This window comes from Capra hircus, chromosome 19 (genome assembly GCF_001704415.2).
Source record: "Capra hircus breed San Clemente chromosome 19, ASM170441v1, whole genome shotgun sequence".
NCBI lineage: Eukaryota > Metazoa > Chordata > Mammalia > Artiodactyla > Bovidae > Capra > Capra hircus.
Window position 1 is genome coordinate 14,835,124 of NC_030826.1, and position 71,831 is coordinate 14,906,954.

Sequence of the window (71,831 nt, forward strand, 5' to 3'; positions counted from 1 at the left end):
CATGTCTGGGCCCAGCAGCTCTGTCCAGTCCCAGCCCTGAGATCTGGAGCCAGCGCTGCCTGAGCCCTGGCCTTCCCACCTCTCTGATTTCCTCCCTGACTTTGCCTTGTCCGGGTTTCCTTGCCTACCTTATCCCTGAGGAAGCACATTTGTTGTGGTGGTTCAGTCACTAAGTCGTGTCCAGCTGTTCTGTGAGCCCATGGACTGTAGCCTTCCAGACTCCTCTGTCCATGGGATTTCCCAGGCAAGAATACTGGAGTGGGTTGAGATCTCCTTCTCTAGGGGACGTTCCTGACCCTGGGATCCAACTTGTGTCTCCTGCATTAGCAGATGGATTCTTTACCACCGAGCCATCTGGGAAGCCCAGGGTCGGTGTTACCACCTCCTGGCCAGGCAGGCATGGCTGCAGGCTCCAGGGACTCCCAGGCTATCCCTTTGGGTGGGAGCGGGGAGCCTGTGTGTTTAGAGGAGTGCCTAGGACGTGCCAAGCCCCGGACCAGTAGGCGTGTTAACAATCACTACAGCAAATATTTGCTGGATGTGCTCCACGTGTCAGGCATTCCTGTCAGCATTTTCTATGTAACATCCCTATTGTGCCTGAAGCTTCCCTGGCGGCTCAGACAGTCAAGAGTCTGCCTGCAATGTGGGAGACCCAGATTCCATCCCTGGGTCGAGAAGATCCCCCGGAGAAGGAAACGGCAACCCATTCCAGCATTCTTGCCTGGACGGAGGAACCTGTAGGCTACAGTCCAGGGGGTCGCAAAGAGTGGGACTGGACTGAGCGACTTCACTTTCACTTTCCTATTATGCCCGCAGCAACCCTGGGGGCGAGGTACTGTTTCTACTCAGCTTTTACAGGTGGGGAGACTGAAGCACACAGAGGTCAAATGACTTGCCGAAGGCCATACAACCTGCAGGTAGCCAAGCTGAGATTTGAATCCAAGGACCTGATAGCAGGGTTTGTGCAGTGCGCCATTCTGTTGCAGCATTTGCTATTGTTGTTGTTGTTGTTTGTTTGTTTGTTTACTTGTGTGGGCTTTTCATGGCAGTGCTTGGGCTCTAGAGCACTGGCTCAGTAGATATGGCACATGAGCTTGATTTCCCACTGGCGTTTGGGATCTTAGTTCCCCAACCAGGGACTGAACCTGAGTGCCCTGCGTTGGCAGGTGGATTCTTAACCACTGGGCCACCAGGGAAGTCCCCATTTATCCTTACATTTATCCTTACATTGACCTCATGTACAGATAGGGAAACTAAGGTCTTGAGAAGATAAGTGACTCATTCTAGGCCATGTAGCTAGTGAGTGGCTGAGTCAAGAGTGGAATCCGAGATATTCTAATTCAGAATCTATGCTTTCGGTACCTCCCTCTGAGACTGGCAGGTCAGCTGACATTCTAGACACCCTGATTGAGGGAGGGATGGAAGAGACGCACTTGTGGACCCAAGGAGACCCAATCTGGGTGCTGGGTGGGGGCGGGGCAGCAGGGAGCCCTGGCTGATGGGTCCAGGGTCTGGAATCTCCTGAGTGTGACTTTTAGCACGCATGCCTGTGATACGGATTCAGTGTAATGCCACCCTCGTTCAGAGATTCAGAGCAGACAAAGGAGAAAAACATAAGCGCTTCCTGTCTGAGCTGTTGCTTACCAATGAGGTTCTCTCTCCGAATAGCAGAATTATCATAACGCACAGCACCCACATGTGGCTGATTAACTTTGTCGTAAGTTTCATTTGATTATACCAGGAAGGTCTGTCCCTGACTCCGCTCGCAGCTGTATGGCTGCTTGCTTAAAACCGAAAAATAGAAGTAGAGGGACCAGTAGGTTCTGGGAACATCAGGTAATGGGGTTGGTGCTCTAAGAGCACCTTCATCAGCGAGGCCATTTGTGCGGCCCCATCCAGCGCGTGGAGCCACTGTGTACATCATCTTAATGGGTCATCAAGCAGCCTGTCGCTTTCTTCCCGTGGAGCAGTGGTCAGTAGTTTCTGGCTATTCACAGAGGGCGGGGCGGGGGGGAAGGGGGAGAGGATGGAGACAGTGTTTGGTTTACATAAAAACCGTGAATGTGTGGATCAGAGGGTGTGTGTTTCATTTTTAAGACAAATTAAAAAACCCAATCTTGTCTTGTGCCTGAACCTGAAAAGTACTAATCTTATTTATGGCCATTTTTTTTTTGAGTGCTTGCTATATGCTGGGCTCTGTGCCATGCATTTACTCTACAGAGCAACCTTATCAAGCAGGGGAAAACATTAACCTCATTGTACAGGTGAGGAAAGTGAGGCTGGGCCAGGTGAACGGAGCTGCCCTACTGGTTCAGCCACTGAGGGAAGGAGCTAGGAGGTACAGTCAGGTCGTCTGGTTCCGGAGCCACCCCCTTTCTTGTTGGGCTGTTCTGCCGGGACCCTGATTTCCCCTCAGAGTCTGGTGGGCAGTGGGAATGAAGGGTCCTCTGGAAGGAGGGTCCTCTGACCCTCTAACCTGCCCTTTCCTCTTCTATAAGATTCCCTGGGATTCCCCTGGTGGTCCAGTGGTTAAGAATCCACCTTCCAATATTGGAGACACGGATTCGACCCCTGGGAACTAATATCCCATGTGCCGAGGAGCAACTAGAGAGCCCGCAGCTGCACCTAAGACCCAACCCAGCCAACTAAATAAATACATAAAATACAATAAAATAACGTTTCCTGATCCATCTCACAGGCTGATGGGGGTGTGTGTGGGGGGACTCCTTGTTATCTGGGAAGCACTGCTATCTGTTTGTGGACAGGAGTAGTGGTGGGCCAGGCCGAGGGAACTCTTTCCAAGAAGAGACAAGCCTGGACAAGGGGGTGCAGGCGGCCTGAGACCTGTGCCCAGCTGTGCAGCCCTGGCATATGCTTTTCCCTCGGCCGGGAACACCCCCTCCTCCCTCTTCTCACGACTGGGTCTTTTCAAACTTTCGGCTGTCAGCTTAAATGTCATCATCTTCTCAGAGAGACGTTCTCCCTTCCCACCCATGCGAGACCGGCCTGAGCCCCCACCTTGGCCAGCCCTGGGGGCTTTCCCTGGCTCCTCCACTTCATCCGAAACCTCCCTACAAGATCCAGCCCTGCTGCTGCTGCTGCTAAGTCGCTTCAGTTGTGTCCGACTCTGTGCGACCCCATAGACGGCAGCCCACCAGGCTCCCCTGTTCCTGGGATTCTCCAGGCAAGAACACTGGAGTGGGTTGCCATTTCCTTCTCCAATGCATGAAAGTGAAAAGTGAAAGTGAAGTCACTGAGTCGTGTCCGACTCTCAGCGACCCTATGGACTGCAGCCCACCAGGCTCCTCCATCGATGGGATTTTCCAGGCAAGAGTACTGGAGTGGGGTGCCATTGCCTTCTCTGCCAGCCCTACCCATGTATGAATTATTCAGGTAGAGGCCGAGGGCTCATTATGGGGACAAATATTCCAGCAAAAGTCATCTGACTGGAGCAGAGAAAGTAGGGTGGCATTTATTGTCAGGAAGCGATTTCCCAAGGTAATTAAATGCTCACACTGTGTGTGTATGTGTGTGTTGGGGAGATGTATTTTATCCCTGTGCCCCTTCCAGGGTCCTAAATCTAGCGTGTCACATCTTGGTCTAAATAGCACCACACTTCCCCTGACTTGGGGGAGGAAGGGTGGTGTCGATTCATGTTTTTGATTAAAAAAGAGAAGAATCAGAGTCTCAGTGAGGTTTCCTGAGAGATGGCGGGAGCGGCAGGGTCGAGGAGAGCTGATTATGTAGATATGTTTTAGCTCTCAGCTGGGGATGGATGGCTTCCATAAACCCACCGGGGGGCTCAGAGCCCTGCTGTGTTTGCTGACTCCGATGCAGCTGGAGCCATTTCTCAAGTTCATGGAGCAAGGGGATGAGCAGGTGCACAGGAGGAGGGGGTACCTGTCAGGTGGGGGCCCCTGTGGGGTGGGGAAGAGTTGTGAGAAGGGCCCTTTCTCTTCTGGAACACATATTCACCTCCATGCCCACAGGTGTCTGCCTCTGGGCGACACTCTGGTGGACAGATTCTAACCTGGCCTCTGCTTTGGACGTGCTCCGTAGCCCTGAGCTGGTCCTCTTGTCCTTCTGCATTTGGGCTTTCAGTCTGCAAAGCTAGGTGAAGCTTTGGAGGTAGATGGTGGTGATGGTTGTGCAGCAATGTGAGTATACTTGATACCACTGAACTGTACACTTAAAAATGGTTAAAGTGGAAAATTTTATTATGTATATTTTAACACAAAAATTCTAAAAGAAAAAGCAGGGGAATTTGTAGTTTTCTTCTGGTCTTAGTGTTTTTTTGATTGATGATCTTGGATTCTAAGAAATGCCAGGGGATATATCTTTATTCCAAGAACAGGCTGTGTGACCTTTGCTAAGTCCATTTCCCCCTCTGATTCCACCTCCTTTGGTGGGGCAGAATGGCTTTTCCAGACCTGGTCAATGGCTCCCCCTCACTCTTTTCTGGAAGTTTCTTGCCACTTCCCTGATGCTTGTCCCCTCTCCAGAGCCTGCACACACCCGTAACTTTGGTTCCCCCACCATCACTTATCTGAGCCTCTAGTGGCTTCTAGAAGATGAGCGGGACCTCTGCTTGGCTGTTAGCTGAGCCATTGAAAATTTCATGGATAATTCAGGAACACAAATCATACAGGAGGTTGGAAGCTCCAGATTTATGAAGAAAAATGAGTCAAACTTGACGATTTATGAGCAGCTCAGAATAGCAGCATGGTGGCAGGGGGAGAAGGCTGGAGAACTGGTCTGAAGGGCTGGGGGCACAGCTGTGGGAGGCAGAGGTGTCAGTAGAGAGCATAGGGAGCCTGAACCTTAGCACCCAGACTGCTAGTTTTGTGGGAAGTTTTCTGTGCCCTGGACAAACGGAGCAAGTGGTGTTCAGCGAGGGGGCAGGACTGATCAGGCATCGGAGGGAGGGGCCAGCCCACAAATCCCAACTGGTTCTCTCTATGGCCTGGCCTTGTCTGGGTACCCCAGAGAAGGGAGATGAAGGCAAGAGGGGGTGCGTTCTCCAGCCTTGGGGGCAGTGCACTAGACCAGAATTGAGAGGCTTATCTGGTCTTCCAAGCGGACAGAGAGAGAGAGAGAGGCCTCCTCCTATCCCACAGGCTTCATTTTGAGGTTTTTCTAGTCTCCCAGGTGGGACCTCAGGTGAAGGTGGTGAGATACTACATATAAATCCAATCCCAGCATCCCAGAGAGACATCCCAAATGCCACCCCTAGGTCAAAGCCCCAGAAACTTTGTGGGTCCCAGTAGAGGTGGGGTGCGTGAGAGTCTGACCTTGCTCCCATGGCTGACCAATAGTGTCCTGTCCCTGCCACCTCCCAGCTTGGCTCCACCTTGTGTCCCGTCTCCTCCACTTGGGATGGACTCCAAGGATTGAATTCAGAGGCACATGATCTAATAAAAATGGCTGTGTCTGAGGATCAGGGATGGAGAGAGTAGGGATGAGCCCCAAGTAGACATTGCTTGTCTGGGCATCATGGAAAAATTTCACATCACCCCTGAAGGCTCAGTTTCCTCCTCTGGAAAGTGGGAATGACATTCCTTTCCAACAGCCCCTTTTATATACTTACTCATACAACTCCTAAGCTTAAATAAAATTATGGATGAATATGTGCTTGTAATCCTCTTAAGATATTATGTCAAGGTGGTAGATTCTTTTATTAATTTTCTATGGATATCAACCTCAATCACCTCTCCTTCCTGGGCTTTAGATTCCTCAAGTCTGTGAAGAGATTAGACCGAGTCAACTCTCAGGCCCTTCCAACGTGAACGACACCCAATGCTATGGATATCTTGGCATCTCAGTTCCTAATCAACACATTCCTCACTGAGGGTAGGGATTTTAGGGTCTGGATCTTGGAGGAGGCAGGACTTTGTTCAAAAAAACAACTTAATAAAATGACTTTTAGGTAGGGGGCCTTGTGTCTTTCTCTTAATCTCTTCCAGGGCCCTATTGAAGATATGACTAGATGTGTGCATTCTTGTGACATAGATGGGTGGGGCTGTCCCTTAGAATGCATCGGAAAGGTTCCCCCAGAATGCAGGTTGTACAATACGGAACATTCCCATTTTAAGAACCGAAGAGAGAGAATGTGAAGAGGCTTAAAGACGGCTGAGTTAAGGGTGAGGATGCACTGTTGACTTGGGAGTCATTATTTAGAGCCAACAAATAGTTACTGAGTCATACTATGTGCAACATGCTGGTCTAGGCACTTTTGTATTTTTTTTTTTTTTCATTTGGTTTCACAGTAATTATGGGAGGAAAGCAATGCTATTGTCTTTTGGTAGATGAGGAAACAGAAGCTCAGAGAAGTACAGGAGCACAGGAGCTGTCCAAGCTCAGATGGCTGGGAGTGGTGGAGCTGGGACGCAGACCCAGGTTTATCTGACCACAGAGTCAGAGCTTCCCCTGAAAAGTGACTTCTTACTCCAGGCTCGCTGTAAAGAAATTATTTACTTATTCATATCCTTTGGTTGTTTCGGGCCTTACTTGCAGCATTCAGGCTCTTCGTTGTGGCCTGCCTGCTCAGGAGTTGTGGCTTGAGGAGTTAGTTGCCCTGTGGCACGTGGGATCTTAGTTCCCCTACCAGGGATTAAACCCGTATCCCCTGCATTGGAAGGCAGATACTTAACCACTGGATTATCAGGGAAGTCCCCTTTGTTTTACCAGTGCCTTTAGGTGGTTTTAAAATATCTTATCCAGAGTTAATCGTTGTTATGTGTGGGAGGATAGGTCAGAAAGGAGCCACCTGACCGTCATTGGAAGTATTGTTCTACTTTTGAGCACCTGTTTCCTCTAATAGCTCTTACTAGACAGGGTCTGTTCTTAAAGCTATACCAGGTCTGGCAGTCTGGGAATATAGTATTTAACTTATACTAGTAGGTATTTCGGAGAAGGCAATGGCACCCCAGTCCAGTACTCTTGCCTAGAAAATCCCATGGACGGAGGAGCCTGGTGGGCTGCAGTCCATGGGATCACTGAGTCGGGCACGCCTGAGTGACTTCACTTTCACTTTTCACTTTCATGCATTGGAGAAGGAAATGGCAACCCACTCCAGTGTTCTTTCCTGGAGAATCCCAGGGACGGGGGAGCCTGGTGGGCTGCCGTCTATGGGATCGCACAGAGTCGGACACGGCTGAAGTGACTTAGCAGCAGCAGCAGCAGCAGGAGGTATTTATGCTAAGACAAGAATGTATTGTCACTGGTTTTTGGAAATGTGCACCTACGTTCATGACAACCTTCCGGGTGGCTTTGCCTCAAGTGCTTCTTTCCCTCAGTACCACCTTCCTTGGCGAGGATCACTTCCAGACTACAAAGGCCATCCAACCTCAGGGCTCCCTTCCAGGTGCCCTCATGTGGGGAGGTGGAGGGCCAGGCTCTGTCCTTCTCAAAAGCACACTCTTGGCAAAGTCTCCATTAGGAGGAGAAGAGGGGTCAGGAGGGAGAAGGAGCCAGATTCTTCTGTTCACCAATGCCATCCAAGTCTATGTCTCTTTAAACTCTGCCTTCGGGAGTTTGTCAGAGGGCCACCACCTGTCCAGGTTCCTCCAGATACTTTTTGGGGCTGCAGGTGTGTGTCAAGGGCTGGAGAAAATTGGCTCTTCTCCTAGTTCCTTTTCTCTTTTGTTGGTGGTATCAGAAAGGCCAGAGCCTGATGGCAAAATCCATGTTTATAGAAATGTTGCTTCTTTGTAGAGGGGTTGTTTTTCTCTCCCTTTTCTTCTTAAAAAAAAAAAAAAAAAAAAACCTAAACTAAAAAAACCTTGTGTGTTTAGACATGAAGCCAAAAAGAGAAATGTTCCTTTGATGGCTGGGAATTATTGTTTTAAAGGCTTTATTTAAGCCACTCTTAACAAAACTCAAACAGCTGGCTTGTGGTGCTTGTGTGCCAACTTTCAGCTTGCACGGAATGCGGGAAGATGGCAGGCACCCAGGCTGGAGGAGGGAAAGAAGGCGAAGCCCGCGGTGGTCTGCTTGGCTGCCGTGCTGCTTGTGGCCGCTGTGGCCGCTGTCTGTACTGGGCCTCCTCTGTGGGCCAGGGGCAGCGGACGGAAACCACCTTCTTGAGCGTGTCTTTATGTTTGAATCATTTGGCTAAGGGAGGTGCACCTATGCTCAGCTTTCAGGGTTTAAAACCTAAGAATCAGGACCAGCCTCAGAGAAGCAGCGCTGGCGGGAAAGGGAAGGAGGGTTGTATTGATCACATATCCTGTGCCAGGTATTTCATATTCATCGTCAGGTTCCGTTCTTGCAGCAACTCCATGAGGTAGTTGTTGATGTCCTCTCATTCCAGATAAGAAAACTGAAGTTGTAGCTCGCTGAAGTTGACTCCATTGGCAAGTGCTAGAGTCCAGAGTTGATCTCAAGGCTGGTGCCTCGAGAGTGTAGGTCTCTGCCACTGTCTCCGTCTCACATGAGCCCTAAAGCCTGGCTTCTCAGAGCAACATGCTGTCTTCCTCTTCTAACAAGGACGGGGCTGTTTTCTGACTGTCAGGGGAGGACAGGGAGGGGCTTCTCACTCTAAGTGACTTTTCTGATGATGCAAAAGCAACATGCACTGTTCCAGGTGGGAATTCTGGCTTTGCCCACCAAGAGCTGTGTGATGATGAGTAAGTTACCAAACTTCTCTGAGCCTTAGACGTCTCAGGTGGGGATGACTACCCATTGGAAGGATCCCACCAGAAATGTGTGTAAAAGCCCATGGCTCTGTGCCTGGTGCAGATGAGGTGCTTAGCAGGTGCTGGTCTCGCTTCTCCTTCTCTCCAGCTGTGAGAGGTCCTCGGTCCAAGCTTTTGAACCAGAAGTCAGAGAGTCCTAGGAAAGCAAGGGAGGTTGGGATGGGAGGCACCTGGAGGGACTCCAGCTTTGTGCAATGCTTGGTCAGAGGGGGCCAGCATCTAGTTCAATCAGGGGGCTGGGTGAAAGGGTGAGAGGCTCCATGGGAGGGTGCCCGTGTGGGCCTCTTACCTGGTGGGCCTTAGAGCCTGGAGGTCCTCCTGCTGGAAAGGTCCCTACATAACCTCATCAGGTTCCAGCTTTTACACTTTACAGGCAGGGAGATTGAGGCCAGAGAAGAAAAGGCCTTGGCCAAGGCTCCTCAGCAGAGAGGAGGCAGAACTGGTGCTTGGCCTCGGTTCTTCAGCTGTGGAGCCAGAGCCGGGTCAATGAGGATGAGTGGAGGATGGCGCGGCCTGAGGGCACCAGGGCTGTCGCCCCTCAGGAGCTGGATGGCTCCTGGGACCCTGTGGCCCTTACCCGAAGCCAGTAGGGGTGGAACGATAAAGAATGCCAGTGTGCCTCCTGCTAACGCACCGCCCAGCTCTCTGTGAGCATCCGTTTGCCGGCTCTCTGATCACTGCATGGGCGGAAACTGCCCATTCGTATTTCACACCCAGGGTCTCGGCACAGCCAGGCAATTAGGATGCCCACGATCAGAATCTCCTGCAGCTGCCTCTAAATGTACTCAGCAAAGCTCTCTCTTTTCTTGAGCCTCAGTGCTTCCAGCTGTAAGATGGAGGCAAAGGACTTGCCCTGGAGGAAAGGAGCAATGGACGAATTCCTAAATGATGCTTCAGAGGCCCTGGTAGTTAAATCAGATAAATATAGGGCAACCTGTCATGAGCTGCGCATTTGATCTTCTTCTCCTCACTTTCCGAGCCCTTCTCTTCCCCCTTTTTCTTCCTTCCTTTTTCCTTTTATGACATTTGAGCATCTGAGAAGCCTGGGATAGTGGCAGAAGCCTGGACTGGGAGATGGGACTGGGCAATGGAATTATGTAAGAAAGGGGGGAGTTTGTTTGGAGAATTTCTTGGCACTCTCAGGAACTGGGGGAGGCATAAGAAAGAATAAAAATAAAGTACAGTAAAGAAAAAAGTGGCCATTAGAACAGAGCCAAGCCTCAGGAGAGCTGGAGGAGGGGAGTTTCAGGGGAATTTGGGTCTTCATGTATCGAGAGCCAGGCTGAGTCTGAAGAGACCCCAGTCGGGGACAGGGAATTCTGTGTCCCTTTCCATCGAAACCCCGTCCAGTCGGGGACAGGGAATTCTGTGTCCCTTTCCATCGAAACCCCGTCCAGTCGGGGACAGGGAATTCTGTGTCCCTTTCCATAGAAACCCTGTCTCAGAGTCCTTTCATCCAGGATTACCTCCAAGGAAGCCAGGGAACCAGACAGGAGCTGCTCTAGATCCTGTTGGCCAGGACCCGCTCTGGACGCTGTGGGGTCCGTGTCCTGAGTCGGGGAGGGGACCCGCTCTGCTGACATTTGGCAGGAGGCGTTTGTGTGTGGTCTGTGCTTGGTGCTCGGTCGCTCAGTCGTGTCCGACTCTCTGCGACCCCGTGGACTGTAGCCCCCCAGGCTCCTCTGTCCATGGGGATTCTCCAGGCAAGAATACTGGAGTGGGTTGCCACGCCCTCCTCCAGGGGATTTTTGTGCTCTAAATCTGCAAAACAAACAAAAAAAAAAACCCAAATTTTTTGGCACCAGAGACCAATTTTGTGGAAAACGATTTTTCCATGGACCAGGGTCAGGAAGATGGTTTCAGGATGATTCAAGCGCATTACACTTACTGTGTACTTTATGTCTATGATTCCTACATCTGATCTACCTCAGATCATCAGGCATTAGATCCCGGAAGTTGAGGACCCCTGGTCTAGATCCCAAGGCGGCATGTCCTAGTGTGGCTGCCCATGGGACCCTCTAGCGCTTGGTCCACTCTGTTCTTGGCACCCTGTTCCCACTGGTGAATTGATCGGCGGAACCCTTTCTTCCTGAGAACTGCAGTGTCTCAAAGACAAGGACTCTGTCAGGTTCACTGGGGTATCCCCAAGCCCCTAACCTACCTGTGGCCGATCAAACTCAAGGCTGAGGCAGCGTGGAAAAGCTGAGATGATAAAGATGTTCAAGTCGGTCAAGTCTGAGTTCTAACTCAAGTTCTGGCACCTTTGAGCTGCGTGACCGTGAAAGGTCAGATTCCCCCAGTAGCGTGTTCTGTGACCTAAGTCTGTGTGGGGGGTTTCTAGGGGTGTGTTCTCAGGGAGAATCCTATAACGGAGTGAGAGCAGCAGGGTGGAGCCGAGAGAGAACCTGAGTCACGGTGCCTTTGTAGCAGAGGCCTCAGCTGATGCCGTGGGAAGTCCTGGGGCTGGAGTGGCCCCTGAAAGTGCTCCCAGATTGAGAGAGAGGAGCCAGATCTCTGTACCCTCATTGTCCAGTCATTGGATGTGGGCTCCCAGGGAAGGGGTTGGAGGCTCTGACAGGCAGCTTTAGGCTGAGGGCAATGCCTGGAGCAGGACCAACTGTGAGCCTCAATTGCTACCAGTGTTGGCCTCCAGGGGAGTGAGCGCCTCAGTCCTGGAGGGACAGCATCGATCACTGTGACCTTGAGTAAGCTGCTTAGACTAACTGAGACTCAGTTTCCATAACTGTGAGACGGAGGCCATGGATTTGTCTGTCCAGAACCTCTTTCCGGTGCTGGGAGACGTGGCAGCCAACAAGACAAACGTAAATGCAGGAGCTTACATTCTAGCTGGAAAGAGAGAGGACTAGAGTCAGAGGGGCTAAGTTGTATGGACTCCTTAAAGTTTCATGAAGGAAACCTAAGACAGAAAGGAGATAGATTGCTGAGTTGAGGCGTTCTTTATACATGGAAGGCAGAGCAGGAACCTGGAGGGAATGGAGGGTGCCACGACACCACCTAGGTCACGGTTTCTCAACCTTGACACTACTGACATTTCAGATGGGATAATTCTTTTTTTAAAAATAATTTTTTATGTTAAAAATCTATTCATTCTTGGCTGCCTTGGGCCTTTGTTTTGGTGAGAGGGGACTGTTCTTCGTTGCGGTCTGCAGGCTCCTCATTCTCTTGTTGCAGAGCACGGGCTCTAGAGGGTGGATTCAGAAGTTGTGGCAAACAGGCTTAGTTGCCCCTAGGCAAGTGGGATCTTCCTGGACCAGGGATCAAACCCGTGTCCCCGGCATTGGCAGGTGGGTTCATAATCACTGGACCGCCGGGGAAGTTCTTGGATGGAATAACCCTTTGTTGTGGGGGACTGTCCTGTGCACCGCTGGACGTTTAGCAGCATCTGTGGCCTCTACCCACCAGATGCCAGTAGCATCCTCTATCCAGCTGTAACAGCTGAAAATGTCTCCAGACAGTATCCTTTGGGACGTCCCCTGCTTGAGGACTACCAGTCTAGAAGAAGAGATTTCTAGGCATGGGGGATGACAAGTGCGAAGGCCCAGAGCTGAGAACGTGCTTGGTACGTCCATGAAACAGCGAGGAGACCAGTGTGGCTGGAGTGGAGTGGGCTGGAGGGAGAGAGGGGGCACAGGGATGGAGAGGAGGGATGGCAGCTCATGTAGGACCTTGTAGGTCAATGTCAGGATCTGGGCTTTGACTCTAAGTGAGAAGGAAGCGCCTGGAGGGTTTTGCGCAGAGAAGTGATATGATCTGGCTTATGATTAAAGTGAATTCCTCTGACTGCTCCTTCACAGTGATGATGGAAGATTAAAGATGGGGTTTCTGACATGCAACAGGGGCTCAATACATGAGCCTGTCATCCTCAAGAACAGGTGAGGTGCACCCTTGGTTTGCATTTGATGTCATTGTGCAACGTGGCTACCATCCCATCCCAACTGTATATTGAATAGATACATTTTTGTGACTCAGGCCTAGATGAGGACTCAAGAATGTTAAGAGCTGGAAGGGACTTTCAGGTGAGCAGAACCTAAACCAGTGATCTGAGAGAGAAATACTGAGCCTCGGAAGGCGATGTGACCTGGACACAGTCACCCCTGCGTCAGTGGCAGTGCTAGGGTTAACGTCTGTAGAGCGGCTCTTTGGGAAGGGAAGTCTTTGATGGTGACCTAGTTTGCGCTGCCTTGTATGAGTGTTTTTTTTTTTTTTTTAATTAAAAAGAGAGATAAAATTCAAAGACAAGAAGAAAAGTGCTCAAGGCTGGATGGGCTTTTGCACAAATAAACGATTTGACTGGAAAATTAGTCGTAAAATAATAATAGTCAAAAGATGGAAGCCAGGAAGCCAGATCGCCACATCAGCATCACAGTGGGTCCTTTCTGAAGCTGTGGAGCTGCCGTGCTGTTTCTGCAAAAGGATCAGAAGGAATGGTTGCTGTGAGACCCACTTGCAGCCGACTTTGTGTTCTGGGGCTTGAGTGATATTTTTCTGATGGGTGAGTCCCATTCTTAGATGGGAAACAAAGGCAGAGGCAACCTTGAATGTGACCCCATTGGACTAATGATGTTCACTGTGGTGTAGACAGAGCGTGGACACCAGGGCCTAGGGATCTGAGCACTATTAGATCACCACTGGCTGGTTTTGTCACTCTGGTCAAGTTATGAAACATTCTGATGCTTCCATTTCATCATCTCTTAACCAGGGTCAGTAGTTCCTCCGTTTCGTCAGAGTGATCTAAAGAGAAAAACACTTCACCTTCAAGTTTCTCAGCCCAGTGCTTTGCCTTACATGGGTGCCTGCTACACATGTGTTGAAGGAAATATTTATAGGGAAAAATGAGTTGATGCATGGGAAACATTAAATTGGAGCATAAAGGATTTTTTAAGACTCTCTTAATATTGTTGGGAGAGCTCCTGGTCTCTGGTGAGTTCATGGGTTGATTGAGAGGTTTCTTTTGTCCATCTACCTGCCACAGGCCACACTGTATGGAAATCTTCCAAGCAGGAGAGTTTCTCTTCTGTGCCCTGTAGGACTTGCCGCGAGGTGGTTCACGTGTCCGCATGTGGGGCAGGGTAGCATATGTCATTGCCAGGGCTCGATACTGGGGCCACTTCTGACTCCTGTGTGCAGGGGTAGGAGTAAGCATCCTCCTGGGCCTTGGAGAGCTGCACCAGTTCCGGCAGGACCACAGGAGACTCAGCACCTGCTCACAATGACTGCCTTGGGCCCTCAAAGGAAGTTTTGGAGCCAAGATAGAATCTTGGCTCTGTTTTGGGGCAAGTTGCTAAACACCTGCCTCAGTTTTTTTTTTTTTTTAATGTAAAGTGGGATTATTATAAGCAATGAAATAAAAAATAGACAAATTAGACTTCATAAAAATTAAAACGTTTGTAGATACTATCAAGAAAGTGAAAAGACAGCCTACAGAATGGGAGGAAGTATTTTCAATTCATATATCTGATAAAGAACTTGTATTTAGAATATATAAAGAACTCTTGCTGCTGCTGCTTGGTTGCTTCAGTCGTGTCTGACTCTGTGCAACTCTATGGACTGTAGCCCGCTGGGCTCCTCTGTCCATGGGATTCTCCAGGCAAGAATACTGGAGTGGGTTGCCATGCCCTCCTCCAGGGGATCTTCCCAACCCAGGGGTCGAACCCAGGTCTCCTGCCTTGCAGGCAGATTCTCTACTGCTGAGCCACCAGGGAAGCCCAAAGAACACTTGCAACTTAAAAAAAGGCAAATAACTCAGTTAAAATGGGGAAAGGATCTGAATAGACATTTCTCCAAAGAAGATGTGCAAGTGGCCTACAAGCGCATGAAAAGATGCTCAACATCATGAACCATTAGGGAAATGCCAATCAAAACCACAATGATAAACCGTTTTATAATAGTAGGATGACCATAATTGTAAAAGACAGATAGTAACAAGTGTTAGTGAGGAAGTGGAGGAATCGCAATACTCCTATACTGATAGTGAGAGTGTAGAATGGTACAGCCACATTGGAAAAACAGTTTGGGAGTTCCTTAAAAGTTGGACATGAGTTATCATATGATTCTGCAATTTCACTCTTATGTATACACTAGAAATGAAAATGTGTCCACACAAAAATTTATACACATATTTTCATAGCAGCATTCTTCTTTCAGTTCAGTTCAGTTGCTCAGTCGTGTCTGACTCTTTGTGACCCCATGAACTGCAGCACGCCGGGCCTCCTTGTCTGTCACCAACTCCCGGAGTTCACCCAAACCCATGTCCATTGAGTCAGTGATGCCATCCAACCATCTCATCCTCTGTCGTCCCCTTCTCTTCCTGCCCTCAATCTTTCCCAGCATCAGGGTCTTTTCAAATGAGTCAGCTCTTCGCATCAGATGGCCAAAGTATTGGAGTTTGAGCTTCAACATCAGTCCTACCAATGAACACCCAGGACTGATCTCCTTTAGGATAGACTGGTTGGATCTCCTTGCAGTCCCAGGGACTCTCAAGAGTCTTCTCCAACACCACAGTTCAAAAGCATCAATTCTTCAGTGCCCAGTTTTCTTTATAGTCCAACTCTCACATCCATACACGACCACTGGAAAAACCATAGCCTTGACTAGACAGACCTTTGTTGACATTCTTCTTTTAAGAAAATATTAATTTTATAAAACTTAAAAAAAGTTTAAGAAAGCTTTAAGAAAACTTTTTATTTTATATTGTCGTATAGCTGATTAACAATGTTGTGATAGTTTCAGGTGAACAGTGAAGGGACTCAGCTACGTATATACATGTATTCAGGTTCCCCCAAACTTCCATCCCATCCAGGCTGCCATATAACATTGAGCAGAGATAGAAGCATTATTCCTAATAGCCACAAGGTGGAAACAAACGGAATGGTTGTCAACTGATGACTGGATAAACAAAATGTGGTGTGCTCATGCAATGAAATATTATTCAGCAATAAAGAGGACTGAAGTACTGATACATGCTACAGTTCTGTTGCACACACTGTGCTAGGTTAAAGAAGATAGTCACAACGGATCACATATTATAACCATCTATAATGTCAAATATCCAGAATAGGCAAATGTATAGAAATAGGTGGGGAAGGCAATGGCACCCTACTCCAGTACTCTTGCCTGGAAAATCCCATGGACGGAGGATCCCATGGGGTCGCTAAGTTGGACACGACTGAGCGACTTCACTTTCACTTTTCACTTTCATGCATTGGAAGCGGGCTTCCCAGGTGGCGCTGGTGGTTAAACCTGCCTGCATTGGAGATGTGGGTTTGATCTCTGGGCCAGGGAAAATCCCCTGGAGGAGGGCACGGCAACCCACTCCAGTATTCTTGCCTGGAGAATCCCATGGGCAGAGGAGCCTGGCCAGCTACAGTCGGACATGACTGAAGCAATTTAGCATGTTGGCATGCACAGAGATAGGAAGTAGACCGGTGGCTGTCTCTAAGGGGGTGGAAGGGTGGGCCGGGATGACAGTTAGGAGGGTGTGAGGTTTTGGGGAGAGGTAATGAAAACATTCTACAGCTGATGGTGGTGACAGCTGCGCAGCTCTGAGAAGATTAGAAACCATGGGATTATGGACCTTAATGGGCCAGTTGTGAAATACGTGAGTTATACCTCAACAAAACTGTTAACCAAAGAAACATGGGGTTATGAAGAGGTCTGCCTCTCAGTTTCGTTATGAAGATCAGTAAGATAATGCAGAGGAGGTAGTATAGAATCAGTTCGGTTCAGTTTACTCACTCAGTCGTGTCTGACTGTTTGTGACCCCATGGACTGAAGCACGCCAGGCTTCCCTGTCCATCACCAACTTCCGGAGTCCACCCAAACCCATGTCCATTGAGCCGGTGATGCCATCCAACCATCTCATCCTCTGTCGTCCCCTTCTCCTCTCACCCTCAATCTTTTCCAGCATCAGGGTCTTTTCAAATGAGTCAGCTCTTCACATCAGGTGGCCAAAGTATTGGAGTTTGAGCTTCAACATCAGTCCTTCCAATGAACACTAGGACTGATTTCCTTTAGGATGGACTGGTTGGATCTCTTTGCAGTCCAAGGGACTCTCAAGAGTCTTCTCCAACACCATAGTTCTAAAGCATCAATTCTTTGGTGCTCAGCTTTCTTCACAGTCCAACTCTCACATCCATACATGACGACTGGAAAAACCATAGCCTTGACTAGATGGACCTTTGTTGGCAAAGTAATGTCTCTGCTTTTGAATATGCTATCTAGGTTGATCATAACTTTCCTTCCAAGGAGTAAGCGTCTTTCTGTTTCATGGCTGCAGACATCATCTGCAGTGATTTTGGAGCCCCAAAATACAGTCTGCCACTGTTTCCACTGTTTATCCATCTATTTGCCATGAAGTGATAGGACCAGATCTCATGAACTTTGTTTTCTGAATGTTGAGGTTTAGGCCAACTTTTTCAATCTCCTCTTTCACTTTCATCAAGAGGCTTTTTAGTTCTTCACTTTCTCCCATAAGGGTGGTGCCATCTGCATATCTGAGGTTATTGATATTTCTCCTGGCAATCTTGATTCCAGCTTGTGTTTCCTCCAGCCCAATGTTTCTCATGAGGTACTCTGCATAGAAGTTAAATAAGCACAGTGACAATGTACAACCTTGATGTACTCCTTTTCCTATTTGGAACCAGTCTGTTTTTCCGTGTCCAGTTCTAACTGTTGCTTCCTGACCTGTATACAGATTTCCCAAGAGGCAGGTTCAGGTGGTCTGGTATTCCTATCTCTTTCAGAATTTTCCACAGTTTATTGTGATCCACACAGTCAAAGGCTTTGGCATAGTCAATAAAGCAGAAATAGATGTTTTTCTGGAACTCTTGCTTTTTTGATGATTCAGCAGATGTTGGCAATTTGATCTCTGGTTCCTCTGCCTTTTCTAAAACCAGCTTGAATGTCTGGAAGTTCATGGTTCACGTATTCCTGAAGCCTGGCTTGGAGAATTTTGGGCATTACTTTACTAGCATGTGAGATGAGTGCAATTGTGCAGTAGTTTGAGCATTCTTTGGCATTGCCTTTCTTTGAGATTGGAATGAAAACTGACCTTTTCCAGTCCTGTGGCCACTGCTGAGTTTTCCAAATTTGCTGGCATATTGAGTGCAGGACCTTCACAGCATTATCTTTTAGGATTTGAAATAGCTCAACTGGAATTCCGTCACCTCCACTAACTTTGTTCGTAGTGATGCTTTCTAAGGCCCACTTGACTTCCCATTCCAGGATGTCCTGATGTAGGTGAGTGATCACACCATCGTGATTATCTGGGTTTCCAGATTATGCTACTTATTTTATTATTAACTTTATATAGGAGGGACTTACCTGGTGGTCCAGTGGTAGGACTCAGTGCTTCTACTCTGGGGAGCACGGCTTCTACCCCTGGTTGGAGAACTAAGATCCTGCAAGCCACACATTGTGGCCAAGAAAAAAAAAACAACGAAACATTATATAGGAGCTAAGGGGCTGAGTAGCTAGCACAGTTCCTGAGCCAGAGCTGGAGGCCGCCGTGTTTGTGCCCATCCCATTCTTTGTACAGAAAACCTGAGAGGTGCAGAGAGGCTCTCATTGAACCCAGGTCTCCGGTCAGCTCACGCTTCTGGATCTTCCCTGCTCCAGCTGGGAGACACCCCTGGCAAGCAGCCAGGGGAAAGATTGCTTCAGGGCCCATTGTTATTGCTTAGTTGCACATTTGTGTCCGACTCTTTGTGACCCCACGGGCTGTAGCCCACCAGGCTCCTCTGTCCATGGGATTCCCCAGGCCCCATTAAGGGTGAGCAAAACCACAGGCCTTCAAGTTTCTCTGGAGAAACTCAAAGGAACATCTGTGGGCTAGAGCCCGGTCTGTCAGCCTGTCCCCATTTTGCATCCCCTGTCCCCCTTCCTCACTCAGGTGGAGACTCAGCAATTTTGCTTTTTTGGGGATTACCCAGTAAGGAGCGGAATTATTATTTTTATTAATGGGGCCCCCTGAGAGTTTTCAATTTGAATCTTTCCCTGTAGCCTGAATCTCCCCACCCCAGTTTTCTCTTTGTAGTGCAGATTAGCGACTTGGAAGGATATTTTACATTATTTTGCTCCCAGGAGGGATGGGGAAGACAGGGCTGGGCTGGGGCTTGCGGTGGCAGGCTTTGATACCGAAGTGCTGGTGGTTTTAATTCTAGCCCCCACCTCTGGTCCCGGACAGAATTGTCATTCGTCCTCCTTCTCCTCCAGCCTCTCCCTGCTCTGCCCCATCCTTCGGTTCCAAGCAGTGGGTGTGGGTGTAGTGAGAGGGAGTTATGGGGCTGAGGGGGAAATGCACCGTGTGGATTTCTTCACTTCCCCAGGGTGAGGTCTAGTACAGACGGGGAGCTTGGGCACATGTGCATGAGAGAGAGAGAGATTGTGTCTAGCGGATGCTGTTGTTCTCTGGGGTAACTGCAGTCACAACTGAGCTGCCTCACCCAAGGTCTCGCCTCTCCCCGGCGTGGTCTGCCCTCAACAACTGCTCACTGTTGGGAGGGTGGTAGAAGGGCTCAGCCCCTTCCTCAGGCAGGGACAGCTCTGCAGGGGCTGTCTCAGCCCCATAACTCACTGTGGGATCTGCTGAGGCCTTTGCGGTGGCTATACCACAGTTCAGCCCCGCCCTCCACCCAGTCCTGCTTCCTTCACTCCTGAGATGGACACAAGCAGTCTCTGACATCCAGGAGCTGGCCCCGCACTTACACCCAGGCTCGTTAGACGTAAACCTTCTCACAGAATGCTGGATGAGACCACTCATGACCATAACCATGGGAGGCACAAAACAAGACCACTCTGTAATCTCGTCCGAGCAGAGCCTGACCACTGTCCAAACTACAAAAACACCAAACATCGTCCTGTACTGACTAATGTGAGTGATGCTGCTTCTTTCCCAACCATGGCTGTAGCCTCACTCTGGTCTCCCTCTTTCTAGATTCGATTATTAAGACATCTGATCACAGAACATAATCACAAATTCATATGAAGCACTGAAGAACCCTTGCTTCCTAATAGCCAATTCAGAGCAAAATTGAACCGTCCCCTAAATCATCAAACATGCGTCCAATGCCTGTAAGCTGTCTTTAGCATCCCCTTCCTGAGATGCCTTGGGGCTTCCCAGGTGGTGCTAGTGGTAAAGAACCAGCCTGCCAAAAATGCAGGAGACACAAGAGAGGCGGGTTCGATCCCTGAGTCAGGAAGATCCCTTGGAGGAGGGCATGGCAACCCACTCCAGTATCCTTGCCTAGAGAATCCCACGGACAGAGGAGCCTGCTGGGTTACAGTCCATAGGGTCGCAAAGAGTTGGACACGACTGAGTGACTAAGCACACACACACGCCACCCTGAGTAGGCTTCATTCAACAACTGACAATGAGGTGGGGAGGACAGAACTCGTGCCCCGCTCCTCGAAGTGGGATGACCGGAGGACCCTTCCCACTCCAGAACTGTCTTTGGAAATCAAGTGAAGCCTCTGGAGCGAGTGCATTGCAATCCGCCTCCCCATCTGCCCGTTTCTGCTTCCTTCGCCTTCTCCTCAGGGTTGATCCCGGGGGCACTCCCATATATCTCTTGTGAGTAAATTTCTGTTTCATTTTCCAAGAGAACCCAATGTTAGACAAGAAAGGGAATGAGAAGAAAGAAGATGTGAAAAGCAGGAGCAGTGGAGGAAAGGGGATGGACCTTCTGAAGATATGGGTTCCTCTCAGGATCTCCAATGAAGGCCAGATATTTCAGCCCTCATTTCAGTGCAGGAGGCTCTGCAGAAAGGGAGAATGACCTGCTGAGTGACATAAAAGGGCAGCTCTCCTGCACCGACTACAAGTGGAACAAGAACAATGGGAAAACAAGATAGAGTAGTTGGAAATGAAAAATATTACTGTTGAGATAAAATTCAATACAAGTACTGAAAAGTAAAGTTGAAGAAAGGAAAATAAGAGAAAAGAGAAGAGATCAAGAGGAGCAATTCAGAACTAACATCTGAATGATAGTGCTCCACCCAGAGGGGTGAAAATTATCAAGAAATAATGCAAGATAATTTCCTAAAGCTGGAAGACTTGAATCTACATATTGAAAGAACCTATGAATACTAGAAGGCGATGGCACCCCACTCCAGTACTCTTGCCTGCAAAATCCCATGGATGGAGGAGCCTGGTAGGCTCCAGTCCATGGGGTCGCGAAGAGTCGGACGCGACTGAGCGACCTCACTTTCACTTTTCACTTTCATGCACTGGAGAAGGAAATGGCAACCCACTCCAGTGTTCTTGTCTGGAGAATCCCAGGGATGGGGGAGCCTGGTAGGCTGCCGTCTATGGGGTCTCACAGAGTCGGACACGACTGAAGTGGCTTAGCAGTAGCAGCAGCATGAATACTAGACCAGTTGGATAGCCATATGGAAAAAAAAAATGAACTTTAATCCTGATCATATACCATATACAAGAATTAATTCAGCATGAATCGTAGACCTAAATGTGAAAAGTAAAATGCTATAGTACCTGGGGAGTGGGGGGACCTCAGAAGAATAGCTTCATGTCTTTGGGATGGGCAAAGATTTCTCAGATAGAATACAAAACCCACTAACTATAAAAGAAAAATCACAAAATTTAGGCCCTATTAAAATTAAGAACTTCTCTTCAGTAGAGATGATATTGAGTAAAAAAGACAAGCCAAAGACTTTGAGAAGTATGTGTAACACATATACCCAACACAGAAGGAACCTCTATAGCATACATAGAAATCCTACAAACTCATAAAGTAAACTGTAAGAACACTGGAGTGGGTTGCCATTTCCTTCTCCAGTGCATGAAAGTGAAAAGCGAAAGTGAAGTCGTTCAGAAGAATGAGCAAAAGATTTACAAAATAAGTCAATAAACTAAAACATCAATAAAAGAAGTACAAAATGGTCAATAAATATACTTAAAGCTGCTCAGTATTATTAGTCATCTGGAAATGCTAACTACAACCACAATAAAATACTATTATACCCTCCTCCCTGAATGGCAAAAATAAAAGGTCTGAAAGTCCTGATGAGAATGAGGAGCGACTGAAACTCTCAGTCATTGCTGCTGATAGTTTGAATTTGTACAAACTCTTTGAAAAGCTGTTTGGCAGCACCTACAAAAATTAAATTGTATGACTACCCAGTGATCCAGCAATTCCACTTCTAAATGTAGACTGAAGGGACGTGAAAACTTATTTCCACTCAAAAACATACACAAGAATGTCACAGAAACATTGTTTATACTAGCTCAAAACTGGGGATAATTCAAAGGCCTATTGCCATTTCTATAAAATGTGGTATATATACAATGGAATACTATGCATCAGTGAAAAAGAATAAGCTCTACATGGAGCAACATGGATGAATGTCAGAGACATATTATTAAGCAAAATAAGCCAGGCATAGAAAGATACATACTGTAAAGCTTATTCACATGAAACTGACAAAACTCGTTCATGGCAATAGGAGGAGAGAATAGGGGCTACTTTTGGAAACCTATCAAACAGGAGAAGGCATGAATGAACTCCTTAGGTACTGGAAATGTTTGTATTTTGATATATATTTCCGTAGTTTACAACATGTAAGTTACAAAACTACATGTAAATTCCAACTTAAAAAGCGATCCGCTGAATCCTCAACACAATAAAAGAGAAAAGTCCACACCAATTTTGCAAATCATTGTGAGTCAGAAGAACAAGAGGAGAAAGAAATATTCTAGAGATTTCCAAGAGGGGAATCAGGTCACTTACAAAGCAATGAGAATCAGGCTAGCATCAAACTCTCATTAGCAACACCGGATACCTTTAAAATTCTGGAAAGAAAAAAAAGGTTTTCAATCTAGGATTTCTGTATCCAGCCAAGACAACTTTGCAGATTGTAAGGACTCATTCAGTTTATCTCCTGTGAATCCTTTTTAAGGAAGCAACTTGAGGATGCATTACAATAAATGAAGGAATAATCCAGGAGAAGGGGAAGACTGCGAAGGCAAGAAGCCACAGATAGAATCAGAAGAGCAAGGACAAGTTCCAGCGTAAGAGCCGTGCACAGGCCTGGAGAGCAACCGGTCCAGACTGAAGCAAGAGGACCAAGAGTCCCAGCAGGCAGGGCTGGTGGTGGCCTCCGATGACAAGGGGCACCAGAGAGAACACGCATTATTAACACTTCGAAAAGAACTGGGAATGTAATAAAGACAAGTAGGACAAAAGAATAAAAAGAAAGGCAACTTGAAACTCAAAATACACACACGCACACACGCACGCACACACACACACACACACACACGCACACACACACACACCCACGCACACACACACACACCCACGCACACACACAGAGTTGTACCTGAAAGAGAACTGTAATTATACATAGTACACTACTTAGCTCAGCAGTGAATAGTCTTTACTTAGGCATAATAATGTGCCTAGTGATTTTCAATTCTTTTTTTAATATCTGTTTATTTAGTTGACTGTGCCAAGTTTTAGTTGTGGCACATGGTATCTTTGTAGTGGCATGAGAGGTCTTTAGTTGTGGCGTGTGGGATCTAGCTCCCTGACTAGGGATTGAACCCAGGCCCCCTGCATTGAGAGTGCAGTTTTATCTGCTGGACCACCAGGGAAGTCCCTCCATTCTTAGAATTAATCCAAAAGGCTTAATCCGGTTATGTGCTTAGTTGCTCAGTCGTGTCCAACTCTTTGTGACCCCTTGAACTGTAGCCCACCAGGCTCCTCTGTCCATGGGATTTCTCAGGCAAGAATTCTGGAGTGGGTTGCTATTTCTTCCTTCAAGGGATCTTCCTGATCCAGGGGTTGAACCTGCGTCTCCTGCATTGCAGGCAGATTCTTTACCTGCTGAGCCATCAGAGAAGCTCCAATCCGGGTATAGAATAAATGTAAATATTATCAACTTCACCAACATAAAAGTAAACATGGATAAAAGAAGTTAGGAGGTATAAGTGGGAGAAGTGAGGTGAAGGGAAGGATATAGGAGTATTGATATCCTGTTTTTACAAAGCGTAGATTCTCTTTTGCAAAGTGCAATTCTAGAGGGTAGAAGATCACAGAGGTAGCCAATGGAAGAACCAAAAATAGAGACATGGCAGGAGGGGGTGGAGGCGGTGCAAGACAGATAAATCCTCGTCTGTTACAGTAGTAAGTCAATAGATTGTGTCTAAAATTGATGCATCAAGAAATATCAGCAGAAACATATTATTTAGAAAAATGAAGATAAATATAAGAAGAGACATTTTTAAAGTTAGACATGGCTGCCTTAGGGGAACAGATCTGGAAGTAGGAAGCAGTTTAGCAGGATGCTGTATTTAACCTTGTGCATATAGTATTTGGAATAAAACAGTTTTGGAAGGTATTTTTTGTTTTGCGCTAAGGCAGATAGACATGGGTCAGATGAAGGAGGAGATTATAAAAGCTTTCCTCTTTTTCTAAGGCTCATCAAGGTATCAAGGGACCCTGTGACAGCCCCCACCTGGAAAAGGACTTGAAGTTATGCTTTGACATCTGGGGACTGAACACATTCAGTTTTTATAGGAGCAGGGATTTGGGGACTTTGAAATGTCACCAATTTTCTTGCCAAGGCTTCTCTGTGATAAACTTCATCCCCCCCTTCTTCCCCCTCAAAAATACAATTTTCAATAAATAGCAAGCTCATAAATAACATGGGGCACCACGACTCCTAATGAAACAGTGACAAATGTGATATCTTCATGGGATCAGGAGAATAACAAAGGGGAGCAGTGGGATGGGACTGGAGCACCCAGAGCTTGTGAGATTTTATTAAAAATCCTGTAAGTTTCCTGCAACCCATTAAAGCAATTGTCTTGCAAAATAATTAGACATCATTCAGAAACGTCGATGCCTTATTAGGATGCCGATCCTCAGCTTCTGCAGGTAGAGGGTGGACTTTGAGCCTGTCCAAGAAACGTGGAAAACAGGCTGGCCTGGGTCCTCACCTTGGCTCGCCGGCTAGGTAACTATATGTCCTGGGCGGGGGGTGGGCGGGGTGGTGGGGGTCCCTGCTATCACCTGGGCCCCAGTCTCTAATCTGTAAAAACAGGAGAGTTGGGCAGGATCTGTGCTCCGAATCTGTTCGTGATGGTAGACAGATTGTTCTCCCTGCACAAAACCCGTGGCCGCACATACAATTTGGTAAATAATTTCAGAGGGCTCATGGCTCCCTGTTGCCCATCTGTGATCCTCTGAAGTCATTTCAGCTCAGGTACTCCGGGATTCTATTCTTTTCCTTTTCTGTGGCTTACAGCCTATAGCAACTGGCTGCAGTTTTTGTAGACAGTTGTTCTAACAGCGTGAAGCAGAACTCTTCAAGAAAGTCCTTGCTCTCCACAGGTATCTCCTTTCACTCAGCACTGGCTGGTGGTATGTGCAAGCTCCCCTGACTTGCAGACATCTGACTTGCGGATGTCCTGTATGATCAGCCAGCTGGCCAGTGCTGGACTCAGCACTGGTTCCCTTCAGATCTTCTTAGAGGAGACCAGCTCTTTGGGCCTGCAAATCCCTGAGCTTCCAGCCTGCCTCCTGCAGCTGTGATGGGAACGGGAGCTCTGTGTGGCTCACTCTCGAGGTTCCTAGTCCAGCATCTGCAGGTTCTGCACTTATTCTATGCCCTGGACTCTCCCTGTTACCTTGCTGCTGGAATCCAGTTAAATAAATGATTTCCTCTACTTCATTAACAAATCTCCCCTCCCCTGCCCAGATTGGGAGGGTCCACATACCTGGTCCACTGTCTCTGCCCCGTGTCTAGCTCTACTCATTTCCTCGGGTGTGCCTGCCTGCTCAGCAGCCTGACTTGTCTCTCCTGGCCTCTCAGTCTATCAGTAGCACTTAGAAGAGTTAATAATCACCATTTCTTGAGCACCTTCTATATGCTTGATGCCGATCACAGCACCCTTATCCTTAAGGTTGTAGAGGAGGAAATTGACACTCAAGAGAGGTTAAGAAATGTGGCCGAGGACACACGACTGGCAAAGGCTATGGTAGGTAGACTTATAAGACAGTCTTCAGCGATCTTTACTTCCTGGTATTCACACCCTTGTGTAATTCTCTCCCCTTTAGAGTGGGCTGGACCAAGTGACCTGATTCTGATAAAGAGAATATGGCAAGGACTTCCCTGGTGGTCCGGTGGTTGGGAGTCCGCCTGCCAATGCAGGCGACATGGATCTGATCCCTGGTCCGGGTGATTCCACGTGCCGCAGAGCACCTGAGTCTGTGCACCACAGCTACTGAAGCCCTAGAACCCAGCACACCTAGAGCCCCTGCTCCACAGTAAGAGAAGCCACCGCAATGAGAAACCCGTGCACTGCAACAGAGCGTAGCCCCCATGTGCCGCAACTTGAGAAAGCCTACATGCGGCAGCGAAGACTCAGTGCAGCCAAAAAGAGAGAGAGAGAGAATGTATGGCAAGGGTAATAGGCTGTCACTTTTATGATCTGGTTACCAAAGTTTGTGACTTCCTTCTTGCTCACTGTTGTTATTGTTTAGTTGCTAAGTTGTGTCCAACTCTTTGCAACCTCATGGACTGTAGCCCACCCGGCTCCTCTATCCATGGGATTTCCCAGCCAAGAATACTGGAGTGGGTCACCATTTCCTTCTCCAGGGGATCTTCCCAACCCAGGGATCAAACCCGCATTTGATTTCCTGCATTGTCAGGTGGGTTCTTTACGCTGAGACATCAGGGAAGTTGCTTTTCTTGCTGCTGCTGCTGCTGCTGCTATGTCGTTTCAGTAGTGTCTGACTCTGTGCGACCCCATAGACGGCTAGCAGACTCTATTTATTGTCCTCTGGCTTGTACACTCTAATGAAGCAAGATGCCAGGTGGAAGAGGCCCATGAAGCAAGGGACTGAGGCCCTCAGTGCAATAGCAAGAAACTCAGCCACGTGAGGAGCTTGAAAGTGAATTCTTCCCCAGTTCAAACCATCAGATAAGACTATAGGCTCTGGTGGTGATTTAGTCGCTATGTCCTATCCGACTTTTGTAAACCCATGGACCATAGCCTACTAGGCTCCTTTGTCCATGGGATTCTCCAGGCAAGAACACTGGAGTGGGTTGCCATTTTCTTCCCAAGGGGATCTTCCTGACCCAGGAATTGAAACCGGGTCTCCTGCATTGCAGGCAGACTCTTTGCCGACTGAGCTATGAGGGAAGCCCTGGACTGACACCTTAATTGGAGCCTGTGGGAAACCATGGCTTGTAGAGCATCCAGATAATCTGGACCCAGACTCCTGACTTGCGCAAAATGTGAGGCAATGACTATGTACCGTTTCAGGCTGTTAAGTTTTGGAGTACTTATTGCACAGCACAATAGGTAACTAACATAATGGCCAGGCTAGGATGTGAAGCCAGGTCTGTTTGGTACTAACATTCTGCATCGATGCTGCTATGCCAGCCTGCCATTCTCGACCTCTGCTCTTAAGCCGTGGTGTGGAGGAGCTATTGGTGATTGGCAGGCCCTGTAGCACCTCAGCTTCCAGCTCCAGGGCTCACGTACTCACTGGGGAATCCAAGGGACAGCTACGTAGCTCAGCCTAGAGGCTATAGCTATGGTGAGTGAGAGAACCCTGGATCAGGAACCAGGAGAGCCACTTCTCACCCTGGCTTTATTCGAAATCAGGCCTCCATTTCTCTGTGTGTCAGTGGGCTTGTTGGATGAGAACACGTTCATTACCACCAGTTCTTCTGAGTCCAAGTTGGATCCTGGCTGCAAGAGGCCCTTCCCCCAGCCTGTGCCCTGGGGTGGGTGTGACCTCACCTGAGAGGCTTGAGGCTTGGACAGAGATTGTGGGAAGCCGCCCTGCCTGCTTCTGGGGAGGGGTGTTGTGACTGGGGGCTTCTCTGCCGGCCCAGTGGTAAAGAACTCGCTTGCCAGTGCAGGAGAGGCAGGTTTGATCCTTGGGTCTGGAAGATCCCCTGGAGAAGGAAATGGCAACCCACTCCAGTATTCTTGACTGGGAAATGGACAGAGGGGCCTGGCGGGCTATAGTCCATGGGATCACGAAAGAGTTGGACACGACTTAGCGACTCAACAATAACAAGTTGTGACTTGAGCCCCTGGTGGGGTCCTGCTCAACCCCCGAAATCCCTGTCTAACCACCATTTCCTGGGGGTCTTTCGGTGACCTTTGGATGGGGGGACACCCACTGGAGGGAAGACGTTGTTCCCAGGGCAAAGGGCAGTAGCAGTGGGACTGTAAGTGTGTGTGGAGAAGGGTGCTAACTCACTGCGCTTCAATAGGGAGCTTTTATTACATGCAGGGGGCTGTGATGAATGGGAACCCACCCTTCCTCTGTCTTATTCCATTTCCCTGGCCCCGGCGAGACTTATGCAGCTTCACTTACAGTCCTGCGAGGCTAAAACAGAAAAGTTATTCAACTTCTTTCTTCCTCTTCTTTCCTTGCCCTTTTCCATTTCTAGGCAGGAGCAGGGGTGAGAGGAGGTTTTTACCACCTCCTGTAAATTGTGACTGTGGATACTCACACAGCCTGTTCTCCTGTCTTTGAACTGCATATAGTCGCTGGGGTTCAGAGAGATCTCCTTTAATGCTCTGAGGAGACAGAAAAGCAGAGGACTTATGAGGACCCTTACGAGGCTCAGAGGCAGATCATTCTGCTTGAAACTTGGCTCTACCACCTCCTAGCTGTGTGGCCTCAGGCAAACTTCTTAACTTTGCTGACCTCAGTCCTGTAAAATGTGGGACTATAACCGTGAACTTCCTGGTGTTCAAGCTGGTTTTAGAAAAGGCAGAGGAACCAGAGATCAAATTGCCAACATCCGCTGGATCATGGAAAAAGCAAGAGAGTTCCAGAAAAACATCTATTTCTGCTTTATTGACTATGCCAAAGCCTTTGACTGTGTGGATCACAATAAACTGTGGAAAATTCTGAAAGAGATGGGAATACCAGACCACCTGACCTGCCTCTTCAGAAATCTGTATGCAGGTCAGGAAGCAGCAGTTAGAGCTGGACATGGAACAACAGACTGGTTCCAAATAGGAAAAGGAGTACGTCAAGGCTGTATATTGTCATGCTGCTTATTTAACTTATATGCAGAGTACATCATGAGAAACGCTGGACTGGAAGAAACACAAGCTGGAATCAAGATTGCCGGGAGAAATATCAATAACCTCAGATATGCAGATGACACCACCCTTATGGCAGAAAGTGAAGAGGAACTAAAAAGCCTCTTGATGAAAGTGAAAGATGAGAATGAAAAAGTAGGCTTAAAGCTCAACATTCAGAAAACGAAGATCATGGCATCCAGTCCCATCACTTCATGGGAAAGAGATGGGGAAACAGTGGAAACAGTGGCAGACTTTAGTTTTGGGGGCTCCAAAATCACTTCAGATGGTGACTGCAGCCATGAAATTAAAAGATGCTTACTCCTTGGAAGAAAAGTTATGACCAACCTAGATAGTATATTCAAAAGCAGAGACATTACTTTGCCAACTAAGGTCCGTCTAGTGAAGGCTATGGTTTTTCCAGTGGTCATGTATGGATGTGAGAGTTGGACTGTGAAGAAAGCTGAGTGCTGAAGAGTTGATGCTTTTGAACTGTGGTGTTGGAGAGGACTCTTGAGAGTCCCTTGGACTGCAAGGAGATCCAACCAGTCCATTCTGAAGGAGATCAGCCCTGGGATTTCTTTGGAAGGAATGATGCTAAAGCTGAAACTCCAGTACTTTGGCCACCTCATGCGAAGAGTTGACTCATTGGAAAAGACTCTGATGCTGGGAGGGATTGGGGTCAGGAGGAGAAGGGGACGACAGGGGATGGGATGGCTGGATGGCATCACTGACTTGATGGACGTGAGTCTGAGTGAACTCCGGGAGTTGGTGATGGACAGGGAGGCCTGGCGTGCTGCGATTCATGGGGTTGCAAAGAGTCGGACACGACTGAGCGACTGAACTGAACTGAACTGAATAGTACCTTATCTCAGAGAGCTGTTGTCAGTACTGAACGTGGCAGAGTACATAAAGGGCTCAGCCTGGCGCTGGCACACAGTCGGCAGGCAATAGACGCTAGTGATGACTGTTCACCCTCACAGCCCTGAGAGGTGAGCGGCCTTAAGTCTGCTGGTCTCGCACTCTGCTTCTTCCAGGAGCTATGCCATCAGCTGCCTCTCTGTCAAGTTCTGCTGCTCTTCTGAAGGTGGCACTTTGGTTCTAACTCAGTCTTGTTTTCCTGTCGCTGCTTGAATGTGTCCTTTGGTCTTTCCTTGGAGGCAGCAGAGGTGGGAGGAGAAGGATGAAATGGGGAGAGAAGAGACTACCGTGCTGGAACCCAGAGGCACGAGGTCTGACTTCCAGAGCCCGTCTTTGCAAATCTCTTTATAATTTAACAGCAATTTTCATTTTAATCACATCCTTTCCCCCCTCATTTATAGAGTGGGAGTTATCACACGTGTAAAGTTTTTTCATTTTTAAAAGGATATATATGCACATATATACATGTGTGACTGTGCCAGGTCTTAACTGTGGCATGTGAACTCTTAATTGTGGGATCTAGTTCCTTGACCAGGGATTGATTGAACCGGGGCACTCTGCAACGGGAGCACAGAGTCATAGCCTTTACACATAGCCCAACATGTGGAAAGTTCTGTTCTTACCTGACGCAAGAGAAAACCTAAGACTCAGAGGTAGAGCTGGTTGCCCAGGATGACACAGCTAGAAAGACGGAGAGCTGAATTTGAATCCTGATGTGTGGACGCCTATGTCAGCCCTTTACCATTTCCCCGGGGCTTCAGGTGACTCTAGGTGAGTCCCCCTCTGTTCTCTTGCCTGGAAACGAGGTGCTGGGCCTACATCATCCCTGAGACCCCTTCCAGCCTGGGCTTCTTGTTCCCAGGTGGAGTCTAGGTCTGTCTGGTCCTCAGACGGGAGGAGCAAACTTCTCAAACTCTCTGGCTCAGTTGCTGATGGAAAATTTCTGCCTCAGCTTCTCCTGTGCCTTTGGAGTTTTGGGCCCTGGAAGCTGAGTGTCGTACTTAATTATTCAGAAACCCATATATCCTCTGTAAGCAAGAAATCTACTTCGACAGGCAAGAAATGCCACAAATTGTTTACTGCTCTTTGCTTCAAATTTAGAGTGGGAAGCAGGTGTTGGGAGGTGTCTCTGGCTGCTGGAGGCAAGTTTCTGTTCACTTGCCTCATTTGGGTATAAACGCTCTTATCTTATCCAGCTGTGTTAGGGGCAGGGTGGCCTATGGGTTGGGTCACGGGAGGCGGTCCCACTGAAACAAGACAACTCAGATTGGGACTTGAATTCTTTCAATTGCAATCACACACCTGGTCTCAGGACTTAAGCTCTGGTTCTTGATGTCTCATCATAGAAAGATTTGTGCCCCTGTAAGAGGAGGGAAGAGGGCAGGGCACAACTTCTGAAAGAATAACACAGCCCAGGGAAAGATTGAAGGCAGGAGGGGAAGGGGACGGCAGAGGATGAGATGGTTGGATGGCATCACTGACTCAATGGACATGAGTTTGAGCAGGCTCCAGGAGTTGGTGAAGGACAGGGAAGCCTGACGTACTACAGTCCATGGGATCGCAAAGAGTCGGACATTATTTAGCGACTGAACTGAACTGAAGGACATGACATAAACTGATTAGAGCCAAATAGGTCCAAGATGGTGGACAAGTCGACATCCACGAGACCTTGAACCTCACTGAAACACATCAGCAAGCTAAATGGAACACCCACAGGTGCCGTGACAGTTCTAAGCTAACCATCAAAGACCAAAAAGTGGGCTGTGGCCCAATTTCTGGAAATCCCCACCCCTCCCCAAATAGTTGGAATAATCCTCCTATTCACTAGCCTGTGAAATTACCCAGCTCATAAAATCTAACCACACCACATCTTGAGGCCACACACTCTGTGGAGTGTGTTTCTCTCTAAATAAATCCACTTCTTTACCTATCACTTTGTCTCGCACTGAATTCTTTCTGCAACAAGACATCAAAAACCTGAGCTTTGTTAGGTCCTGAAACCAGGTGTGTGATCTCAGTTGGAAGACCATGGGTTTGTCTGGGTTCAAGTCCTGGCACAAGGGTTTAAGTCCCAATCTGAGGTGGGCGGTTTTACCCCCTTCCCTCCTGTTTCACCAAGACCTAGGTCCTCACTCTCCCCATATATCTACTGAGGAGCTTTTGGAAATCTGTCATCTTCTTGGAGCTTCAGCCTTCTCATCGAAAAATAGATTCATGTACATTCTGTCCTGTAAGGACAGTGAGGTTGTGAAGATCACCCAGGACCTGAGGGAATTCTTGAATTTGTGGAGTTTAAGAATATTGGTGATAGGATTCAGCTGGTCCCTCTTCTGACCTGGGGCTGGGCAGGGTGTGGAGGCTAGAAAGCTGCAGGAGAATGGACAGAGAAGTTCGTTTCAGAAGTTTTTTGAGAGTCAGGATGCTCAGGCACCCTTTCTATGAGTCCTAAGATTTCTTCTTGCTTGAGCTCTTGGGACATTCCACACCATCTTTGAATGGGGTCTTGATGTCAAGTTGCTTTTTGAATCTCCAGGCCAGGTGGACAGTGAGGAGAAAAACAAGTGCTTGCTAGGTGTTGGTCACTGAGCTGAGGACTTTGCCTGAGTTAGCTATTCTCTTTCAGCCACTTTGTGCAGCATAAATGATTTCATCCACTTTACAGACTAAAAAAACAGAGGCTTAGCAAAATTATCACTTGCACTGGGTTACATAGTGGAGCAAGGATGTGATTTGAGAGACATGTGTCCCCTAGTGACCTTTCCTATCAAATCATGGAGCTTTGTTAGGAAAATCAGCTTTCCAGGTGGAAAATAACTTGAATGGCATCCCAGAGCCCTGGCTCTCTGCACTGATGCAGTGCAGTCAGAACCAACTGTTGGTCCCCGGCCAGTCATCCTTGTTTTAGTTCCCTGTCTCCATGCTTGGACACCCACCAGGTCATTGGTCTTAGAGTCAGAACTCCAAGAGGAGGAAAGAGCGCCCCTGGTGGTCACGATGTGTGAGCATCTCACAGCCTCTCACCATCATGGAAACATCTATGGTCTCTCCTTGTCCTTGCACCAGACCAGTGGCCACATGCTGCCCTGGACCAAAGAATTTCCCAAGCTGGGATCATGGCACCACTCAGAATGAGTTCAATAACTTAGTCACTTAGACATGCATTTGACCTACACATCAGTTCAGTTCAGTCACTCAGTTGTGTCCGACTCTTTGCGACCCCATGAATCGCAGGATGCCAGGCCTCCCTGTCCATCACCAACTCCTGGAGTTCACTCAGACTCATGTCCATCAAGTCGGTGATGCCATCCAGCCATCTCATCCTCTGTTGTCCCCTTCTCCTCCTGTCTCCAATCCCTCCCAGTATCAGGGTCTTTTCCAGTGAATCAACTCTTCACATCAGATGGCCAAAGTATTGGAGTTTCAGCTTCTGCATCAGTCCTTCCAATGAACACCCAGGACTGATCTCCTTTAGGATGGACTGGTTGGATCTCCTTGCAGTCCAAGGGACTCTCAAGAGTCTTCTCCAACACCACAGTTCAAAACCATTAATTCTTCAGTGCTCAGCTTTCTTCACAGTCCAACTCTCACATCCATACATGACCACTGGAAAAACAATAGCCTTGACTAGATGCACCTTTGTTGGCAAAGTAATGTCTCTGCTTTTTAATATGCTGTCTAGGTTGGTCATAACTTTCCTTTTAAGGAGTAAGCATCTTTTAATTTCATGGCGGCAGTCACCATCTACAGTGATTTTGGAGCCCAGAAAAATAAAGTCTGCCACTGTTTCCCCATCTCTTTCCCATGAAGTGATGGGACCAGATGCTATGATCTTTTAGTTCCTCTTCACTTTCTGCCATAAGGGTGGTGTCATCTGCATATCTGAGGTTATTAATATTTCTCCCGGCAATCTTGATTCCAGCTTGTGCTTCATCCAGCCCAGCATTTCTCATGATGTACTCTGCATACAAGTTAAATAAGCAGGCTGACAACATACAGCCTTGATGTACTCCTTTTCCTATTTGGAACCAGTCTGTTTTTCCATGTCCAGTTCTAACTGTTGCTTCCTGACCTGCATACAGGTTTCTCAAGAGGCAGGTCAGGTAGTTTGGTATGCCCATCTCTTTCAGAATTATCCACAGTATATTGTAACCCACACAGTCAAAGGCTTTGGCATAGTCAATAAAGCAGAGATAGATGTTTTTCTGGAACTCTCTTGCTTTTTCCATGATCCAGCAGATGTTGCCAATTTGATCTTTGGTTCCTCTGCCTTTCCTAAAACCAGCTTGAACATCTGGCAGTTCATGGTTCACTTATTGCTGAAGCCTGGCTTGGAGAATTTTGAGCATTGCTTAACTAGTGTGTGAGCTGAGTGCAATTGTGCAGTAGTTTGAGCATTCTTCGGCATTGCCTTTCTTTGGGATTGGAATGAAAACTGACCTTTTCCAGTCCTGTGGCCACTGCTGAGTTTTCTAAATTTGCTGGCACATTGAGTGTAGCACTTTCACAGCATCATCTTTCAGAATTTGAAATAGCTACACTGGAATTCCATCACCTCCACTAGCTTTGTTAGTAGTGATGCTTCCTAAGGCCCAGTTGACTTCACATTCCAGGATGTCTGGCTCTAGGTGAGTGATCACACCATTGTGATTATCTGGGTCGTGAAGATCTTTTTTGTATAGTTCTTCTGTGTATTCTTGCCACCTCTTCTTAATATCTTCTGCTTCTATTGGTCCATACCATTTCTGTCCTTTATTGAGCCCAACTTTGCATGAAATGTTCCCTTGGTATCTCTAACTTTCTTGAAGAGATCTCTAGTCTTTCCCATTCTGTTGATTCCCTCTATTTGTTTGCATTAATCACTGAGAATGGCTTTCTTATCTCTCCTTGCTATTCTTTGGAACTCTGCATTCAGATGCTTATATCTTTCCTTTTCTCCTTTGCTTTTCATTTCTCTCCTTTTCACAGCTATTTGTTAGGCCTCCTCAGACAGCCATTTTGCTTTTTGCATTTCTTTTCCATGGGGATGGCCTTGATCCCTGTCTCCTGTACCATGTCCTGTCCATAATTCATCAGGCACTCTATCAGATCTAGTCTCTTAAATCTATCACTTCCACTGTATAATCATAGTAAGCTTGACTGAGTCAGGCTCTAGGCTCAGCTCTGAGCAGAGTGTGTGTGTGCATAAATGTGTGTGTGTTGCACACAGACACTAAGATGTGACTGAGACTCAGTCTCCCGAAGAGGCAGTCACGCACTGGAGGCTGGGGTAGTAGCCTGAACTGGACAGAGCAAAGGGGAGTGATCAGTTCTTCAGTAGGAGTGGTGCAGAGGGGCTACCAGAGAAGCTAGCTCCCCTCACTATAAAGCATGCCTGGGAGGATTTACTTAAAATGCAGCAGAGTTCACTGAGAAACCTGTCTGTGGGTCAAGAAGCAACAGTTAGAACAGGATGTGGAACAACTGACTGGTTCAGAATTGGGAAAGGAGTATGACAAGGCTATATATTGTCACCCTGCTTATTTAACTTATATGCAAAGTACATGATGCAAAATACCAGGCTGCATGAATCACAAGCTGGAATCAAGATTGCCAGGAAAAATATCAACAACCTTAGATATGCAGATAATACCACTCTAATGGCAGAAAGTAAAGAGGAACTAAAGAGCCTCCTGATGAGGTTGAAAGAGGAGAGTGAAAAAGTTGGCTTGAAACTCAATATTAAAAAAAATTAAGATCATGACATCCAGTCCCATCACTTATGGCAAACAGAAGGGGAAAAAGTTGAAGAAGTGATAAGATTTTATTTGGGCTACAAAATCAGTAAGGATAGTGACTACAGCCATGAAATTAAGCTTGCTCCTTGGAAGAAAAGCTATGACAAACTTAGACAGCATATTAAAAAGTAGAGACATCACTTTGTTGATAAAGATCTGTGTAGTCAAAGCTTTGTTTTTTCCAGTAGTCATGTATGGATGTAAGAGTTGGACCATAAAGAAAGCTGCTGCTGCTGCTAAGTCGCTTCAGTCGTATCTGACTCTGTGCGACCCTAGAGACGGCAGCCCAGCAGGCTTCCCCGTCCCTGGGATTCTCCAGGCAAGAACACTGGAGTGGGTTGCCATGTCCTTCTCCAATGCATTAAAGTGAAAAGTGAAAGTAAAGTTGCTCAGTCGTGCCTGACTCTTAGCGACCCCATGGACTGCAGCCTACCAGGCTCCTTCATCCATGGGATTTTCCACTGGAGTGGGTTGCCATTGCCTTCTCCCAAAAGAAAGCTGAACACCAAAGAATTGATGCTCTCAAATTGTGATGCTGGAGAAGACTCTTGAGAGTCCCTTGGACTGCAAAGAGATGAAACCAGTCAATCTTAAGGGAAATCAGTCCTGAATATTCAGTGGAAGGACTAGTGCTGAAGCTCCAATACTTTAGCCACCTGATGCGAAGAGCCAACCCATTGGAAAAGACCCTGGGAAAGATTGAGGGCAAGAGAAGGAGCCGGCAGAGGATGAGATGGTTAGATAGCATCATTGACTCAATGGACATGCATTTTAGCAAATGCCAGGAGATAGTGGAGGACAGAGGAGCCTGTCATGCTGCCATTAATGTGATCGCAAAGAGCCAGATACAACTTAGTAACTGAGCAACAACAAAATTCACTGAGTGTCTGATGGGCACCGCATCCCGCCTTAGGCACTGAGTGAGGATTCAAAGATAGTTCAGACCCTGTCATTTCCTTCGTGTGGTCAAGGACCACCCCCCACCCACCTTCCCTCTCTCCCCCTACCTCCCAGACTGTCCAACCAACTCTTTGCTATGTGGACTAAGGTGGAATGTGCTTATTGTCTGGGGCTGGGGCATGTGTCTGGTGGTGTAAGACCAAGCCCGGGAGAATAGTTAGGTGACTCCTGTGCTTGTCCAGGCAAACAGGAACAGCAGTCCAGGTTAGGGTCTGAGCAGAGAGGTGCTGCTGCTGGTGCTCTGCCCATGGCCCCTTGCACCCACTATTTTCACACACGGGGGCCCAGTGGCTGCCAAGTGCCAGCTTGCAACCTAGGACTCTGCCCCAGGGCTTTCTCTGGCTCCTGGAATCTGCTTAGCCATCTCAGCAGGGGCAGTGAACACACTTCTCTAATTACACAGAGGAGCCTGGTAGATACAAACAGCTCCTCGCTCACGGGGTGGGGTTATCCTGAGGTGTGCTCTGTCTTGTTCCCAGAGCCCCCTAGTCATCTTCTGTGCTAACCTGTTCATAGCACATTCTGTTTTGGCTTCTTTCCTCCCCCTTTACTCAGCTCCATCTTCCTGCCGGTACTTCCTGGGCTCGCCTGCTACATAAATGTCTTGTCCTCAGATCCTTATTCTAGGATCTGCTTCAGGGGAGCCTGGCCTAAGACCCCTGGCCATGGAGATGGCGGGACTTGTAGTCAGACAGGTCACAGCATGACCTTGGGCAAGGCATTCAGCCCTCTGAGGGTCAGCGCCCTCCCTTGAGAGCTGGGGGTGGTGATAGTGCCATGAGGAGTTTTGAGAATGAAATGAGCCAGTGCTCTTGACCCATGGGCAATGCAGAATAAAGGGCAGCTAGTATGATTACTTTCGGAAAAGGCGATGGCACCCCACTCCAGTACTCCTGCCTGGAAAATCCCATGGACAGAGGAGCCTGGTAGGCTGCGGTCTATGGGGTCGCGAAGAGTCAGACACGACTGAGCAACTTCCCTTTCACTCTTCACTTTAATGCATTGGAGAAGGAAATGGCAACCCACTCCAGTGTTCTTGCCTGGAGAATCCCAGGGATGGGGGAGCCTGGTGGGTTGCTGTCTATGGGGTCACACAGAGTCGGACACGACTGAAGCGACTTAGCAGCATGATTACTATCTAATTGTGAGAAACTGGGAAACAAGCTAGATGCCCAGTTATTAGCATAGTGGCAGTGGGATGGAAAGGGGGCAGGGGAAGGGGAGGGAGATAAGAAACTCTTGAGACAGTTCAGAACTAGATGTGAGAGGGGAGGAATGGGCAGCTGCTTGGGCTGTTGGTTTTAGGCCCTGCTGGCCTCTGGGGGGAGTTTGGCTCCAGGAGGGAGGTGCTTGATTCCCCAGCAATGGTAGTGAGGCTGGTGGGGGCGCTGTGGTGCCTCACTGGCTGGAAATCCCTAAGGATTTCCCGGTTCCAGGGTTCTGGTCCTCTGGGTGCCCCTGCCATGGACCAGAACCCCAAAGCCCAGTCATGGAGCCTCATCTGAGGTCTTTCACCCCACCCTCTTTTGTGCCCAAGCTTCACTGGGAAGTATTTATTACACGTCAATGTGATAAATGAAAAGTCATATTTTACTGTGAATTATCCCTAGCCCATTTGAAGCACAGATCTATAGCCTGGAGAGTTATTAAGTGCTTACCACGGAATGCTATAAAATCCTCATCATTTTCCCAACAGCCTCTCCCACCAGGGAATGAGGAGGGGAGAGGACTGGGGAGAGAAGGGGCAGCTGCCTCAGTGGTGGGAGGGGGTCAAGGAAGGATGGCCAGGGACCATTGGATTGCCCTGCTCAGGGAAGGCACCCTGGGCTGGGATCCTTAGGTTCCTGGCTTCCTGTGTTTGGCTGTGACCTTGGGTAAGATTCTGAGAGACCTCAGTTTCCCAGTCTGTAGACAGTGGCCGTGAGCAGCAGTGGTTTTGGAAGTTGTAAACCACATACTGGGCTTCCCAGATGGTGCTAGTGGTAAAGAACCCGCCTGCCAATGCAGGAGACATTCAAGATGTGGGTTCAATCCCTTGGTAGGGAAGATCCCCTGGAGGAGTCCACTACAGCAGTCTTGCCTGGAGAATCCCATGGACAGAGGAGCCTGGTGGGCTACTAGTCCATAGGGTCGCAAAGAGTTGGATGCAACTGAAGCGACTTAGCATGCACACACACAAGCCACAAGTTACATTTGATAATGGCTGATAACATAACATTTAGTACTGTAATGAAATAAGGCCTATGACAAAGTGACTCTGCCTCACATTTCATGGTACTGTTGAATTAATTGTACGCTGTGGAGAGGCCATATAGTTTAGTTTTGTTCTCTGATGGGGAGCCCCCATGTATCAACCAGGATTATAGAAGGAAACAGATGGCATGCTCACATTAGGATAATGTTTTAATAAAGGAAGGTTTTAATAAAGGTGCAATTTACAAAGGTCGGGCAGGGCGTAGGGAAGCCACAGGGACAGTGCAGCCCCACAGGGCTGTCTATGCCCCTTCTTGGGCTGCAACATGGGGAGAACGGAGTGAAAACCGGAAGCTAGAGGCAGCCTGTGTGTGGTGCAGAGTGCTCCGCCGGGGGGCTGAGACCTTCTGTCTCAAGGTCCTGAGGCCCAAGATGGCCCTGCAGGGAAGGTGTGTGGGGAACAAGGACCTCTCCCCTCTCCTACGTCCTGCCACGGCTCCCACTGGCCAGACTGAATAAATCAGATGAAGTCTTCCGTGCTAGAAGAGTGTCAACTGCTTGAGATGGCAAATGACGGGGGCCTTCAAAGTATGTTTGGGACAACTTCAGTTCTCCTTACACTCTGGATGAAAGTCAAGGCAGAATATCCTGAGATCGCCACAAAAGCACCGAAAAGACTCCTTCCATTTCCAATGTTCTATCTTTGTGAAGAAGGTTTTCTGCAACCAAAGCGAGATGACCAAGAAGACTGGACGGAAGCTACACACTTCAGTGCCACTCTCTCATCACGCCCCAGATGGGACCATCCAGTTGTGGGAAAACGAGCCCAGGGCTCCCACTGATTCTGCACTGTGGTGAGTGGTATACTTATTTCATTATATAACACAGAGTAATAGAAACAGAAATGAAGTGTGCAAGAAATGAAATGCCCTTGAATCATCCAGAAACCAGGCAGAGGGAGTCAGGCTGGGATGGAGTCCATGCTGGGCCGAGGGCAGGGTGAGGACGAGAGGGGATCCGAGGGGTGAGTGGAAGAGACCCAGCCAGCCCCCCATCGCGGACAGCCTCTGCTTGAGTATTTCAGGGCAGGGGCTTCCCGGCCTCCCTGAGCAACAGGCCCCGCTGCTGGGCTGCCCTGATTAACTGGGGGGTTCTTCCTTCCAGCAAACTCAAGTCAGCCTCTCTATCAGTCCTCCCCATCTAACAACCAATGCAGCGGTTATTCTATTTGGCTGCGTGTGAGTGGTAAACAGGGTGACTGCATTGGTATCCGTTCACTTTGCACGACCTACCACATGTTTATAGCTTTTTCGCTTTGCCGATTCTCCTGTATTCACAACCAATAATGGTGCTGATGTTTCCTCTTATTCCAGGCCGCACTAAAGGCTCTCAGGGGTCCGTGCTTTCACCTCAGTGTACTCGGTGAAAGACTAATGTTAGAATGAGGCTGATATTTCAATTTGCAAAGTTTCCTGTGACCTTGTGAACTCCCCTTCCCTTTACACCGGGTATGTTTTCTTTCCTCCTGGCCCTGAACGTGAAGAGCATACGCACGAGGCAGACCAAACCACCCCTTTGACTGAAGCAGGGGAGGGGTGCCAGGCGTGCAGTCTGCCCCTCAGACCCTGTGCAGATGAGAACTGCGCAGATGGGGGTGGGCAGGTTTTTTTCTCTTGGCACCTTCTTTCCGGCCACTGCTGCCTAAAACCCCGTTTTCACTGACTCAGACGATGTCGGGAATGAGAGGCACTGCAGAGGTCTGACTGTTTTTCTGATGCATAGCTCTTGAAAGCAGGCCAGGATGGTGGCCTGATTTCTCTTTGAATACCTCCAGGGACAGGAAGCTCACTACCTTTAAAGATAGCCCATGGATGTTTTAGAAGTTCTGCTTATGCCGTCCAGGAGAGTCCCAGCTATTTTTAGGGTTTTACTGCCAGGTGGAACTAGTGGTAAAGAATCCACCTGCCGATGCAAGAGACATAAGCGACGCGGGTTCGATTCCTGGGTCGGGAAGATTCCCCGGAGGAGGAAATGGCAACCCACTCCAGTGTTCTTGCCTGGAGAACCCCATGGACAGAGGAGCCTGGAGGGCTGCAGTCCATGGCGTCGCACAGAGTCAGACACGACTGAAAGGACTTAGCACGCACACACACTAATATCAGGGGAAACAGAAGGGGGTAAAGAGGGTAGCAAACCCATGATGCAGGCTGTCACTACCGTGGCTTCTGCCCAGTCTTTCCTACCTCCTTGCTCTCGGAGAAGAGCTGAGAAGGCTCACCCTCCACTCCCTCCCCAGCCTGGAGCTCATTAAACTTCCCGTCAGATCAAGCGCTTCCCAGGGCTTCCCTCCCTGGCGAGTCCTGCCCTTGGTGGTCCCCTGCATTAACCTTCCAGGCCGTTTCTCCCAACACCCTGGGCCCCTGTTCCATGCCAGGTGCCCTTCTGTCCCTGAGGCTCGGCTTTCTCTCAAAACTAGCTTTGTTGTTGTTCAGTTGCTCAGTTGTGTCTGACTCTTTGCAACCCCATGGACTGCAGAACGCCAGGCTCCCCTGTCCTTCGCCATCTCCCAGAGCTTGCTCAAACTCACGTCCATTGAGTCGGTGATGCCATCCAACCATCTCATCCTCTGTGGTCCCCTTCTCCTCCAAAAGGCTGAACTAGCTTAGCCTTCCAAACTCACATCTCTCCTGGGACCCCCAGCTGACCCACCCCCTCCGCTCTGTCCTCTGTCAGAAGGCTGTGGGCTTCCAGACTGGACCCTTCACTTCCAGAGGCTGGGAAGACCTCTGGGCTCTGAGGAGACTGGGAGGCAGAAGATGGAGGAGGCTGGGCCCAATGAGGTAGTCCTCTTTGTAAGTCTTGAGGACTTCCCTGGTAGTCCAATGGCTAAGACTTTCCACTTCTACTGCAGGGGGCACAGGTTTGGTCCTTTGTCAGGGAACTAAGATCCCGCATGCCACATGGCATGGCCAAAAGAGAAAAAAAAAAAAAGCTAAAAAGAAAAAGTCCCTTGTCCTGTCAAGGAAACATGGTCTTCCTCCCCACCCGACCCTACCCCATCCCCACCTCATCCCCATCCTGGTGAAGCCCTGTCATCTTCTCCCACCACTGCACCTAGGTGGCTGGCCCATTTCTTCTCCTGCCTACAACCACCCTGCCAAAATCCTCAATGTGATTACTGCATTAAAAAAACAAACTTAAAAAATTACACTGATAATGCGTGCTATCGTAGAAGAACTAGAAAATATAGGTACATGTAAAGAAGATAAAAGCCATCCACAATCTACTGCCCAGATAACCACTGTTGAAGTTTTGGGTGTATATCCTTCCAGACTTCTATAAAGATATTTTTCTTCCTGCAAGAACGGCATGGTACCATACATATTATTTTGCAACCTGCCTTTTCACTTGAAATATACGTGAACATTCTTCCCACGTCAATAAATATCCTCCCCAGCACTGTGGTTTATGTCTGCCCAGTGTTCCAAGTGTGCACGGGTCACCACTGGGGATTTAATTCTCAGAGTGCTGGGGAGACGGCCTTCCCCTCCCCACGTGTGCCTTACGCCCTCCTCCCTGATCTGCTGGCAACTGCCCCACTGCCCTCTGGCTTCCCCTTCACCCCGTTCCCAGGAGCTTGGCCAAGACTTGGTTTGGGAAGCCTTCTCCTTCTTCCTGCCTCCTCCCTCTCACGCGGCCCCTCATCCTTCTTGCCTCCTCTATCAGCGCTGCTGTTCAGGGGGCTGGCCTGGGTTCTGCCGCTCTCCTGGGGCTGTGCTTGGTGGTTCTGGCAGAGAGTAGGGGCCAAGTGCTATTTGGAACTTCCAGTTAAGAGAATTTCTTTTTTGTTTTTAATTTTAAATTTATTTATTTATTATTGGAGGATAATTGCTTTATTGTGTTGGTTTCTGCCAAACACCAACAACAGTCAGTCATAGGGACACATCTGTCCCCTCCTTCTTGACCCTCCCTGCCACCTCCCTCCCATCCTACCTCTCTAGCTTGTCACAGAGCCCCGGTTTGAGTTCCCTGAGTCATACAGCAATTTCCTATTGACTATCTAGTCAACGGAATTTCCTATTTCCCCTTCCTTAAGTATTTGCATGTTCAAATTGCCCCTGTCTTGCAAAGGCTCAGGTCAGAAGCCACCTCCTTCAGGAAGCCTTCTCTCTCCTGATACCCACAATATTTTATCTTTGCTCTTATCTGGGCTCTGCTACTTCCTAGCGGTGTGACCTTGGGCAATTTGCTGAACCTCTCTGAGTCTCAGTTTCTTCATCTGTAAAATGGGGATAATACTAGCATCTCTGTCATAGGGTTTGCCTGGTAGACAGTATTATCTAATAGTATACTACTATCTGTTAGTATTATTACAAATCTTAGCTTCTCTACTAGACTGCAGGCTCCCTGAGAGCGGAGCCTGTGTCTTTCTCAGTTATCTCCTGGTCTCAGCTGTGCTCTCCATCCCCAGGACCTAACACACCGCCTAGAACCTACATAGTATCCATTGTTTGTCGCATGAATGAGTCCAAACTCAAATCCTGGTGTTCAGGCAAGAAAACCAAGGCTCACAGAGGGGCCATGATTTACCAGGGTCACACAGCAAGTTGGTGGGGAAGCCGAGTGCCTGCTGGGCTACTGCCTCTCTCATTGAATATTCTCTGCATGGCTGGCCTCTGTACTGGCCGATCCTATTTTCTTTTAACAGCAGTTAAAAGTTCAGAGGTCTCACCCTGCCTCTGAACAGATCCATCTGAGGATCGCTTGACAGCAATGGATCCTTTCCAGAAAAGTGCAAGTATGTCCAGAGATGTGGCAGGTGCTTTCAGACTTCACCATGTCCCCTTGTTAGAACCTTGAGTTAGAAGGTGCAGTCACGTTGTTCCCCCTGCGTCCTAAAGCAGGGTGATCGACCTGCCAAAGGGAGAGAGCTGGGGAGGCATGCTTTCTGTCCTTAGGAGGGCCTGGACGGATTGAGGAGATGTGTCCTGTCCCGGGGGAGCTCCTGGTCTGGTGGGGGAGGCAGTGAGCACTCTCTGTGAGTTCCTGGGCCATTTATGGGAAGAAGAGAGTAAACAATTACAGAATGACCTAAACACATCAGGGGGCTGAGAAAGGGCCCAAGTTAAAAGGCTGGGCAATAGATGAGCATAATCTTTTTTTAAAATATGTATTTATTTGGCTGCATTGGGTCTTAGTTGCAGCATATAGGGTCTTTGTGGCAGCGTGAAGGCTTCCTAGTTGTGGCACGTGGCTTAGTTGTCCTGTAAACACGTGGGGTCTTAGTTCCTGGACTAGGGAGCAAACCTTTGTTCCCTGCATTTATTTGAAGGTGAATTCTTACCCACTAGACCACCAGGGAAGCCCTAATGAGCATAATCTGGGAAGACTTCCTGGAAAAGGGGTTGAGGCTGATTCAAAGCGAGAAAAGAGGTAGGAAAGTCAAAGGGAGGTGGCAGGGTGTGTGTGTGGATGTGCGCAGCCAGGATTGGGTGCAAAACCAAGCCCAGCCAAGTTGCCAAAGAGGACGAGATGCATCCACACATCTGCCCTGATTTACAGGGTTCACCTTTAGGAACATCTGGTTGTTTTCTCCCCTGACAAAGGAAAACAGTTTCAAACATAAATCCCGGAATGGCTTGGATGGGTTTTTTCCACCCACCCCTTCTCCCTGATTGCAGGGCCTGAGGGGGTAGGAAACGTGTTGTCTCATGTTTATCACAGCCAAGCAGAGCTCAGGGTGGCAGGCCTGACAGCTTGGTCATGTGGAGGTGATATACGGAGGTTTGGGAAAGGGCCCTGGAGAGGAAACTTGGCATTCGTCCTTCAAACACAAAGTCACACTATTTATTTATTTATTTGCTGCACAAGAAAAGCTTGCTCACCGCTCACTGCACTGCCTGGGCATGAAGCTTGCGCACAGGGAAGGGGTAGGCTAGGGCCCGGCTTGCCTCTTGCCTGGGCATCTACAAGAAAAAGAAGAGGAAGCCAACGGCCCCTCTGTGGGTTAGGCCTTGGGGCTGAGCAGGCTGATGACCCTGTTCTATTTTTTTCCTCCCCAGGACTGTTCTATTGCTTTAAGATTCTTCTGACTGTGAATTCTGTGCTGCTGTAGGCTCTTGATCGGTGCTAGGGTCCTTGATTTAGGATTGGGGCAATCCAGAATGGTTTCCCAACTCAAGAACTTTGAGTTTTTTTGCTTTTTTTTTTTTTTTAAAATGAAGCGTAAGTTCTGTAGTATTCCTTCACCCTGTAGAGATGAGAAACGAGCCATTTCTTTCCCACATCCTGGAGTCCCCTCCAGGAGAAGGCAAAGGGAAGCCTACTGGGGGGGAGATTTGTGGCTGAGAAGGGGGAAAACCCAACTGGACTTCATTCTTCTTCACTGTCCTTCTGGATAGAGTAAAACCCATGTCCAAACATTTTCTTTTCAGTTTTGAAATTCAAATTCATTGCGTGAGTCTTCCGCCACTGGACCCATTTTCTTCCCCCCTCTTTGTAACTCATCAAGTGAACACTGAGAATGTCTGATCTCTCATTCTCTACCCTGTTCCCATGGTTGGGATTGCTTATAGATTTCTGGTGCACTAAAGTTGTTTTTAAGTTCTCTACTCGAAAGGTTATGGGGAGCCTGGTGAGGGGGCCTTGGGAGGATCTCTCCTCTTGTTGCTGAGCCAGCCTCATTGTGAGAAAGTCCACGCCCTCTTGCTATTGCTCTTTAGTCACTCAGTCGTGTCTAACTTTTTGGGACCCCAGGGACTGTTGCCTGCCAGGCTCCTCTGTCCATGAGATTTCCCAGGCAAGATCACTGGAGCAGGTTGCCATTTCCTCCAGGGGATCTTGCTATACATAGTACACCTCTTTTTCTATAAGTACTGTGAATCAGTTACTTCCTTAATCCTTTATTTAAAAGCCCATCATTTGAATACTTTTGGGAAAATAACTGTATGAGGCCAGAGGCCAGGTTTAATTATAGTAACTGCTGCTAACTGCTAAGTTGCTTCAGTCATGTCCGACTCTGTGCGACCCCATAGACGGCAGCCCACCTGGCTCTCCTATCCCTGGGATTCTCCAGGCAAGAACACTGGAGTGGGTTGCCATTTCCTTCTCCAATGCATGAAAGTGAAAGTGAAGTCGTGTCCGACTCCTAGCGATCCCGTGGACTGCAGCCTACCAGGCTCCTCCATCCATGGGACCTTCCCGCCAAGAGTACTGGAGTGGCTTGCCATTGCCTTCTCCGAGTTATAGTAACAGCAGCCTGTAAATCTTTAAAAAATTTTTATTTACTTTTGGCTGAGCTCGATTGCTATAAGAGGCTTCTTATTGCTATGGCTTCTCTTGTTGCGGAGCATCGGCAACAAGGCATGGGGCTCAGTAGTTGTGGCACATGGGCTTAGTTGCCCTGCAGCCTGTGGAATTGTCCTGGGCCAGGAATTGAACCCATGTCCCTGATGGCTCAGACAGTAAAGCATCTGCCTACAACGTGGGCAACCCGGGTTCCATCCCTGGGTTGGGAAGATTCCCTGGAGAAGGAAATGGCAACCCATTCCAGTACTTTAGCCTGGAAAATCCCACGGATGGAGGATCCTGGTAGGCTACAGTCCATGGGGTTGCAAAGAGTCAGAGACGGCTGAACGACTTCACTTTCTTTCCCCCGCATTGGCAGGTGGATTCTTAACCACTGGACCATCAAGGAAGTCCCACCTGCAAATCTTTAACGCCACAACACAATTAAGGTCTACTGCTTACCTTTGCTGCAAAGTCCATTGGCTGTCTCCTCCAAGGGGCAACTTGGCAATCTGTGCTGCTCCCCTCTCAGCTCAGTTCCTCATCTCCCCTCAAAGCTTCACGACCGCAGCACGAGAAGAGGCTGTGGGGCAACCATGAGCCAGCTCTTTGCTTTGCTCCGGAAGTGACAGAGGTCACCTCTGCTCACAGCCCTGGGCCAGAACCGGTCATGTGGCCTCATCTAACTGCGAGAAAGTTGGGAATGTTCCCTGAGTACCACTGTCTCTGCCAATCTCCTCTCACACTTCCTCGTCCTCAGGGGACTGGGCAGAACTCCCAATCACTCTAAAGAGAACCTGGCATGGAATAATCAAAGTACAGTAAGGTGAGTGGGAGCTAGAGGACCCTCAAGAGCCTCCACTTCCTCATTCTATAGATGATTAAAGCGCAGCCCAGGGACACTCAGGGGCCAAGCCGTGGCTGCGCAGCAAGCTAGTGGCAGGGCTGGCCCCAGTCAGGGTCCCCAGGGCCAGTGTGTTCAGCACTCCTATCTCTACCCCATCTTGTGCCTGGTCAAAAGGGGCAGCTTGGGAGGGCAGTTGGAGGCCTGAGAGCTCCCTGGGGCTGTGCGGCTTGGGGTCCTAAGGCTCAGTCCTGGCCGGCCTCCACCGTCTGACTCCATTCATCTGAGCGGGATGGCCAATTAGTCAGCGCGCGCCATTATGCTGCCTTAACAACTACTTTAGATGCAGCGGTCGTGTGGCAGCTGCAATGGACGGCAGCCGTTGTAATTAGCAGAGAATATGGGGAAGGACAAATGTGAGGCTTTCTTAGTCAAGCAAACCTCAGAATTGAAATAACTCTGCTAATTGCGCGTCGTGTTCTTATTAACGTGACTTCAGTTAGTATTGCTAAATAACGCAACCCCCTCTGACAGTTTCTCTTTGGGGGCTGAGAATTAGAATGAAAGGAGTGAACCCTCGTTTACTGATGCCCCACTATGTCTGCTACTATAAGTCACGATTCTGACTTCTTTATGTGTGCCAACTCATTTTTAAAAAATTTATTTTATTTTTAAAAATTTATTTTTTAACTGAAGGATAATCGCTTTACAGAATTGTGTTGGTTTCTGCCAAACATCAACATGAATGATTTTTTTTTAAAGCTCTCATCTTTTAAAATTAAAAAAAAATTTATTTCTTTATTTTGGCTGCTCTGGGTCTTCATTCTGGTATGCATGCTTTTCGTTGCAGTGCTTGAGCAGACTTCTCTAGTTATGGTGCATGGAATTCTCTCTAGTTGTGGCGTGTGGGCCCCAGAGAATGTGGACTCAGTAATTGCTGTACTCAGGCTTTGTTGCCCCAGGGCATGTGGGATCTTAGTTCCCTGGCCAGAAATCAAACTCATGTCCCTGGCACTGGAAAGCGGATTCTTAACCACTGGACCACTAGGGAAGCCCCTCTGTCAATTCATTTGATCCTCGCAGAAAACTGAGGCACCAGACAGCAGGGATTTTGGTGTGAGGTCCTGTGGCAGTAATGAAGGAAGAGGTCAATGCGCTTAACGCCTGTGCTCTGAAAACAAAGCTGGGCCTTCCTGAAAGGCAAGGGTTTTGTTTCTGGCATCCTGGGGATCCCAGGAGAACAAAGAGAATTTTGGGGCTTCAGGAACTTGGATTTGAAAACATTACATCTTCATTTCCCCTAACATTTAACTGCAGTTGGGTACATTATCATTATGCAATTGAGTATAATATTATTTATTATGAATGTAGGCAACGAATCACAGCAGAATTAGCAGTACTGGGGCTTTGTCACCACTAGAAATCATAGGCGCTTTCTCATCATATCATAGTTGCTCACATATCTTGAAAAACAATTTTTTGCTCAGCCCTTCTTCCTGCCGCGAGGTCTTGTCATTTAATGCATTGATAAAGAGCTTCATATATTACTAGGAGCTCACATTTATCTTTGAAAATCTTCGGAAAGTAAGAACTACTTTTGCTGTAATTGGTTCCCTTTGCAGTTCTATATGCTTTGTTTTATGCTTTTAAAGGCAAGATCCCACGGGCTTTACCAGACTGCCAGAGGCGGCCGCAGCACAAAGAAGGCCATGGACCCCTCTGAGAGGGCCTCCCTGAGCCCCCTTCACTTGCTGCAGAACTCACTTCACTGAAGTGAGTGAGACCCTGGTGGACTCTCTTCCCATCATGTGTGGAGCTACTGGCAAGTCCGAGAAGTGCCAAGCGCTTTCTTTGCCACGCCTTTGTTCCCTCTGCCTGATCTGTGGCACCCCCATCCCATCACCGGGCTCCTTGGATTTATTCAAGATGCACCTCCCTCTGGGGAGGCCTCTCTAGTGCTCCTGGCCTCCTTTGCTTCCCCAGACCAGAGTAAGCTTCAGGATAGGATTTATCACATTAGACTGAATTTATAAAGCTATGATGAGCCCTTTGAAGAGGCAGGCTTTTGGAACCATGGGGTGCTGGCAAGAAGCTTGGCTCTGGGATCCATGGTATCTGCTTAGCTTCCTCCTCTGGATGAAGATGTGGCTCTGTTAAGAGTCTAGAGTGTCTGTGAATTTCCTGAAATAAGAGCACAAAGATGATCAGGGTCTAGGGTCTGGTTGGTGCCATAGCCCCCTGGGCCGGAAAGCTCAGTGATGTGGCTGGAATGGGAGGGCCCTGCCTCTGTAAAGAAGGTCTCTGGGGGACTTCCCTCCTGGTCCAGTGGTTGGGAATCTGTCCCCCATTGCAGGGGATGTGGGTTCAATCCCTGATCAGGGAATTAAGATCCCACATGCTGTGGGTCACCTAAACCCCTGTGCTGCATTTAGAGAGGCCCTTCTGCTGCAACTAGGAAAGTGTGTGCTCTAGAGACCTCGGGCTCCAAAGCAAGAGAAGCCCACGCACCGTGATGAGAGGCCTGTGTGCTGCAGCCAAGATAAAGGGGGCGGGGGAAGGTCTCTAGTAGTGCGACCCTGGGGACCTCAAGGGTCAAGGTCTTCCAGGGAGCTGGGGCAACTGCTTCTATTCTGGGCAGCAGTTCATGTTCCTCATAATAATGTGGGACCAACCCATGGCCTGGGGAGATGCCGAGAACACCGCCTGCTCCAGTCAGGGCAGGCTGTCTCCCCAGCATGTTGCCTGGAAGAATGCATTTAATCCTTCTAAGTCCCCTGGAGGGCTTCCCAGGTAACGCTAGTGGAAAAGAACCCACAGGCCAAGGAAGGAGTTGTGGGTTCGATCCCTGGATCGGGAAGATCCCCTGGAGGAGGGCATGGCAAACCGCTCCAGTATCCTTGCCTGGAGAATCCCATGGACAGAGGAGCCTGGGGGGCTTGATTGTGCATATGGGGAAATAGAGGCACAGAGAGGCTCAAGAACCTCAGCCAAGATCACACAGCAGTAGAAACCTGGCATTCTGATGCCACAGCCAGAACTCCGAACACCAGACCTGTCACCTCATGTGCAAAACACACTCTCCAGAAGGCCCTGTATAATTCAGAAAGCTGCATAATTTAAGACAAATCCTGACAGAGGTTGGTAGGTGTTCCTATTCATCTGCTAAAGTGCCGTTGCCGTGTGGTGAGCTTGCAAACGTAGTTTACAATTCACTGCCAGCTTCAACGTCCTTCATGCTTAGAAAAAATGTTTGGGATACACATTATTTCAAATTTTGCATATAAAGTGAGACTTTATTAATCTCTTTATATCATGGTGTCAAATTCATATAATGTAAAAATCTCATAAAACATGAGGACACTGGGCGGAGGAACTTGGATTCTAATCTGTCAGGGGAGGCTGGACTGTGGGCTGCTCCAGGGTAGGTGTGTCCATATTCACCCCTGTCCCTATGGTGCCTGTCACCCAGCTGGCGCTCGGCACCCAGCTGGCACTCAGCAGAGGGCTGTTGGATGAACAATGTCTGGTTCAAAGCAATGTAATTCTGTTGGTTATGATTTATTTTTTGGAGAGGAGCTACCTTCGAGGTTATAGTTCTTCTTTTTTTTTTTTTTAATGTTTTTTTAATTGGCCATGATGAGCATGGCATGTGGGATCTTAGTTCCCCAAACAGGGTTCGAACCTGCATCCCCTGTACTGGGAGTGTAAAGTCTTAACCACTGGGCTGTCAGAGAAGTCCCTATACTATTAGGTCTTTAATTTCTCTGAACCCCATACTTCTTAATAGTTCATCCTGGATTTACCACCTTCTTTTTCTTCCTTGAAAGTAGGGAAAGACGTCAATAACTGATAATCATGAAAAGGAGTGGGGACAGGGAAGAATGAAAGGATGTACTATAGGGCACGTGTGCCATCCTAAAGAATGGTTCTGTGTGCTCAGGGCATGGGCATGGCTTACATATCAGCCAGGTTATCTGCAGCAATGGAAACTCTGGAAACTAACAAAATGGGAATGTAAGTTTCACAGGGCCTCCCTGGACCCTAAGGAGGTGGGCAGGTTAGTCTCTGGGACAGCAGGACCCCAGGAGCAGCCACGGAGCAAGAAGAGGACAGACAGCTGCCTGCTGCAGGCCAGCCCAGTCAGGATGCTCCCCCAGAGGGGACTCTCCAACCTTGCCCCCAGCACACATAGTCGGGGGCTTCCCAACAGGGAGGCTAAGCTAAGGGGAAGGGGGTGTGGGTGCTGGCGTGCAAAGGAGGCGTGTGTCCACCACTCACATCATCAGATAATCAGCCTGGAGGAGACCATGAGGGTCACCTAATCCCTCCTGGTGTCACCACTGAGAGACTTGAGGCCTTGGCCTCACTTCCAGTTAGTGACAGAATCAGGACCTCAGCCTCCACTCCTGGGTGCTCTGCCCAGAGAAGGGGCAGAAATGTTTTAACACCATAAAGGGCCTTCAAAGCACCATCACGATGGATCAAAGGCCCTCCTGCCAATATGCCTTGATGGGGTTTCCCTCTGTCTCACCCTGGTTCTCTCTTAATCTAGAGAATGTAGTGTTTGGGGTGGCCCTGAGGTCCCGGGTTAGACTTCTGATCAACCCTTGGGGTGGCAGATGGCTGGCATTGTCACAGCTGGGTGGGGTTGGGGGTTGTGGCTGGGGGGATACAGCCACAGGGAACTCTAGCCAAGGCCACCCCTGCCAGCCTTCCAGGTGAGCCAGAATTAAGATGAGAGGGAAAAATAAGAAGAGGAGGCATCTCAGAAATGTATAAATCCTGCCTTGGTGTGGGAAGGGCTTTGGGGGGCAAATCCTGACAGAGGTTGCTAGGTGTTCCGGTTCATCTGCTAAAGTGGCATTGCCATGTGGCGAGTGTGCAAACTTAGTTCACAATTCACTGCCAGCTTCAACATCCTTCATGTTTAAAAAAATGTTTGGGATACACATTATTTCAAATTTTACCTATGAAGTGAGACTTTATTAATCTCTTTATATCATGGTGTCAAATTCACATAATACAGAAATCCTCATAAAACCCAAGGACACCGGGCTGAGGAACTTGGATTCTAATCTGTCAAGGGAGGCTGGGCTGTGGGCGGCTCCAGGGAAGGCAGCGTGTCCATATTCATGCATGCCCCTATATGGATACATGAATCCAAGATAACTTTTACCTCCAGAAGCATAGAGCCACTGCTTGCTAGCCAATTCACGGGTGGGGGTGGGTGAAGGAAAGGGAAACATCCACCACGTGCCAGCCCTCTCAATTAGGTGGTTGTTTTTCACCCGTTAAGTTGCGTCCGACTCTTTGGGACCCCATGGTCTGCAGCGTGCCAGGCTCCCCTATCCTTCACTGTCTCCTGCAGTTTGCTCAAATTCATGTCCGTGCTATCTAACCATCTCATCCTCTGCTGGCCCCTTCTCCTTTTACCTTCAGTCTTTCCCAGCATCAGGGTCTTTTCCAGTGAGTCAGCTCTTTGCATTGGGTGGCCAAAGTATTGGAGCTTTAGCTTCAGCATCAGTCCTTCTAATGAATATTCAGAGTTGATTTCCTTTAGGATTGACTGGTTTGATTTCCTTGTAGTCCAAGAGGCTCTCAAGAGTCTTCTCCAGCACCACAGTTCAAAAACATCAATTCTTGGTGCTCAGCCTTCTTTATGGTCCAACTCTCACATCTGTATGTGACTACTGGAAAAACCATAGTTCTGACTATACAGAACTTTGTTGGTAATCCCATTTAATCCAATATTTGTACCAGGCTCATGAGTCAGCTATGATGATGCCACATTACAGGTGAGGAAGCCAAGGCTCAGGCAGGTTAGGTGAACTATGAAGCTCCCAGCTGAGAAAAATAGAGCTCAGGGCTGGCCCAGACCCCAGTTCACTTGGTCCTCAAGCAGGTATGTGCACAAGTGAGGGTTCTCCGGAGAAACGGGACCAATAGGATGGAGATATATTTTATTATGTATGCTGCTAAGTCACTTCAGTCGTGTCCGACTCTGTGTGGCCCCATAGATGCAGCCCACCAGGCTCCCCCTGTCCCTGGGATTCTCCAGGCAAGAACCCTGGAGTGGGTTGCCATTTCCTTCTCCAATGCATGAAAGTGAAAAGTGAAAGTAAAGTTGATCAGTCGTGTCTGACTCTTTGCAACTCCATGGACTGTAGCCTACCAGCCTCCTCCATCCATGGGATTTTCCAGGCAAGAGTACTGAAGTGGGGTGCCGTTGCCTTCTCCGTTATTATGTATAGTAAGTGAATAAATAAATAATATGCTTATTTATGTTGAAGAACTGGCTTATGCAGTTATGGAGGCTGAGGTCTGCAGTTGGCAAGATGGAGACAGGAGAGCTGTTGGTGCAGTTGAAGACCAAGTTCAAAAGCCTGAGAGCCAGGAGAACTGATGGTGTGAGTTCTAGTCTGAGAGCTGCCAGGCTCGAGACCCACAAAAGAGCTGATGTTTTGAGTCTGGAGGTGGGAAAAACCAATGTTGCAGCTCAAGTAGTCAGGCAGGAGGAGTTCCATTTTCTTCTTCTTCTTCTTCTTCTCCTTCTTCTGAGGAGTTCCAACAGTCTTTTTGTTCTGGTCAGCCTTCCCCAATGGCTCAGCGGGTAAAGACTCCACCCGCAATGCAGGAGACACAGAAGATGCGGGTTTGACCCCTGGGTCGGGAAGATCCCCTGGAGGAGGAAATGGTAACCCACTCCAGTATTCCTGCCTGGGAAATCCCGTGGACAGAGCAGCCTGGCACGGCTCCTACAGTCCTTGGAGTCACCAAGAGTCGACAGTTTGAGCGACTAAGCACAACTGATCGGGTGAGACCCACACACATTAGGGAGTGTGTGTTAGTTGCTCTCAGTGTCTGACTCTGCAAACCCATGGACTGTAGCCCTCCAGACTCCTCTTGTCTATGGGATTCTCCAGGCAAGAGTACTGGAATGGGTAGCCATTACCTTCTCCAGGGGTTCTACATGACCCACGGATTGAAGCCAGGTCTCTAGCATTGCAGGCAGATTCTTTACAGTCTGAGCCACTGGAGGAGCCCCCACATTAGGGAGGGCTGTCTGCTTTATTCAGTCTACCAATTCAAATGTTAATCTCATCCAGTAACACTCTCACAGACACACCCAGAGGAACCCTGGATGAAATGTCTGGAAGCGCTATGGCCCAGTCAAGTTGACTTACAAAATTAACGATAACAGTGGGGCTCCAGGAGAAGTTAGGGGAAGAGGGCTTCAGTTCAGTTCACTCGCTCAGTTGTGTCTGAATCTTTGCGACCCCATGGACTGCAGCACGCCAGGCTTCCCTGTCCATCACCAACTTCCGGAGCTTACTCGAACTCATGTCCATTGAGTCGGTAATGCCATCCAACCTTCTCATCCTCTGTCATCCCCTTCTCCTCCCGCCTTCAAGCTTTCCCAGCATCAGGGTCTTTTCCAATGAGTCAGTTCTTCGCATCAGGTGGCCAAAGTATTGGAGTTTCAGCTTCAACATCAGTCTTTCCAATGAACACCCAGGACTGATTTCTTTTAGCATGGACTGGTTGGATCTCCTTGCAGTCCCAGGGACTCTCAAGAGTCTTCTTCACTGCAGTTCAAAAGCATGAGCTCTTCACCGCTCAGCTTTTTTTATAGTCCAACTCTCGCATCAATACATGACCACTGGAAAAACCATAGCTTTGACTAGATGGACCTTTGTCGGCGAAGTAATGTCTCTGCTTTTTAATATGCTGTCTAGGTTGGTAATAACTTTTCTTCCAAGGAGCAAGTGTCTTTTAATTTCATGGCTGCAGTCACCATCTGCAGTGATTTTGGAGCCACCATAAGTAAAGTCTCTCACTGTTTCCATTGTTTTCGCTTCTATTTGCCGTGAAGTGATGAGACTGGATGCCATGATCTTAGTTTTCTGAATGTTGAGTTTTAAGCCAACTTTTTCACTCTCATCTTTCACTTTCATCAAGAGGTTCTTCAGTTCCTCTTCGCTTTCTGTCATAAGGGTGGTGTCATCTGCACATCTGAAGTTATTGATATTTCTCCTGGCAATCTTGAATCCAACTTGTGCTTCATCCAGCCTGGCATTTTGCACATTCTTTGGGATTGGAATGAAAACGGACCTTTTCCAGTCCTGTGGCCATTGCTGAGTTTTCCAAATTTGCTGGCATATTGAGTGCAGCACTTTCACAGCATCATCTTTTAGGCTTTGAAATAGCTCAACTGGAATTCCATCACCTCCACTAGCTTTGTTAGTAGTGATGCTTCTTAAGGCCCACTTGACTTCACATTCCAGGATGTCTGGCTCTAGGTGAGTGATCACACCATCGTGATTATCTGGGTCATGAAGATCTTTTTTGTACAGTTCTCTGTATTCTTGCCACCTCTTCTTAATATCTTCTGCTTCTGTCAGATCCATACCATTTCTGTTCTTTATTGTACCCATCTTTGCATGAAATATTCCCTTGGTATCTCTAATTTTCTTGAAGAGCTCTCTAGTCTTTCCCATTCTATTGTTTTCCTCTATTTCTTTGCACTGATCACTGAAGAAGGCTTTATCTCTCCTTGCTCTTCTTTGGAACTCTGCATTCACATGGGTATACCTTTCCTTTTCTCCTTTACCTTTAGCTTCTCTTCTTTTCTCAGCTATTTGTTAGGCACCCTCAGACAACCATTTTACCCTTTTGCATTTTTTTTCTTGGAGATGGTCTTGATCATTGCCTCCTGTACAAAGTCACGAACCTCCATCCATAGTTCTTCAGGCACTCTGTCTATCAGATCTAATCCCTTGTATCTGTTTGTCACTTCCACTGTATAATTGTAAGGGATTTGATTTAGGTCATATATGAATGGTCTAGCGGTTTCCACTACTTTCTTCAATTTAAGTCTGAATTTTGCAAGAAGAGGCCTTAGACCCCATTAAATTACCTCTCTGCAGAGAACTTATTTTGGAGGAGTGAGTCAGTGAGAGAGAAGGAGGCACAACCTTTTTGTCTCCCCTTGTGGAGAGGGACACTTACCCATTCCCAATGCACAGATAAGCCAGCCTCATAGATGGAAGCCAGAGAAACCCCCCATTGAGGATTAATTCCCAATAGGCACCTGTCTGGGGCTGAGTTCTTACAGCCAGAAATATGAGCCAAGGCTCTTGGAGAGGAGTCAGCTGGGGACCCATTATTTCTTCTCCTGGGGCTGCACCAAGCCTGCAGCCCTTGTTTCCATCACCTGGCAGTATTGTCATAGACCTGGTGTTGGATTGGGAGCTGAGTCAGAAACTGGTTTCTGGGAAAGAGACTGCAGGATTCCTTTATGCATTCTCTCCTCTTCCTCAGTAAGAACCTGACACAAGGCCACATGGAACAAAGACTGCATTTCCCAGGTTCCCTTGCATCAAAGTATGGCCATGTGACCAAGTTCTAGCCAAAGGAATGTACGATTTCTAGTAAGTGTACATAACAGGAGGGGTGGCGTCTGGTCACCCTATTCTCCGTGTCATGCGGGCTGCGGTGCAGAGGTAGTGACTAGTTGTGGGGCAGCCACGGGGGACCATGAGGTGGACTTAGGAGAGAGGCTGTGAAGCAATAAGGCAGATGGAGCTTGAGTTCCTGACACTGAAGGCACCGCTGGAAAGTTACAGCTAAACCCAATCCTGCTGCTGCAGTTCCTCCTATGCTGTGTGACTGGGGCAGTGGCTCAGCCTCTCTGGGCCTCTGCTGGTTGTTGATAGCGATAGCTGCCCATGGTGTGACCTCCCATGCAAGAGGTCAAGGATGGGTAGGATAAGAAGGAGATTTCAGCTCTAAGGGGACAGAACACAGGGAGGCCTGGGGTCTTGGTCTTCGTTGTAGGGAGGACTCATCATTAGCTGTCTGGGAAGAAGTTGGTGCGGTGAAAGGAGACATAGCTAGGGAAGAGTCAGCTCTTGATTTTGCTACTCACCAGTCAGGTGACCTTGAGCAAGCTGGTTTCTCTGAACCTCAGTTTTCTCATCTGTAAAATGGGGACATGATACCTCCTTCACAGATTGTTTTGAGAATCAGAGTCAACATTTATAAAGGGCCTGTGTGATGAGGGTCTCTGTGAGTGATAGCTGGAATTTCTATCATGGGTTTGGGTGTCCAGAGACCTAGATTATTGTATGTGCCTTTGTGATCAAGGGCAAATCATGGAACTTTCCAGACTTCCGTGGACTCAGTTGTAAAACGAGGAGAGGTTCTTTCCGGTCCTGATATTCACACAAGTCCTCCTTGCCCTCATTTTACAGATCATAAAACCGAGGCTTACACGGCAGAGTGAGCTAGCTGTGTTCCCCCTTCACTTTGCGGGGAGTTGGTTGCTCCCACAGGCTTGCATTTCCTAGTCTGGTTCTCCCTGATAGGGTGTGACTTGTGTGCCACTCCTGGGCCAAGCTGGTTAAGGCCTCCAGCCTCTCTCTCCCACTTGCTGGCCACACGCCCAGGCCCAGGGCGACCTTGGCAGCTGCCTGCTGAGGACCACACAGCCTGTCAATGACTGTGGGGAGCACTGTGCACTCACACGGTTAGTGCTGCTTTGGACTTTATTGAGCAAGAGGAACACTCCCCTGAGATTTCAGGTTTACCTGTTGTGGCAGCTAGCATTAGCTTTTTCTTTGGCTGTGCCACTTGGCATGTGGGATCCTAGTTCCCCAAACAGATATCGAACCTGGGCCCCTGCACTGGAAGCACAGACTCTTAACCACTGGACAGCCAAGGAAGTCCCCAGTGAGTGTTGTAACGAATACACCCAAGAGGTGGAACGACTTGCCCAGAATCTATGTGTCCTCTCCTATTCTTGATGGCATCCCATGTGACAGTCTAGTCTTCTCAATTAGTCTGCCAGGTCCTTTAGAGTCAGGACAATGGCTCACGGTCCTGCAGGCTTGTGACACCCAGCACCCACTCCTTGTGGATGACCTGCAGGAACCAGCACCCGCTAATAAAGATGTGTTGACTTGAACTGAGCCTTGATTTGAACAGGGCACCCACCTGTATCCTACCAGGCTGAGAACTGACCCCACAGATCAGCTCTCCCATATCCCTAGTATCCTCGGGATGTAAGCTCCCCAACGCAATAAGCAAGGGAGCAGTGGAGCTAAACCCTTGAAAGAGGGAAAGCTGAGTAGATAGAGCAAGAGCCAAAGGCAAGTGGCTTCCCAGGTGGCTCAGTGCTAAAGAATCAGCCTGCAATACAGGAGACCTCAGTTCAATCCCTGGGTCGGGAAAATTCCCCGGAGGAGCAGATGGCAACCCAGTCCAGTATTTCTGCCTGAAAAATTCCGTGGACAGAGGAGCCTGGCAGGCTGCAGCCCAGGGAGTAGCAAAGAGACAGGCATGACTGAGCAACTGAGCGGGCATACATGCAAGGGCAGGCAAGCCTGGGAAAGGCATCTGTGAATCAGGGGCAATGATACTTTGCGGAATAGGCTGGAGGTATACACTGCGACTAGAGCCCTGATCTGAGTTCAGCTCGACCCCTCAGAAGGCCAAGGTCGCTGGAGCGTTGGTGATGGGAGCAGAGATGGGAACCCAGGCTCGTCTGCTCCAGCTGAGGATGGGCTCTTTCTGGAAACACTGCTGCTTCTCTCTCTTCCCTGAAGCCTGGGCATCTCTGATTAGGATGCTAATGGAGGGAGGGGGCCGAGGAAGTGAAGGAGCTGTGGAGCAGGAGAAACACCTGGGGAGCAGGGAGCCAGTGGCTAATTAAAGGCTCCATGTCAAAGAGGAATGCCAAGTAGGTAATTTCCATGCCATTTGAATAATGGGAAAACGTTTACCATTTCTCAAGTTTGCTTGTTGAAGAGAGTGAGGGGGAAAAGAAAGGAGAGGGAGTAGATGATGGCTGGAGGGGCCTCCACATGCTGCTGGGGGAGATGGGGGCCGCATAGGAAGCAGAATTGCTCCAGGGAAGGGGTCAGGACACAGAGGAGGGCGGGTTTCTGTATTCCTCCCATAAGGTCCTGCAAAGCTCTTTGGGCTCGGAAGCTCCGGGAGAGGGCAGTCAGGCAGAGCGGTGCTGATGTCTCAGAAGAGGGAAGCAAAGCCCTCCTTCTGGGTTTATCGCACCTCACAGTTTAATGTCCTCTGTCCCAGGGGATCACCCTGACAGTCTGGGAAGTGAACGGGGAAGGGGAGAATGATTATTCCTGTTTTAGAGGTGAATAACTGAGCCCCAGAGAATGAGGGTGAATGGCTCAAGGACACATTTGTTTATTTATTCATTCGTTAACTCAACAAAACAGTTTATTGGGGAAGGACAACATGCCAAGCCCAGAGCCCTGTGACGAAGGCTCGTGGATGAGAAAGGCAGAGCCCTGCTCTCAGAGAGAGAGAGAAGGAGAGGTGACGCGTACATCACTAGGTGCTGGGGGCGCCAGGCGCAGGCTCGAGAGTGAGCCCACCGGCCTGAGAGAGTTGGGTGCTTCCCAGAGGGCCAGCCATTCTGCTGAGGTTTCAGGCCAGAGTCTGCCAGGTGACTAGCGAGAAGGACTCCCTGCTCCATATGAGGGGGCAGCATAGGCCAGGGGGTGGGGTCCCCGGAGGGCTCTTCTTGTCCAGGGAACAGTGAGAGGCCCAGCGTGAGAGGACAGTAGGGATGCCGGGGCCGGGATGTGGCAGGGCTGGGAGATGAGGCTGGAGGGCTTGGTGGGAGAGGCAGGAGACCGTGGCCAGGACCGAGGCTGTGGAGGGTCCTCACACCTCGTGAAGATGCATGGGCTTGATCTTCAGGCTGTGGGGCCCTAGGTACCCTCGGGATCTTCAGGCCGTGGCTGAGGAGGCACTGGTGGGACACAGATCATTCGATGGTCACAACCGCTGCTAGAAATCACTGCTACTCTTTGCTGAAAACCAGCCCTCACCACCCAGCCTCCCATCTCAGGACCCTGAACTCCTTCAAGTCCTGGGGGCCTGAATAGAAAGCCAAGCTGTGGGGCGGGGAGGGGGTTCCCTGCTGCTCTGGCCTGTTCCTTCTTGTGTCAGTTACCTGTCCATATACGACAATTATCCTAAAACTCAGGCCTTCCCTGGTGGTCCGGTGGGTAAGAATTGCAGCAGACGTTGTTGTCCTTGCAGCGATGCAAGGGACACTGGTTCGATCCCTGGTCCGGGAAGATACCACGTGCCTCGAAGCAACCAAGCCCACGTGCCACAACGACTGAGCCAGTGCTCTAGGGGAGCCCCAGCTTCTGAAGCCTGTGTGCCTAGAGCCCGTGCTCCAGAGCAAGAGAAGCCGCTGGAATGAGAAGCCTGTGCCCTGCAATGAAGAGCAGCCCCTGCCCACTGCAACTAGAGTCTGCATGCAGCAACAGAGACCCAGTGCAACCAAAAATAAATAAGCAAATCTTAGGGGAAGAAACAAGCAAACAACCACAGTGACTTAAAAAACAAACATTTACTGTCTCTGTTTGTCTGGGTTAGATATTTGGGAGCAGCTTCGCTGAGACTCAGCTTCGGGTCCTGAATTCATTTTAGTCAAGATGCTGGCCTGGGGCTGCAGCCATCCGAGGGCTTGATGGGCTGGAGTGCCTACCTGCAGAGGCCCGGTTCCCAGAGGGCTCATTCACGGGCCTGGCCGGTTCACGCTGGCGTGGCCGGGAGGCCTGGGCTCCTCCACACATGGACTTCTTGCAGAAGCGGGGCTGCAGGAGCATCCTCACAGCGTGGTGGCTGGCTGGACATGGCCGTGTCTTCAGTGACCTAGCTTTGAAGTCACAGCGCGGTGGCTGGCTGGACGTGGCCGCGTCTTCAGTGACCCGGCTTTGAAGTCACAGCGCGGTGGCTGGCTGGACGTGGCTGTGTCTTCAGTGACCTGGCTTTGAAGCCACAGCGCGGTGGCTGGCTGGACGTGGCCGCGTCTTCAGTGACCCGGCTTTGAAGCCACAGCAGGTCATTTTGTCACATTACTTTGTCACATAACTTGGGAGGGGACTGCATGAGGGAGTGAATCTCAGGAGGCGAGGATCACCGGGCTCCGTCTCGGAGGCCGCACACCACACCACCCTCCAGGGAAAAGCCCAGAGCAGTCCTGTGGCAGGACTAAGAAAGCTGGGCTTCCCTGGAGAAGGCGGGCAGGGCCTTCCCAGGCTGTCAGCATGGGGCAGGTCTCAGTCGGCCCTGTGTCCACCCTACTATGTGGCCCTGAGCAGTCTCCCATGTTCCCTGGGCCCCTGACGGCCACGTCTCTGTGATGGGGGAAGAACTTGCTGGGCTTTGCAGGGCTGGGAAAGCAGCAGATCCAATTTCTGAAGGATGGATGATGTCTGCAGTCTGTGGAGCCCCCCTCCCCCTTCTCATCCTAATCCTGTTTCTTCACACCGTCAGATAATCAGTTTTCCCCATAGTCTTTGCAGCCATCAGTTTGTATAACTACCCAAATAAGCACCATTCTTTCTCTAAGCTAACTCTCGGCTCTAAATCTCCAACTGGTTTCTGTGCAGTTAAAGCAGTGTGGGGCTTCCCTTTCCTCCCCACAGGGCCACCGGCCTCCCTGGATGGTTTGGGGCCAAGGCAAGGTCCTATATCAGCTCTGTTCACCTCCCTGACATTACCCTGAGCTCTGGGTGACCTCAGGACAGGCTAGCTCTCCTCTCGTTTCCTTCTCAGCTTCCGTTTGGTGACGGGTGAGGGCTTGGTGGGGAGGGGGTCAGGATGTCAGAGCCAGAAGGGACCTTGGAGACATTTTACAGGTAAAACTCAGAGAGGGCCAGTGAGAGCCCAAGATCACACAGCAACACTGGGCTAAGAACAAGTTCTCTGAGTTTCCATGCAGAACCATTTCTGTTCTCACTGCTGGACACGCCCAGGAGGTGCTCTGACTGGTTATTCCAGATGGGCCCCGGGCAAGCACGGCTTTTGCAACCCCATCTCTGAGGCAGGCAAGGCAGGAGCCAGGGTGACATGGAGGAAGAGAGCGGTCAGAGTGGACCAGCTAGACCCACGCTTCATTGGCACCCTGGAGGTGGCTGTTTACAGGAGAATAATAAGCAGCGGACCAAACCTTCAAAGACAATAGGGCAGGAAATGATCAGAAAGCTGGTGGAGCACAGCTTTGATTCCATGTACCTGGGGGCCTGTGAGGACCTTGAAGTTTGGCTGAAATCTGAGAGGTTCCTGTGAGGTTGAAGGATGGGCTCCCAGAGGGCAGGACTCAGATGGGCCCAGCCAGGAGGGGACCGAGAGGCGTGGAGCTTCTCAGGGGGCCGCCAACCGCCCCTCCCCTCCCCTGTTGCTGCCTTCCCCCGTGCTTTCAGTGGAGTGGGGGCCCCGGCTCTCTCTGGCCTGGACCACACATCTGCCCTGCAGCCTCTAGCTGATGCTTCCTGAGGTCCTGTAGGGTGGCCTTGCTGAGGCTTCCTTTTGTCCCTTGACTTCCCTCGCTGCCCAGGAGAAGTCCACTTCTGGGCAGCTGACTCAGTGATCTCTAACTCTTCATTTCTGATCATTCCTCTCCCCTAACATTGTCTTTCATTGTGAACTCAAAAAGGCAGACTCATTTCCTTCTTGACTTGAGTAAACCTTAATCTCAATGAAAAAAAAATCTTCTAGTATTAGGAAAATATCATCCCAGGCACCCAAGAGTAAAAGGCTTCTGAATTATTCAAAGACTAAATTTCTCTCTTCCCAGACCCAAAGCTCCCCGGGGGCAGGGCAGCGTCTGTTTCACTGGATGGCAAGACGAGGGCAGGAAGTCAAGTGTGTTGAGGGCCTGTTTGTGCCAGGCATTGCACCTCTGTGTGTAGTTGAATGTTTCCGGTGTGGGAGAAATTCATAACCAAGGAGTCTGAAGGTCAGAGAGGGGAGGCACTTGCCTCGGGTCACACAGCCAGAATGTGGCAGAGATGGGCTTGGGTCACACTTTTCCTGTACTGTGTTCAAAGTGGAGTCCTGTTCCCCACCCCAGGCTCTGCAGTTAGTGGTCTTGCCAAGATCCTCAAGGAGTTGGTGAGAAGTAGGGAAGGCAATGGCACCCCACTCCAGTACTCTTGCCTGGAAAATCCCATGGACGGAGGAGCCTGGCAGGCTGCAGTCCATGGGGTCGCGAAGAGTCGGACACGACTGAGCGACTTCTCTTTCACTTTTCACTTTCATGCATTGGAGAAGGAAATGGCAACCCACTCCAGTGTTCTTGCCTGGAGAATCCCAGGGACGGGGGAGCCTGGTGGGCTGCCGTCTATGGGGTCGCTCAGAGTCAGACACGACTGAAGCGACTTAGCAGCAGCGGCAGAGCTTCTAGGGCAGCCAGATTTGTCGTCTGGGTGGCTGGGTTAAAGATTCTCTTTAACTAACACTAACTGGGGAGCAAGAGCTCTGACATCTTTATTGCCTGTCTTGGTTGCTTGGCCAGACAAAAGGGCTTTGTCTTTGTTGGCTCAATGATAGCATCTTGTCACACCCTCCCTGCCTCCTTCAGCCTGCCTCCTTTTTAGGGCTTGTGTGAAGGAGGGCTCCCCTTATTCTCTGAGGCCATTTCATGCAGAGCCACAGACAAGAGACCAGCCACCAATTAACTTGGGCAAGTTGTTTAACCTCTCTTGGTCTCAATTTCTCCACCTGCAGAGTGGGGGTAAAAGTTGGATCAGATGGTTGCTAAGTTTTTGTGATGACTTCTTCCCACCTTGGCGATTGATATTTGGAAAGTTGAGGTCAGGGCCGCTTCTGGACTCATGCTGCAGAGTCGGGGGATCTCTCCAAGCAGAGGCAAGTTTATCCAGTCACAGGCTTCCCTGATGGCTCAGCCAATAAAGAATCTGCCTGTAATGCAGGAGACCTGGGTTCCATCTCTGTGTCTGGCAGACCCCCCTGGAGAAGGAAATGGCAACCCACTCCAGTATTCTTGCCTGGGAAATACCATGGACAGAGGAGCCTGGCGGGCTACAGTCCATGGGGTCTCAAAAGTCAGATATGACTTACTGACTAAACCACCACCACATTACTGTTAGCGAGAGATGCCATTTGCATGTAATTTGCACTTTCCTTTATTGTCAAAATGCTCTGACATCCCCACCCTGACTTCTTCCTTCCTCTCCCACTCTCTCCCACCAGCTGCCTTCTATCTCCCCGCCCCCTCACCCTATGTCAACCCTGACCTTGTCTTGCTGGGCTGCCTTGCTCCAGAAGGATAACTGAGTTGGCTGAGCTGCAGTCCCTGCCGACCTTTACAGTTTGACTCAAGCCAGCCTGGTAGTATCCGTGACATGCTCCGAGCTGTGCGGTGTGACTGTTCTGTTCAACTCAGAGAGGCTAAGCAAGATGTCCCAAGCTCCAGAGTGAAGCGGCAGAGTCAGCATTCAACCCCCATCTGCCTGATTCTAGAACTGTACTCTCCTCACTGCCCTGGGCTGTCTGCCTGTTTGGGAATGTGAGACAGGGCAAGAGAAATGGCCTGGGTAGAGATGATGATGGTGGTGCTGAAAATAATATTAAGACCTCGCCTCAGAGTGTGGTCCATGGACCAGGGGCGTGAGCATCACTGGGGGCCTGTGAGAAATCAGGCCATGCTGCAGTCCTACTGAGTCAGGATCTGCTTTTGATCAGGATCCCCCGGGGACTGTGAGCACACTCGAGGCAGAGAAGCACTGCTCTAGAACTCTGCCTGCTGCGTTGGCCTCCAGGTTCCAGAACTTCTCGATGTTTCTGGAGGAGATACTAGAGCCAGCAGAGCCCTGAGACATCTTGAAGGCTGGTTGTTTTGTGAACAGTGTGCTTTGGAGCTCTGGTTCCTAGCAGTGTCTCTGAGGCTCCTCTGGTTCAGGCAGGGCTCCAGCTGCCTTGCTCGCTTAAACACCTTCTATTGACTTAGGTTTGTAAGCTTGTCATGGAGTGTAATTTTACTGGAGTAGGGTGAGATTGTTAGGGTCTGTTGACTAAAAAATTAAAAAAAAAAAACTGCACAATTGCACTTATCGCACACGCTAGTAAAGTAATGCTTAAAATTCTCCAAGCCAGGCTTCAACAGTATGTGAACCGTGAACTTCCAGATGTTCAAGTTGGATTTAGAAAAGGCAGAGGAACCAGAGATCAAATTGCCAACATCCGTTGGATCATTGAAAAAGCAAGAGAGCTCCAGAAAAACATCTACTTCTGCTTTATTGACCACACCAAAGCCTTTGACTGTGTGGACGACAATAAACTCTGGAAAATTCTGAAAGAGATAGGAATACCAGACCACCTGACCCGCCTCTTGAGAAATCTGTATGCAGGTCAAGAAGCAACAGTTAGAACTGAACATGGAACAACAGACTGGTTCCAAATTGGGAAAGGAGTACGTCAAGGCTTATATTGTCACCCTGCTTATTTAACTTGTATGCAGAGTACATCATGAGAAACACTGGGCTGGATGAAGCACAAGCTGGAATCAAGATTGCCAGGAGAAATATCAATAACCACAGATATGCAGATGACACCACCCTCATGGCAGAAAGTGATGAAGAACTAAAAAGCCTCTTGATGAAAGTGAAAGATGAGAGTGAAAAAGTTGGCTTAAAACTCAACATTCAGAAAACTAAGATCATGGCATCTGGTCCCATCACTTCATGGCAAATAGAAGCGGAAAGAGTGGAAATAGTGTTAGACTTTATTTTTTGGGGCTCCAAAATCACTGCAGATGGTGACTGCAGCCATGAAATTAAAAGACGCTTACTCCTTGGAAGGAAAGTTATGACCAACCTCGACAGCATATTAAAAAGCAGAGACATTACTTTGCCATCAAAAGTCCATCTAGTGAAAGCTATGGTTTTTTCCAGTAGTCATGTATGGACGTGAGAGTTGGACTATAAAGAAAGCTGAGTGCTGAAGAATTGATGCTTTTGAACTGTGGTGTTGGAGAGGACTCTTGAGAGTCCCTTGGTCAGCAAGGAGATCCAACCAGTCCATCCTAAAGGAAATCAGTCCTGAATATTCATTGGAAGCACTGAAGCTGAAGCTCCAATACTTTGGCCACCTGATGCGGAGAACTGACTCATTTGAAAAGACCCTGATGCTGGGAAAGATTGAAGGCAGGAGGAGAAGGGGACAACAGAGGATGAGATGGTTGGATGGCATCACCGACTCAATGGACATGAGTTTGAGTAACCTCTGGGAGTTGGTAATGGACAGGGAGGCCTGGCGTGCTGTGATTCATGGGGTCACAAAGAGTTGGACATGACTGAGTGACTGAATGGAACTGATTCTTTTTTTTTTTTTAAACTTTTTATTTTATATTGGAATATAGCCAAACAAAAAGAGCCTCTTGATAAAGGTGAAAAGGAGAGTGAGAAAGCTCGTTTGAATCTCAACATTCAATAAACGAAGATCATGACATCTAGTCCCATCACTTCCTGGCAAATAGATGGGGAAAAAGTGGAAGCCATGATGGATTTTATTTTCTTGGGCTCCAAAATCACTGTGACTGCAGCCATGAAATTAAAAGATGCTTGTGCCTTGGAAGGAAAGTTGTGACAAACCTAGACAGCATATGAAAAAGCAGAGACATCACTTTGCTGACAAAGCTCGGTATAGTCAAAGCTATAGTTTTTCCAGTAGTCAGGCATGGAAGTGAGAGTTGGACCATAAGGAAGGCTGAGCACCGAGGAATTGATGCTTTCAAATTGTGGGGGTGGAGAAGACTCTTGAGAGTCCCTTGGACTGCAAGGATTTCAAACCAGTAAATCCTAAAGGAAATCAACCCTGAATATTCATTGGAAGGACTGGTGCTGAAGCTGAAGCTCCAATACTTTGGTCACGTGATATGAAAAGTCGAGTCATTGGAAAAGACCCTGATGCTGAGAAAGACTGAAGGCAAAAGAAGAAGAGGCTGGCAGAGGATGAGATGGTTAGATAGCATCATCGACTCAATGGACATGAATTTCAGCAAATGCCAGGAGATAGTGGAGGACAGAGGAGCCTGGCGTGCTATAGTCCATGGGGTTGCAAATAGTCGGGCAGTACTTAGTGACTGAACTTATAGCTGTTTAACAGTGTTGTGATAGTTTCCAGTGGACAGCAAAGGGACTCAGCCATATATACATATATATGTATCCATCTCCCCCCAACTCCCCTCCCATCCAGGCTGCCACATAGCATTGAGCAGGACCTGCTATACAACAGGTCCTTGTTGGTTATTCATGTTAACTATAGCAGTGTGTACGTGTCAGTCTCAAGCTCCCTAACTATCCCTTCCCCCCATCCTTCCCTCTGGCAAGCATAAGTTTGCTCTCTGTGAGTCTTAAACATGCATTATTCTATCATTCTGTTTCACAAGTGAGAGACTGACACTCAGAGAGATGCAGGGACCTGCCCCAAATCACACAGAATCTGGGACCAGAATCCAGCTCTATCACTTAGGAGTGTTTTTGACTGCGGGTAGCAGCAAAGTTGGCTACCAGAGGCGGATGCAAGTAAAGAACTTGCTTCTTGCAACAAGAAGCTCACATATAGACTGCTGAGGACTGTACCATGGTCCAGAATCTCCCTGTTTTCCACTTTACCCTCCACTCCCTTTCATGCCCCCCGACCTGCCTTCACCCCCCACACTGGGTCTTTTATTTTCACCGCATAAGATGGCTGCTACTGCTCCACACCTCACACCCATGTTCCTGGTGGGAAGAAGAGGGCAGGATGAATGGGTAGAAGGCATTCTAGTCAGTTTTGTCTTTGAATAAATCAGGGACGTATGCCTTTCTCTGAGCCTTCTGCCTATTGTTTTAGGACGGCCACCCCTAGCTGGAAGATAGTCAGGACAAAGAGTGGGGAATGGGTTTGGGTTAAAACATCTGATGGTGAATCTCTCCCTACATAGGGATCCTATCCTGGTATCCTGAGATTCTTCAGGGTCCCAGAATTGCAGCTTTTAAGGTGGAGTGGGATGTATTTGAATTAGAGAGACACCTGCTCAAACCTTGGGGCTTAAATCTCCCACCATCATAATGGTCCTTTATGTGGACCATTTTATTTGGGGGCAAGAGTTTTGCTCAACAAAGACCTACATACTTGGGGGCTGGGGGACAGAGGAGTTGGATTAGAACAAAACCCGCAAGGGCTAATTCTAATTCTCTGACTATCTTCACTGCTCACAGCCCCTAATGAAAACATGTGTAAGAAACCCGCAGGGTTAATTTTGCTGAAAAAAAATTCCAATAAAGCTCCATTAGATTTTTGCGTTAAATTAATGTAATGGATGCTTAAAAGCCATGCTAATTAGGCTTTGTTATTAACAGGAATGTCAGGTGGATGGGATCTGGCCGGGAGCTGACATTTTTTTTGGGGGGGGGTGCCCTATGGGAGATGAATTTGTCAGTGGTCTGAAGGTATCATACCATCTGGCCTTAGCAACCCAGCTCCCACTCGCTGGGGGATGTCTTTAGTCATTTAAATTCATTTACCAGGGACTGGAATATTCTCGTCACCAAGATGACAGATGACAAACTCCATTTTCTGTTGGTTTTTATTTTTTGACATTTCCAAATTTCCATCCTAATTTTCTGCTGGGAACATAGCTCTGATAAGTCACTCCCTTGCTAATAGGAGGCTTCCCTTGGGGCTCAGTGGGTAAAGAATCTGCCTGTAATGCGGAAGACCTGGGTTTGATCCCTGGATTGGGAAGATCCCCCGGAGAAGGAAATGGCTACCCACTCCAGTATTCTGGCCTGGAGAATTCCATGGACCTGTATAGTCCATGGGGTTGCAAAGAGTCAGACACGAACTGAGCGACTTTCACTTTCACTTTGCTAGTAAACCTTTGATATCTCCCTATTGCCTAGCAGATAAGTCTGGAGACCCTGACATGGTATTCAAAGCCTTTGGGGATTTAGCCCTAATTAACCTTTCTGGGCACCACATTCCTCTCTGAGTGTACAGAGGGCTGGCTTCTCCCTGAACTGGGCCTTTCCAATTCCCCCTGACTTTGGCTTCAGCCCTCACACCCCGTCATCTCAGCCATCCAACAACTTATGTTATTTCGTCCATCTCACAGATGGGGAAACTGAGCCTCAGGCTGTCAGACCTTGACCACTCAGAATCCCTTTCATAAGGCACTAGGCATGCCTTGGGTGCTCAGAAGATTCCCGCCTCCCACATTTCTCCCTTTGTATCAACTTAGACCAGGTAGGACATCTTTGGTGTGGCTACTTATACCAGGGCTTGGAACTTGGAAATTCCAAATGCCACAAGGGGAGACTTCCCTGGTAGTCCAGTGGTAAAGAATCCACTTTCCAACCTAGGGAATGTAAATTCGATTCCTGGTCGGGGAACTACAATCTCATATGCCATGGGGAAGATCCAATGCAGCAAAAACAAAAAAAACCCTACAAAAAAACAAACAAACAAAAATAAATGCCACTTGGCATTTGGGAAGCATCTCTGTTTGAGAAAGGGGAAATGTACAAAGCAGGATGAACAAGAGAAGGGCAGGCCTGGGCCCCCGCTTTCCCCATCATCCTAGGCTGTCTCATCACCCTAGGCTGTCTGGGCCCGACCGTGTGTGGGCACTGAAGGGGGTTTGCACGCTGCAGGGAGACATTGACCCCCTGACCCCAGGCTCATCTACCTGTTTGTAGGGGAGAAAATCTAGACTACTTGGCTCCAGACAGTCTGGACGTGGGCGCCTGCAGTGGGAAGGAGTTGGTTGTGAAACAGCTGCCCAGCACATGGGGCCTTGGGGCCTGTGGGAAGTTGCAGGTCAGAGGTGGGCTGGGGGAGCTCCAGCCCCTCAGAAAGCTGAGCCTCAGTGAGTCACCCATGTTCCCGGGGGACCAGGGTCACTTTCCATCTGTCCCGTTCCTGCATCACAGTCTGTGTCTGCTCTGGACAGTCAAGCATGTACACCTCTCCTCCAGGGGCCCCGGCCTTTCCAAATCTGAACTAGGGCAGGAGAGAGGTCATTTAAACCTCTTCTTCCTTTTCTCTTTGGGCTCTGTCACGTCTCTGTCTAACCCATAGGGCTGGCCCCTCCCCCCGGGACGTGAGTTAGATTTTTTCTCTTTGAGGTCACCACCTGACAGGCCCCCAGGTTTGAGGTGAATTCCATGGCATCTACATTGCCCGACTGACCTAAGATGGGAGGGAAAAGGCCTCCCCTCCTTTACACAATGGCAAGCTCCCCAAGGCTGAGCCTGCCAGCAGCATCGCCTGAAATGCAAGTCTGCAGTGACCATCAGGAGGTGGCCCAGCTCCAGTGCAATGTCATCAGGGATAGGAGGAAAGAGACCTGGGCCTTTGCTTGCTGGCTCCAGGTATAGTCCCCCCACCCCCACACCCCCCACTCCCTATAACTCTTCTTCCTTAACAAGGCCATGTGGCCTTGCGGAATTTGCCTCCGAGCCTTTGTGTGTGACAGGTGGTACCCAGATGGGACCCACCTTGCCTGACATCCTTCTCCCCGAACTTTCTTTAAATGCCTGGGTAACCTCTCTGCCTCACCAATCCTGTCCAGATGGCAGGAAGGAAGTTCTGGCAAAAGTGCGAGAACCCAGTTGCCCAGGGTCTAAAACAACTGAAGAGTGTGTGTTGGGGAGACAGGGGAGGGAAGGGAGAGAGGCAGAGAGCGTGCTGGGAACCTTGAAGCAGGGGAATGAATGGCCAGCCTGTGCAGGGACGGAGGGGAAGGAGAGGCTTGGAGCCCCAGGATATGCCCTGTCCAGCCTGGCCCAGGCCATCTGTACTGCACTTCGGTGCTGGCACTGAGCCCTGGTGGGCACAGTTCTGAGCACCCTCTCAGCAAGGGTGGCCTGTGGGTTTAGCACACTGCCTGGGGTCACTTGGGTCACTACTCCTTGGTGCATAACTCATGGTTTGTGAGGTCATCGAACAGGAAGCGTAGGTAACACAAATGAAGGAGACAACACCATGGGGAATGCAGGGAAAACTTGGCCTTTCTGGCCTGGGATGTGGGAGAGAGGACCAAAGGCCAAAGGGTCTCTAGAGGGATGTGCCTACTCTGAATTAATTAGAGGCTAGGCTGCTGCGGAGATGAACGCTTCCCCTGGCTCTTCCTGACCACCCTCACAGGAGGAGGCAACAGGGATTTGGAAAGAGAGATGAGGCAGAAGGATTGTGCTTACTGCCTAGACCACAGGGGATAAGACTCTTTATGTGGCCAGTGGGATAGAAATTCTTAAGTTTCCATCCATTGTCTTCCCAACAGCCCTCTCTCTCCCCTACTTCTTTCTTGCTATCAGAATTCAGATACTAGCAGCCATGTTTTTCAGGGGAGTCTGGGATCCTTCCTGCCCTAGGAGTGAATCCTGATTATTCTAAGCAAAATGTGATAGTCTTGTTTCCTTTGCTGTTGATTGCTCATGCACAGGAGTGCTGTGCAGTTCTGGACAGTGACAACTAAGGGGAGACAGGGTGCCTTTTGTGAAAGGCTTTCCAAGATCTGAAAAACTGACTTGCTAGAAGAAGCAGCTACCTACCACCCTTGGTTGTTGTTTGGTGAGGATGTGATGGCTGGAGCTCTGGCAGCCATATTGAGATCACAAGGGAAAGGTGACTGAAAAGAGAAAAGAACCTGGATCTTAACCAAACTTGGAATTGCCTTACTTCTGGCCTTCTGTTATAAGAAATAATGAACTCTTTTTTTAAAAAAATCACTCATAATTGAATTTTCTGTTGATTGTTGCTTAAAGCAGCCAAACATCAAATTTCTGAAGTCAGGATGAAATGATTCAAATTGTCTGCTATGAGTCACCTCTTGAGGGGCAATTAAAGGGTCTCTGAACTCACTGGAACCTATTTTTTCCAGAACTGCCCCCTTTCCCTTTGGGCAAAAGTTATTGAAAAGTCTGGGTTTGGGGTTCAGAAGAACTGGGATCAAATCCTATACACTTTATGACTTTATGTTAATTATTTAAACCAGGCATTGGCAAACGTTTTCTGTAAAGGGCCAGAGAGTAATTATTTTAGACTTGATGGGCCACATGGTCACTGTTGCAACTATTCAGCTCTGTTGTTTTAGTTTGAAAGCAAACCGTGGATAACATACAAGTAAATGAGCATGGCTGTGTTCCAATAAAACTTTATTTACAAAAACAAGTGGCAGGTCAGATCTGACCTACAGGCCAATAAATCAACCCTGG